Source organism: Lactuca saligna, chromosome 7 (genome assembly GCF_052625555.1).
Source record: "Lactuca saligna cultivar CGN05327 chromosome 7, ASM5262555v1, whole genome shotgun sequence".
Classification (NCBI taxonomy): Eukaryota; Viridiplantae; Streptophyta; class Magnoliopsida; order Asterales; family Asteraceae; genus Lactuca; species Lactuca saligna.
Window position 1 is genome coordinate 147,312,554 of NC_136423.1, and position 72,089 is coordinate 147,384,642.

General features: G+C 36.2%; 3 protein-coding genes and 1 long non-coding RNA gene across 8 annotated transcripts; 2 read left to right on the forward strand and 2 right to left on the reverse strand.

The window, feature by feature from the left end:
• Window positions 1-4,913: 4,913 nt before the first annotated feature.
• Window positions 4,914-9,724, forward strand: CHB3 (DNA-binding family protein). The gene is made up of 7 exons (XM_078963274.1): window positions 4,914-5,449; window positions 6,191-6,735; window positions 6,883-7,527; window positions 7,894-8,054; window positions 8,139-8,512; window positions 8,587-8,789; window positions 8,985-9,724. The coding sequence occupies exons 1-7, from the start codon at window positions 4,999-5,001 to the stop codon at window positions 9,372-9,374; spliced, it is 2,769 nt and encodes a 922-aa protein (XP_078819400.1). The 5' UTR covers window positions 4,914-4,998; the 3' UTR covers window positions 9,375-9,724.
• Window positions 9,725-19,711: 9,987 nt separating this feature from the next.
• LOC145004548 (coatomer gamma-2 subunit, putative / gamma-2 coat protein, putative / gamma-2 COP) lies at window positions 19,712-25,612 on the forward strand. Of its 2 annotated transcripts, none has more exons than XM_078963484.1 (18): window positions 19,712-19,950; window positions 20,553-20,650; window positions 20,743-20,793; window positions 21,068-21,181; window positions 21,281-21,481; window positions 21,581-21,682; window positions 21,767-21,874; window positions 21,970-22,203; window positions 22,299-22,549; window positions 22,655-22,826; window positions 22,914-23,069; window positions 23,804-23,854; window positions 23,944-24,084; window positions 24,183-24,380; window positions 24,476-24,607; window positions 24,685-24,858; window positions 24,925-25,164; window positions 25,242-25,612. In XM_078963484.1, exons 1-18 carry the CDS (start codon window positions 19,908-19,910, stop codon window positions 25,431-25,433), a joined length of 2,658 nt encoding a protein of 885 aa, XP_078819610.1. In that variant the 5' UTR covers window positions 19,712-19,907; the 3' UTR covers window positions 25,434-25,612. The 2 variants fall into 2 exon arrangements, with proteins under 2 accessions (XP_078819610.1, XP_078819611.1); XM_078963485.1 differs by having other exon boundaries at window positions 20,556-20,650.
• A 1,775-nt stretch (window positions 25,613-27,387) lies between these two features.
• Window positions 27,388-28,381, reverse strand: LOC145005362 (Mitochondrial transcription termination factor family protein). Its single transcript, XM_078964442.1, has one exon. The coding sequence runs from the start codon at window positions 28,328-28,330 to the stop codon at window positions 27,500-27,502; it is 831 nt and encodes a 276-aa protein (XP_078820568.1). The 5' UTR covers window positions 28,331-28,381; the 3' UTR covers window positions 27,388-27,499.
• A 12,212-nt stretch (window positions 28,382-40,593) lies between these two features.
• LOC145004037 (uncharacterized) lies at window positions 40,594-42,214 on the reverse strand. Of its 4 annotated transcripts, XR_013662247.1 has the most exons (5): window positions 41,880-42,214; window positions 41,616-41,678; window positions 41,347-41,502; window positions 41,147-41,238; window positions 40,594-40,789 (listed from the first exon to the last, which is right to left on the reverse strand). It is a non-coding gene; the product is annotated as an uncharacterized LOC145004037 (long non-coding RNA). The 4 variants fall into 4 exon arrangements; XR_013662246.1 differs by having other exon boundaries at window positions 41,147-41,474; XR_013662245.1 differs by having other exon boundaries at window positions 41,147-41,489.
• Window positions 42,215-72,089: the final 29,875 nt, after the last annotated feature.

Below are 72,089 nucleotides of genomic sequence, written 5' to 3' on the forward strand. Positions count from 1 at the left end.
TGTAGTATCACAACACATGCATCATAGTAATCAAAGTACAAACAACCATTGTATTTAAAAGTATAATATTTACATGTGTTCAATCATTGTATATTGAAACCAAAATAGTTATACAAAAGAAGAAGATAAGACTCATAATGGCTCCATCCTCTCAAAAAGCTCGGGGAGTACCTGTTATTATTTCCCTGAGAATGCAAGTAATTTGAAAAGAGAGTATCAACAATAAGTTGAGTGAGTACATAAGTCTTTATGTTTGCATGGGTGTCTTTGTATTTTGAATAAGAAAATTGTTATAGATCTTGTTGAACTAAGGTGCTTATTATTTTATTGATGCTTGATTTTGTACATGTGCTGAAAGTAGTCTATACATTCAGTATATTAAACTAGAAAAGTAGTGTAAACACTACTTGCGACGGTTGCTGCGACGGTTACTGGGTTCCGCTTCGTTTTGCGATTTCCATCGCTTTTCCTGGGCAGCTTGATGCTCCCTTAGTTCTTTGATTTCTGATTCAGTAGTATTAAGTTGCCTTTGAAGGGCTTCAGTATGGTGTTGGGTATCATCTTGCATCTCGTCAAGACGAATGATATCTGCGGCGTTAGCCTGCGCAGCCGCATTTACTTCTAGGATTCGGTTGATTGACATCCTTGATTGATCAAATTATCGGGCTATTCGGTTCACTATAACTGGAAGAGCTCTATCATCTGTTCCTACTTCTGAGACGTTATAGAAGCCCCGTGCCATTCTGTAGGGAGGGCGTTGGCCGTCTTGTCGACTCCAATAGTTTATGTATTGGCCCCACTCGTGTATGGGGATTGCTTCCTCTTGCCTTTGGGGATGTATCCCCGGGTTGCAAACTTGTGGCTTTGTATCCATACCACTTGACTTGCTGTCCTCAAAGGGTTCTTCGTCTGAGTCTTCTTTTGGATCTTCCTCTATCCATCCTTGATTGCCATGATTTAGAAAATAAGGGTCCCCTGGTAGATGATGTCCTGCCATTGTGTCTGTACAAGAATAAGGTTACGAGAAATGCCTGACAAACTAAAGCATATCAATGTTTAAATATTTTTATAGTATTTTAGGTTATGTTCTAAAGTTTCTTCTGTAGTTGGTGAGTTTTAGATACGTCACAACACTACTATTACTCCCAAACACATGTTGGTCGTATCTGAAATCAATATAGTTGATCAGGCTATATTAATTCTAGATGTGATTACATAACTATCCGGGTTTAACTGTAATGTTCAACATCCAAATACTTTAAAGTTCTTATGACTATGTACTTGTACGTATGAGGGTTAGTATACTTCTTGTAAAAATACTTAGAATTCTTAAAAATATACTTGTAGTCAGAGTTCTCAGCCCCAATACATTTATAGTTTGTATATCTTTTATGGATTGATATATTGAGTTCACTATAAACAATGCTCTGATACCAATCTGTCACACCCCCGGATGTTTCACCGTCTGGTTTGGGGGTGTGACAATTGTAGTCTGTTGACAGTCATCATAAATCATAAATCGAGAAACAACACATAAACAGAGATAATGATTATAATCCATGTCTCATGTCTATATGATATCTATAATGGAGTAATATATGACCCCTTATCTAAAGGATGCGTTGCTGATAAGATCAGAGTTCGACAACGGCTTTTGAAAGCTATGATTGCTAATCAGGTTCTGAAGTCGTACTTGCAAAATAGTTATTAGACTTATCCAAGTGGGAGACTGTTAGATTAGGTGTCTAAGCCCATAACTATTTTGGTATGTATATGACCCGATTATGAGCATGGTCATTTTGGGTTGCCTTCACCATAGCAACTGATAGGATAAATTATGGAGAAAGAAGATTAATTGTGATTTATTAATATATTATGTGAATGATATATTAAAAGCGAAATCATATTGTTTAACTAATATTGATCAATAATTGATTTGAATTAATTTTGTAATCAAAAGAGATTATTTAAATCAAGGGGACTGATACTGTATTTCTAAGATAATTGCAATTAGGCTGATGGATCACCTTGGAATAAAGGTTGGACGAGTTCTATAGGAAGCCCATAAGGAATTCGTCCAAGGGATATTCTAGAAGGAGTCCATGGGCTGCTTAAGGCTTAAGCAGTCATATTAGGGTTTCCACCTAAAAACCCTAACATCCACAAGTATAAATAGACCCCTTAACATAAGGATTTCGGCCCTATGCTTCTTGGTGTTTCCCTAGCCGATTTTCTCCCCTCTCCTAAGTCATCTTGTTGCTAGTGGTGTTTCTGACTCCATTAGAGGTGCAAAACTTGGGGCACTAAGCTTTTAAGAGTTAAGGACTTTGTGGATTGTTCTTGTTATTGATGCATAACAAGTAAGGTAATATTCCAAAACCTTATTTACATATGAATTTCGTTCTTAGACCTGTTAGATTAGGGTTTACGCTTTGAAAGATTGTTTGCATGTATAACTTGAGGAAAACCTAGATCCAAAGCATTAAGGTTGAATGTACACCATATGAATGATGTTTTGCTCAAAACCCATCAATTATATATTCCGAGTCTAAGGATCTATGTAGTTTTTGGTTACATGCTCAATTTTAAGCCTTTATTGTCATGTTTTTGACCTAAAATGGAAGGGACATGCATTAGACATTCATGTTCATAAAACTGTAATTTTTAGAGCTTATTTGGAGTATGGAATCATCTGGAAACTTTGGATGAGCAACTCCAGAGATTTGGTGCTTAATGGGTGTCTTTATGCTTTTGGTCACTCTTAAGGAATTAGGGTTTAGGATCTTGACTTATTGAGGAGTCTTAATGGATAAAGTTGGGAAATTTATCCATAAAGACCATGAGAAATTGAATTGGGTTGGAACACCCGTAAATTTTGTACCTTATTTGGGTTGGAACACCCGTAAATTTTAATCTTAGGTTGGAACACCCGTAAAATAAATTTTAACCCGTTTATTTTGTACCTTATTTGGGTTGGAACACCCGTAAATTTTAATCTTAGGTAGTGTTTGGTTCGTAAAATGTTGCTGAAGAAATTATAATTGAATTTAGAAAAGGAATTTGTCAGGAATTTGAATTCAAATCCATATCCTATTTAGTTAGTGGGAAATTGAATTGGAATTAATTCTAGATTTTGTTTGGTTCACAGGAATTGGAATTGGAATCCGTGTAAAATGATAAAATTGTCATTTTTGTCCGTTTTGCTTAATTTTACTTTCTTTTTCAGCTTGTATTTAAATATACATTATATAAATTATAAAAATAGTAAGAAAAGAACTTCAATCATATTGACAAACAAAAATGGTTGGTTCTTTGATATAATTGATGCATAAACTAGACCAAAAACGAAATATAATAGTAATTAAAGTTTAAGAAAACTTCAGAACTCAATTGTAACAAGAGTTTGACAAAAATGTTCAAAATATGGCTAAAGAAAATAAACAACACTCTGATTGAAAATGGTGCAGATAAGAAACCAAACTCGGTTATCACCCTCCTTTATCTTTCCTTTGTCACTCACATAGATACCATCAAGAAACTTTTAGATATCCTTATTCTTTAAATGACATTTCTGTATATACAAAATCACAATCACCAACTCGTTATTAAATGATAAAAAACTGTGAACATTGATAATTTGATATAGAAACTCCTATGTGTGAAAGAATACCTAGTTCATTAAGGCAGAAGATCGAGAAACAAGCTCAATGCCATTTCCTTCTGGAATCAATTCATCCTTAACCTTCTTGTATCTGACCACAACCACTCCATCAAGCATATCCACCTTCCTCACCTGTTTGTAAACAAACATATATATTAACCAAACAAATTAAATAAAAAAAACAGAGATAAACTAAGTTTGTATTATGCAAATAACTCAAAACAAAAGAACATGCATCTAAAATAAAAACGAACTGTGTGTAGAAGAATAGGCAAATAACCACAACAGGTTTTATGTTCTATCGATTTAGCAAGAAACCACATGTTTTTTTTCACATTCCTCTGATGTAAACGATTTCAGAGCAACATTAATAGCAGAAAAATGTTATTATCAACAATTGAAGAGAAAAAAAAGGATTTTTTTTCAGATTCTCGTTACAGTAGTGACTGAAGAAAAAGAAACCCTCCAAGAATGTCACAGTGATCGTGTTTGGGTCGACTTTAGATGGGGTTGTTTGGTTCGAATGTAAGATGCGATTAACGAGAGAGGGAGATGGAGATAGACACACACACACATATAGATAGATAGATAGATCACTTGCGATGAAGCTCGTCGGACGATCCCTCTGACGAAGTGGAGAAGATGCAATGCAAAAGAAAGGTTGTCGACTGAACGAGAATGAGATGAATATGATAGGTTTACTTGATGAAGCGTGTGGTAATGTTCAACGAGGGCAAATCGTAATATGTTACTTTCCATGTTACGAATGAATTAATTCCATTAAGATGGTGAAAGAATGAACTTTCCTTCATTTGAAGGAAAAAATATTTCATTTAGGATTTCCTTTTCTTCCCTTAAAGCTGAACCAAACACAAGAATTCGAAGCAAATGAAATCATTTTCCCTCGAATCCCATTACATTGCTAACAAACAAACAACCCTTAGATTCACCATTGTTCAATTTGTACTTTCCAGAAACTTTTTGAGGCGAAAAATCTCGTAAGGATAATTTTAGGTGGGAAAATTTAAAGTTGAATCAATCAAAGATCCCAAAATTGAAAGAAAAATACAGAGACCAAAATTGTAAAAATAAAAGCTTCGTCCCCAAAACTGAAAAACAAAGAAACGTAGGGAGCATTCTTGTAATTCACTATAGCTTTTATTCAGATTTTCTTACCGTCGGATCCAGATGCAGTTGCTATTAAAGGTACAGATTGCCCAAGCACACCTTAACAATTCTGATCCGCGATATACAGAATAATTCATCAAAGGGAAATGTTGGTAGTGTAGATCTTCGAAGACGAGTCTTCAGTGTGCGTTACCAAACAAGCCCTAAATATGGAAGAAAAGCACAATTCACCGGCGACCGCCACCGAAACGGCACTACAATCGTCGGCTGAGCCACCATCTTCAAGGAGAAGAGGCGGAGGTTTGAAGAGGAAAGCCTCGAATATTAGCAACAGCATCACATCCACTCCGCCTCCGTCGTCTTCGAAGCGTCAAACTCGAGAGAAACCCTCCCCAGTACTGTTCCCTCCGATCCACAATGGACCTTGCACTAGAGCTCGTCTACAACCAAATTACACCGATTCCACGGCATTTTGGGACGCAGTGATTGTGAATGGAGAAGGAGAAGGTTCAATGTTGTCCACGCCGGTGGCGGCGAAGGTGGAGGAGGAGTTGATTGCTAGGAAAGAAGCTTGGGAGGCGTTGGAATTGAAGATAGAAGCTGAATATGAAGACCTAAAGTCGCGTGATGCTAATGCCCATGTTGCACCAATTTCTTCTGGTAAGTAAATGTAGCTTGTTCAAATCACTTATCATCGTATTCCTTTGTGTGCATGCTTAGTTTGTTTGCAGCTGAATTTCATTGCCTTTGCTTTGTTAAAATTTAAACATGCATGATCAGCCCAAGTTATAGTTGAAGTTGCAGGAAATATTGTGTTTCTTGGATTCATTAGATACCAAATGATGCAGCATTATGATCATGATTTTCAAATTTACGAACCTTAATATGAAAGATAAACCGAGGTATTTCAGGACGGATATATAGGTATTTTATTGTAATATACCAAGCTTTATCTTATTCAGGTCATCCTACAAAATCATGAATAGAACTTCTGTGCATAGACATCTTAACTCAGAGAGATAGTCATACTTGAGTTGAGAAAAACGTTTTTGTTGCCATTAACAATCTTTATCTGACAGCCAGTATAGAATAGAGATAAATTTTTTATGGATTACGGGCATGAACATATTATCTTTTAGTACTTACTGGAATTAATGTAGTTTTGGGACTTTCTGTATTGGACATTGTCGATTAATAACCATTTTGGGAACTTGGATTCTTTAAGCTGTTACATACTTTATTTTTTAAAGACATTCCACTTTGCTTTATTGGTATTAAGAAATAAGAATAGCATTGTAGCATGGACATATTCCTAATTCCTAAACGAAATAAATAGACTTGATCAATATAGATTGTCATACACATACTCCAAAGTGCAAACTGACACAAAGACTTTTATAGGTTGGTTCTCATGGACAAAACTTCATCCATTAGAGGAGAGAGCATTGCCTTCTTTCTTCAATGGAAAGTTGGAGAATCGGACTCCTGAAATCTACATGGAGATACGTAACTCCATTATGAAAAAATTTCACACAAATCCCAACACCCAAATAGAAGAAAAAGATCTTTCTGAGATCTCAGTTGGAGAATTAGATGCCAAGAAAGAAGTAATGGAGTTTCTAGACTATTGGGGTTTGATCAATTATCACCCATTCCCTGAGACAGATCTCCCTACCTCCATGGCTGATGCTGATCAAGAATCTGAAGAAGCTGAAAAAGCTGAGAAAGTAAATTCATTAATACAAAAATTATACGAGTTTGAAGTGGAGCAATTGTGTACGCCAGCTGTCCCAAGGAGTAGTTTTGCAACGCCAGCTGTCACATCCAGGTTGCCAGAGTCCATCATAGCTGATGAATCATTACAGCCTGAAGGACCTTCTGTTGAGTACCACTGTAACTCATGTGCAGCTGATTGCTCTAGAAAACGTTACCATTGTCAGAAACAGGTCTGTTGTTTCCTTAAGATTTCCATTTCAATGTTAATGATAATAATATAATATCATTAAGACAAGTGTAATAATTGTAATTTCATCATCTTTATGTTATTATTATCATAGTTATGTCCTTTTTGTTGACCAAATTCTGTTAGGCAGGCAGATTATGACTTATGTACTGAGTGCTTCAATGCTGGAAAGTTTGATTCCGACATGTCACCATCTAATTTCATTCTCATGGAGCCTGCTGATGCTGCTGTTACAAGTAGTGGGAAATGGACAGATCAAGAGACACTACTTCTTCTAGAAGCTTTGGAACTCTTTAGTGAAAACTGGAATGAAATTGCTGAACATGTGGCCACAAAAACCAAAGCTCAATGTATTCTACACTTTGTTCAAATGCCAATTGAAGACACTTTTCGGGATTGTGATGATGAAGATGATGATGATGCAAGTCAAAATCAGAAGGAGAAGGATTTGAAGAAAGATGAAAGTTGTAATGAGAATGAAGAAAAGAAAGAAGTTGATGAAAATGATGAGAAAATTGAAGGTGATGTGGATGGAATCAGTGATTCTGTTGATGTGAAAGAAACCGAGGAGTCGAAAGCATTGGTGGAGAATGATGATTTGTCTCCAATGGAGGTTTCGGAATCAGTGATTCCTGGGAATTTGAAAGATACTCAAGAAAATGGTGTGGATATTGCAGTGAAAGCATTGAGAGAAGCTTTTGAGGTTGTGGGGTCTCTTTCTTCCATTGATGAGAAGCTTTCTTTTGCTGATGCTGGTAACCCTGTCATGGCAATGGTAAGTTATTCTTGTTTCTTATGTTTTATCGTTTTCCAAAAATACCCTTTGTAATTTTAGCTTCTTACAGATTTTCGACTTGCATTTTTTTTTATTACAATAACTTTATAAATCATATATTCACGCAAAAATCATAACCAAAATAAACTACTCAAATATAATTAACTTCAAATCAGTTATCATATTATCAAAACAACCATTTAATTAAATACAAAAACACACATTTTAATTAATTCCTAGTTTCATAATACACACAAATACGGTTTACAAATAATTTACAACTAACAAATCTCACATATTTATCATTATATAAAAAATACCGAATTACAATTTTTTGATTTATGTAACTGATTTTAATTTTTTCAGGCAGCATTTTTAACTCGGTTAGTGGACCCCAACATTGCAACAGCAACCGCCCGAAATTCCTTGAAATCCGTGTCAAGTGGGGCCACTGGCTTGCAACTGTCTGCAAGACATTCATTCATTATCGAAGATCCTGTCGATGAAAAGAAGAAACCAGAAGAAAGGTCAAAAGGGCATTTCCGTAATTTTCAATTTAATTAAACTTTTTACAAATATAAACCGACATTAAAAGGGTATGCGCTATGCAGAGATGATGTACATGAAGCAGTGGAGCAAGAGGATTTGAAAGAAAAGAACGATTCCGACAAGGAGGGTATAAATGGAAGTGAAAAAGAAAAGGAGTTGGTGGTTGCTGATGAGAAAAAGGAAGATGGGGTGGTTACAACAGAAGTGGTGGTTTCCAAAAAAGGAAAGAATACAAGAAGAAAGAAAGGTAAGGAAGGTAAGGAATCAGTTGTTGTTGAAGAAAGTAATGAGCAAAAATCTGAAGCTGAGAATTCTTCAAGCTCTAAAAAAGTGTCTGAAGATTCTGGTGAGAGTGTTCCAAAAGATGAGGAGATGTCAGAGAAGACAGAGCCTCATGAACCTAATAATGATAATACTTCAATGGCTGAAAATTCAGGTATTTGATTTCTTGAAAAGTTACAATTGATTAATTTTAATTTAATTGATTGGCAATCTTCGTTTATGATGTAGGGGAGGCAGAAGCAAAAGAGTGTAAGAATGTGAAGAAGAAGAAACAAGCACCAGAGGCAGAAACTAAAAATGACCAAAATATCCATAACATGACACGCGCAGCTGTCACTGCCATCTCAGCTGCAGCAGTCAAGGCAAAATTACTTGCAGATCGGGAAGAAGACCAGATTCGGAAACTTGCCACGTCATTGATAGAAAAACAGGTAAATTTTGGCTATTTTTTTATGACGAGGGCGTTTACGTCTTTTTACATAAGACACACAAGGTCCTAATTCGACCTTTTTAGGTGGGACATGTTTTTGCAGTTTGTCCCATTGTCATCAGTCTCGGTCTTTTGTGATTCCATTTTTGTTCGATAGTAAGGATAAGAAGGGCATTTACGTCTTTTCACATTGCAGTTGCAGAAATTGGAAACGAAGTTGGCTTTCTTCACGGAAATGGATGGTGTGGTGGCACGGGCAAGGGATCAATTAGAACGGTCAAAGCAAAGACTGTACCATGAACGCGCCCAAATAATTGCCGCCCGTTTGGGGATGTCATCCGCCACTGCCTCCGCTAGGCCCATCCCACAACCACCAAGGGCAGGAATGTCATTTCCAAATCCAACACAAAGACCTCCGAATCCGAATCCAAATCCACATCCAAGTCCAAATCCAATGACAAATCCCATGGCCATGACTCCGCCTCAAAGACCGCCGCCTTCAAGACCCATGACGATTGCGCCAACGCCACCGCCGCCGCCACCTCCCACAGTCGCCGGAAACCCGTCCTCGGTTGGAATGAAGTGAGGGGAGGGCGAAATTGTAATTTGGCATTGTGTTGTACCACACGAAAGTTCTAACAAGTTTTTAGTGAGTTACTACAAAGGACTATGGTGGAAATTAAAATCTTGGGGTTCTAATGTTAGAGGTGGTATGTTAATGATATTTTTTTTTTTGGATTATGGTTTTTTAATATTTGATGTTTAATGTTGTGTAGATATAGAGGGATTGTAAGTGTGTGTTTTGGAACTAGAAGGGTGTATTTGTTAACTTGTTAAGGTGTGGGTAGGTATTTGTATGTTTGGTTGTGGATACTTTTTCATTTTTAGTTGTATTTTAGTGTACTTTAATTGTTAAAAGCCATGAATTTTTTGCTTTGTTTGACGTTTGAAAATATGAATTGTTTTGTTAATTTCTTGCTCTTATGATATCTCCAACGGTTAATTTGTAAAATACTACCTATTTTTTTATATTATATTTTCACTAACATTTATTTTAAAAATCTGTCATGAAAAACTCAATTTAATTTTTAGTTTATCCCGGTCCAAAACTTTGTTTTTCTGATGTCTTTTTTAAACACATAATATTTTTAGATATATATTCATTTTTACTTTATATATACTTAAGACATAGATTAAGTAGTCATTAGTCAAGAAATAATAAACATTTTATTTGTAAATACAAATTAAGGTTTAAAATGAAATATTGTTAAGGATATGTTTGATGTATTAATTGATGATTGAAAAGCTAGCTGTTAAATAAAAAGTTAGTTGATAGTTGAAACGTTAACTAATAAAAATAATGTTTGGTAAAACTAAATGAAAAGTTTGGTAAAAGATATAAAATGATATTTAAAAGAATGAGTTTCTATAATTAATTAAAGGGTATATTACAAAATTTTTAAAAAAAATCATAAAAAGCTAGTCTACATAGCTTTTTAAAAAACTAACTTATAAACTACTTTTTTGTTTGTCAAACATGACAACTTATAAAAAGCTCAAAAGATAAGTTAATTGTGATGCACCAAACACAGCCTAAATGTAAGAGAGAAAATACATGAGAGCAATAAGTGGATTGAGTGACGCTTATAAAAATTTCGCATCTCAAATTTTAAAAACCTTTTGAATGAGTTTTCCATATAGCTAAAAGCTTTTGAATGACATCAGAACATTTCCAAATTCAATGGTTTGCATTCTATATGGCAAAATTTTGTTGCAATTTTGGTCTTCATCCGTTATAAAACTAATGTTATACCCGTCTAATGGTCGGGTAGATCGATGTAAAAACAATGAACATATTTTACTTTCTTTTATAATATTCTAGTTTTATTTGTTCCCATAATAACATTGTACTATGACAAATTACTCAATTATAGTTATATCATTTACATAAATTGTGTTATAGATAATAACAAAGCTAAGAGAAATCTACAATAATGTCTTTACATTTTGATCCCATATTCGATTAAGTCCCTATATTATTATTTTTTCTGATTAAGTCCTTAATACCGAGAATTGTATTCAATTAAGTTTTGAATACCGTGAATTTTATTCACTTTGACCCTTTTTACATGGTCAACCACTTTCAAAATTTACACTTTTGGCCTAAATTTTAAATTTTATTATAAATTTGATCAAAATTTTACACAATTGGTCCAGATTTCAAAATTCTCTTACGAATTCATCATAACTTTATTATAATATATATATATATATATATATATATATATATATATATATATATATATATATATATATATATATATTTCAAAATTTAGTTTAGAATATGTTTTTTTTCTTTATAAAATCATATTTATACAAAAAAAAAATCACATAAAAAACCTTCTTTTCTCTATATAAAAACCTTTTTTTTTAAAGATTTTTTGTTAAAAAAAATTCTTATATATGAAAAATATGTTCAAATATTTAGAAAAAACATAAGAAATAATACTTCGATATAAAAAGATTCTTAGAAATATATTTTTATTTTAGTAAGTATCTTGGAAATATATTTTTATATTTCATTTATTAACATCATTATATATGTTATTATTTTCGTCAAAACTTATAAAAATCATAACCTCATACGAATTTCATTTTCAACATTCTTTATGTTGACGTGTTCGTCTTGACTACTACTACAACTTTTATGTGGATAATTTTAGCCAAAAAGAGAATATATCACTTTCATTTTTATAAACAAATGTTTATATTTATTAACTTTTATAAGTGAAAATAGGTGTTACAATTTATTTGTTTATATAAAAAAAAACACTGAAGTGGTTATGCCGACAAGATTTTGCTTAAAAACTAAAAAGCATATTTTTCGCTTAAAAACCAAGATATTTGCTAAAATAAAAATATATTTCTAAGAATCTTTTTATATCAACGTGTTTTTCTTAATATTTTAACATATTTTCCATATATAAAATTCTTTTGTTAACAAAAAATCTTTTAAAAAAAGGTTTTTATACAGTGAAAAGAAGGTTTTTTATGTGAAAATATTTTTTTTGTATAAATATATAAAGAAAAAAAATATAATATAAAATAAATTTAAAAAAAAATGTAAAATATTAAATTTAGGATGAATTCGTAAGAAAATTTTGAAATTTGGGCAAAAAATATAAATTTTGGATTAAATTTGTAATAAGATTTAAAATATGAGCCAAAAGTATAATTTTTGAAAGTGGTTGACCCGTTGACCAGATAAACAGGGTCAAAGTGAATAAAATTCCCGACATTCGAGACTTAATTGAATACAATTCCTGATATTCGAGACTTAATCAGAAAAAAAATATATATATAATAACTTAAATATGATGTTAAAATGTAAAGATTTTATTGTAGATTTCCTAAAGCTAAATATCTAATACTCAATGCAAATAAGCAATACCCTAACATTGCAACTAAATAAAAAAGCAATCATCTTTCATGGGATTGAACGGACTTTTAAATAATAAGTCATGCATACTAATCAAATTTACTACATCATACTTTATATTTTAACCTCACCGTTTATGTAATTATTAACATAAGCTTCTACATAGGATAAACTTAGTGTATAAAAGTGTTGGGTATGGGCAACGCCCCAAGGGACGTATAACACGCAAACACTGCCCCCCTTCCCTGTTATCAGGTGCTATATGTTTGCGCGTTACTTTCCGTTACCACCACCAATTCCATTCACGTTGTTTCTCTTCTTTTTCTTAGTACCACCGGTGTGGACGTTGCTCACACCTACCAGTCTAAAGGTTTCTATTTTGATGTTTAAAATTTGATTATAACTTTTTTAATGAAAATTATTTATTGAGAAATTTAATATCATCTTTTTTTCATATTTATCTTCTTATCCAAATAAAATAATGATAAATATCTTAAAAAGTATGTGTTTTATTAAAATGTGATACTTATCACTATTTCATAAAGATAAAAAATAAAAGAAAAATATATTTAATTTCTTTTATTATATGATTTTATATCAAAAAGTGCCAACGAGAAGGATTTTCTAAAACAACTACATAATAAATTTGAAAGTCTAATTGAAGACTACATACAAAAGTTTTTATGATATGCAATTGAGCCTTTGGCCGATTTAAAACTAAACAAAAAAGAACGACATAATGATATGAAACTATTATAATACAAAGTATAAATATTGTTTTTGATAAAAATGATATATATATATATATATATATATATATATATATATATATATATATATATATATATATGTCAATTTGGTCATAAAATAGCCAAAAATCTACTCTAATAAATGAAGGGTTTTTTTTGCCATATGTCATCTTCTCCTTTACTTTGACACATGACATTTTCTAGAATTTTTAAATTTTCTATTTTATATTTGTCATTTTATTGTATTTTTCATTTTATTAAATTAAAATTTCATATTTAATATGTAAGGTAATATATATGTAAGGTATTTATTAGAAATGGTTTATATATGTAATTTATTCAATACATTAAAGCCTCATTAATTTTAATAATTCATTTTTTTTTCATTTTTGTTATAAATTCAAAAAAATTTCAAATTGTTAAAATTTTATATTTAATTTTTTTAATTAAACTCATGTAATACATGAGTCTCACACCTAGTAGAGATGTAGAAGTACATACGTTTCATTCTGTAAAAGGCATTTCAATTACAAGTTATTTTTAAATATTTTTCATATATTTTTTTTCTTATTTAAACATTATACTACCATTTATGTTTGTGGTGGTTACCCATAGTTTATCCAAAATTTTATAATTTTTATAATATATTGTCACACCCCTGGCCGCCGGTGGAAACATCGAGATGCGCAACGTAAATCAATAATCACAGTTATTGAACATACATTGAACAATACAAATATAATATTCTATTATAACCAAAAAAAAATTACATTGATAACGACTATAGTTAAATCGAGACACGCGCCTAACAATCCGGTGTTTACAACTATATAATATAATTAATGGAGAGTCTTCTGAACGAACATTTCCGACCATAAATAACCTGAGAATACCTTCATTTAAGATATGTCAACAAAATCGTTGGTGAGTTCTATAGGTTTTGATACAATGTACTTTTATAACCAAAAGTGTTATATAATACTTATCCGGTTGACCAACTTTTATAAATACATATTTTGTATCAAAAGTATAAAGTAATTGAGTTATGAAAGTGTATTTAGACTCATTTAGAAATATTATTTTCTCAAACCCAAAAACACACCATTTGTTAAATATATAAGCAAATCAATCTTATAACAAATTTTTACCACATCTAGCCCCCAAACTCCATAACAATTTTATCACACCTGATGTAGCCCCCAAACACCATAACAGTTTTATCACACATGATTGAGCCCCCCAAACACCATAACAGTTTTATCACACGTGATTGAGGCCCCCCCCCCCACACCATAACAATTTTATCACACTGTGATTGAACCCCCCAAACACCATAGCAATTTTATCACACGTGATTGACCCCACCTGAGTAACTCGTCGAGTTCCTTCAGAACTTCAAAACTGAAAATTCGAGTCGACTCATTGAGTTACCTAAGTAACTCGTTGAGTTCTTCAGTGTCCAGAAGATCGGGAAAACCCTCATCGGGCCCTACCCGACATTGGACAGTGTCCGACATCAGGCCCCGCTCGGTGTACATATTTATTTCTCCTAGGCCCGCCCACTATACACATACAAACAATAACATATAGTCATGCTAATACATAAAGAATCATACACAGTACTATATGTTCCACTCCTAAAGCCTCACCTATCATGTACCCCGCCCTTACTCTGCTAATGATGAGTTATATCCTTATTCACGATAGATATTCAAATCATCCTTATCACTCCGAAACGTTTACATGCTAGTTCTAATATCGTAGACGTACGCTTAGAATCCTACACACATAAAGTTTCTAGATCCGGTCGGCAACAGACCATAGATCCGAACAAATAATATCATATATGGCAACATACAACATTTATCACATAAAGCATTTTAGGCAACATTCCTAAAATAAACTAGTGCTCGTGTCTAAAACATAACAGACACACATCTCAAAATTCCACTTAGCATTCTAAGTTTAAGTCTAGAAATCCTAAAAATTCCTAGTTCGCTTAAACTAATGCTCTGATACCAATTGGGACATCCCCAAAATCTCGGCCAGAAAAGACCGATTTTCATTTATGCTTTTAAATATTTTCAAAGTAAATCCTTTTGATTTGAAAGAGTTGCGGAATTTGTTCCCAAAAACAAAACATGATAAAACAATGTTTACCAAAGCATTTCATAAAAGAAATGTATTTTCATTATAATCAAAACTCGGGGTGTCATGTTCCGATACAGACCAATAAGCATAAATGAATACATTACAAGTCATATAACAAATATAAACATATGCAGACTTGTAAACAAAACAACTTGATGGTTCGTCCATCTCATGCCCTTCCGCCACTTCCTGTAATACAAATAAAACTGAGTGGGTCAGGCTTGGGAGCCTGGTGAGCATATAGGGTTTTCAACCCACAATAAATAATTAAATTAATTATTATCAACCAACAATAACCCAGTTACCCATTCCCGTTATTCTCACTTTACGTCCCTAAAATAACTAACACAAGGGACCTAATCTAAGAATATTTTCATCGGGGTGACAACACATGCCGCGGGGTTTCCTCAGCAATATAAGTTAAATAAGGCAACCATGAGGGGGATGGAATACAGCGAATGAACACCCAAGTTCATTAACACCTACAGGTTATGAGCCTGCTAGCGTTCCACTGGACTGTCTAGAAAAGTCCGTGGTCGTCATCTAAATTCCGCTAGATGACTGGATCAAAACAACAACGAGGCCTCTCATCTGTTTATTACACACCAACTATCTACCCATGTTCTACCCAACATATTAGTAGATAAAAACATACATTTTTATACATATTTTCAAAACCTGTATAGCATGCTTGATCAATACATTTTCCATATAACAGATGAGACACACACACATAACACGTATTTCGTATAGAAATAATCAGATCTGTAAGATAGAATAAAGTGAATATACATTCACACACATAACAACAAAATATACACATAACACGTATCTCGTATAAAATACTTCATAGTTATACTTTAGGAGAAAGTAACAACGCATTCACACGTATAAACGACAATAAACTTAATACCCTCGAACCATACTTGTATTATTATTGCGTTTATGAAAGGTAGTATACACTCACTTGATCAAAAGATGATCGGACAGCACTACGACTTGCAGAAGTAGTAATCCTCAGTAGATCTGGAAGATCTCTACGAAAATCAAACTTCTTGCGGGCAGAGCTTCGGCTCGGAAACCGCACTTCTCGGGATCTTCGGGATCTCGGGACTCGCTTCGGGACTCGGGAATATTACCGGGGCTTCGGGATGGCTTCGGGGGTAAAAATGCAGAGCTTCGGCACAAAAACGAGAGGAAATTAGCAATTTGGCCGGCTGCCTTCGCATCTTATTTATAGGAGGCTGGGAGCCTCATTTACGCGGGGCGTACAGCAGTACGCAGCGCGTACTGCTTCCGAAATGCGTCATCGCATGCGTCATCCGAAGTGTCGACACTTTGGTTGTACGCGGGGCGTACTCGAGTACGCGGCGCGTACCTCGGATCAGATCTGTGACTCCCCCTTCGGATAATGCCAGATTTTTTATTTAAAAATAAATACAAATTATTTATCAAACTTCGGAAATTCATATCTTCTTCATACGAACTCCGTTTTCGATGTTCTTTATATCCACGGAAAGGTGAGACTACGCTCTACAACTTTCGTTTAGACTCCATCGGCTAATTTTGACTTTATTGTTATTATTTATTTTTAATAGGCCGGGACAGAAAATATCGTTATAAATTCATAACTTCTTCGTTTGACGTCCGTTCTCACCTAACTTTTTATCGCTTTGATACTAACAACGAGATCTTCGATTCTCGTTTAGATCACTAAGGCTAAATATCGCTTTAATGTAAATCTCACTTTTTACGTTATCCAGCGTTGCCGGTTCTGTCGCGAAACTTCGACAGGTCATAACTTCCTCGTTATAACTCGGATTTCGGCATTCTTTATATCTCCGGAAACCTTGCTTCAATTACTACAACATTATCTAAAGATATCAAGTTTATTTTACACTTAAATTTTGACGCTTATTTTTATTCTTAATTAATCAAACCACATAATTAAGCAATTAAGCACAAAACACATAATATTCAAATAATACAATCTTATTATTTCAAAACGGGTTGCAAAGGTTAACCTAGACCATTACATTGCTAAAAGTGGCAAGCCCGGAAACACAGGCGTTACAGAACTCACTAAGCTTCGTGCTTACAGTTTTCAGTTTTGGTTTTAGGTACTTCGTTTTCAAAGGAAAGGAGCCGTCTCGATCGCAGCACATCACACTACGGTTTTTCCGCACATAAGATCTTTGTGATTACACTCTGATATTGTTTATGATAACATGTTTTGATTATTTCGACTTTGGTTTTGAAATGACATGATATGATGGATGTATCTTATACTGCTGGTTTTATAATAACTTATTTAAAAATTGAATTTTTTGGCCTTGAATTTTGGGATGTTACAGCACGCCCTTTGGGGCCAGTACATGCAACGTACTAGATGGATACGCTCAGTGTACTCCCCTGAATCTCTATTCTTCTCATTAAGCACTTAATCACCTCAACCCTTGATCCAAAATCTCCAGTCTGGTTCCTATGGATGACTTTTCAAGTAAAGTTGGAAACTTCACTAGTATGCATGGCTTAATGGGGCTCTAGAGCTCAAAAGAGTTTAATGGATGGTATTAACACATGCATGAACTTAAAAAAATCCACAAAGCTTACACCTTTATGAATGAAGGACCCTTAAAATGTCCAAATCTACTAGATTGAGCTCCTCAAACAACCGTAGCTCACAAAGACCAAGAAAAAGGGACTAAAATGGCCACAAAACCAACCTAAAAGTAGATCTATTCAATAAGTACCCAAGACAGATACTTTATACCTCTAAAGTCTCGAAATGAAGATGCTAACACTGGATCTCTAGGCTCTTCTCCAGAGGTTAAGTCTTCTACCTTCTTGTTCTCTTGCAGAAACCACCAAGAACCTTCTTTCAAGCTCCAAGCCTCACCCAAGGCACTCTAGGGTTTTACGTATGTCAAAAGAGGTGGTGGCTGACTTAATAATGTTGTTTATATAGGGTAGGAACCCCGAAATTAGGGTTTTGCTCTAAAGGTAGTACACCTCACGTACCCTTTAGTACTCCCCGCGTACTCACAAACCACCCACGATCATTTAACCTTCTACGCCCCGCGCACTCATTGAACCCCTAAAATCCTAAACTTAACTTGACTCTAACTTCTTTGTCTTTGATCTGTTTCCAACGAACCTTATAACCACGGAAAGGTAGCGAGAAACCCTACGCTTCTAACAACACACCTAAGCCTTAAAACCTCTCGAACAAAACCCGAAATCCATAAAAGATCTAAAATATCAAAATACGATTATACCCTTGACCTCCGAAGACACAATCGAACACTTGGATCACTTAGACCATAACACCCACACCCAAGAAGGGAAAAATTCTTCCTTTCCCAAGGCCATAGGCCTCATGACCACTGAAGATTGGGCCGTAGCCCCGAATAAAAAAGCAAATCTGAAACCGGGTGTTACAATCAATTTCTTAAGAAATCCAAGGTGGGGAAACTGAAACATGAATGAAAGGCATAGTAAGGGGAAGGGGTGAATACATAGACCAAATAAACGAGTGACAAAGCCGGTGACAATATTTATACCGAATCGGTCCCCCTTCTCCTCAGTTATAATCTATGAAATCGAAGAAGCTTAGATGGAAACCAACCGCCATCATATAAAGAACCCACCACCAACAACTACCCCTTCACTTTTCCCATCCATATCCTCTGCAAAAAAACACACACGTACACACTAAAAATCAAAACACATAGACACAGAGAGACATATAGTGAAGAAATCAACATCATTTTGAATTCTCTATATACAAAACCTTTATATTCTATCTTCGTTTGATTTTAACCCATGTGCAAAGAAATCGACAAACCTCACCCCTATTTCACTCGCTTTTTTTACCCATAAAACAATCACCATAAAACTTTGATGGACCGTGATCTGAATCTTTCATCTTCCCCTTCCACCTTCGCCTTTCCATTACAACTTCTGCCTTCTCTATCCTCTATGTTTTGTGTTAATTAAAGAACCCCAAATCTACTAATTTTGTGAGAATGTTGGCTCTAAACTCTTCCCTAGTCAACAAATATGTACGGTATCTCATTGCTTTGATGTTTCTTTGTTGTTGTATGTGTTTGAGGACAAGAACGATGGACATGGTGGTGGAGATATTGATATTGGTGTTAAGGAGACGGGTGGTGGGTGTTTGCTGATGAGGATGGGTGATAACAAAGGAGGAAGATGAAGTTTGTTCGATTGAGAAGTGGTTTTGATGCCGTCGGTTCTATTAGGTTTAGAGAGAGAGAGAGAGAGAGAGAGAGAGAGAGAGAGAGAGAGAGAGAGAGAGAGAGAGAGATCGTTTATATATTAAATAATTATATTTATTTTTTCCTTTTTTTAAAATAAAACAAAACTTCATAAATGGTCCCTATAATAGTGAAATGATGAAAATACCCTTCGTTAGAAGACAAAACTTAATGGAATGAGACTTAAAGACTAAACATCAAAAGTTTTAAAAACACATGGACCATTTGTAAAATGTTTTAAACTTAAAGGACTAAAATCATGTTTTTTCTTCTAAAAATTAAAATATACCCGTATGCTGTGTCTTACAACGAAAATAGCGAAGCTCAGACGTTTAAAGAAACTTCACTTGTGAAGAGAGATTTGCAATCTCATTTCTCCATTGATAAAAGCTTCGGTTGGCCGCAAATACTTATAGAAGAGATACAGAGACGCATATAGATCTGCTAGATCTTTCAGAGTAATTGAACTTTTAGGTTAAATCTAAACCTACATCGCTTCTATGGCGCAGTTCGTGAAGAAAGACGATGATCGCGACGAGGAAGGTACACGCCTCTGAACTTTATATATTCTACCTGAAAATTTGGTTCGATTTTAAGAATAAATTCTTCATTTTCTTCGATACATCTAGTTCCTGAATTTATTCGTTGTTATTGTACAAATCAGATTATTTACTATTCAGTCTTTAGATTTACATTGAGCTCCACTATTTTCGCAACTATAATCGTAGTGGAGGTGATTTGAAAGCTCGTAGGATGGTTAGATCAGTTGATCTGGGTGGCTATGATGTTTGGCGTTTGTGAATTAGGTTTCTTTCTTGTACGTAGACTGATTTAATTAGGGATTTGCGATGAAACTACGATTGAACTTTTAGATCACTGTAATTTATAACAGAGAGTAATACATTACATAAATGATATCTGTGCACATCTGCAAGATCATTCTAGTTTTCAACTATTTTACCAAACACGAGTATATCCTGCTAGTAAATGATTTCAGCATCCAAATGTTGTCCATCAGTAATTTTATACACCTCAGATAAGTGGGAGAGGATATAGATCCGTGTAGTTCAATGATTTAATGGTAATTGATGTAGGGGTTTCTTCAACTACATTGTTTTTTATATAGATTTCTTTGTTATATGCAGCAGAGTACTCTCCATTTCTTGGAATAGAGAAGGGGGCAGTTCTTCAAGAAGCTAGGGTTTTCAATGATCCTCAGCTAGATTCAAGGAGGTGTTCCCAGGTGTTTATTTTCTCTATGTAACCTAATCCTTGCTATTAAAATTTAAAATCATTAGATTCTTACAGATTGTACTTTGTTGCTAATGTTGCCAGGTTATTACAAAGCTGCTTTACCTTTTAAATCAAGGGGAAACCTTCACGAAGGTAAGATTTCACACTAAAGACTGATTAAAGTTTTAACAGACCACATCAACTTGCTTATAATAATATATGGTTCAGTATAAGCTTTAGATAATCCCACAAGTTGTCACACACAGCCATATGTGGTCTTCTACATGTAGAAGTCTTATCTTTTCTTGTCTTGTAAATGAAACATACCAATGAAAGCACCATGTATATATTGATAAGGGCATAAGGTCAGGTATCCATTGGCATCTAAATAAACTTTGACATGATCTTTTCTGTTTTGGATCTGTAGGTTGAAGCCACAGAAGTATTCTTTTCTGTGACAAAACTTTTCCAGGCTAAAGATATTGGTTTAAGAAGAATGGTGTATTTGATAATAAAAGAGCTTTCTCCCTCTTCAGACGAGGTAACACATAATGCTTCCACTCTTTTGTTTTCTCAGCTCACAGAATCTTGATTTTGTTCAAGTTTAAATGACACAATACACATTCCTTGTTCACTAAAGGTTATTATTGTCACAAGCTCCCTTATGAAGGACATGAACAGCAAGACTGATGTGTATCGAGCAAATGCTATCCGTGTTCTTTGTCGTATCACAGATGGAACACTTCTCACTCAAATAGAGAGGTACTTGAAACAAGCTATTGTTGACAAAAATCCTGTGGTTGCTAGTGCAGCTTTAGTCAGTGGTATCCATTTGCTCCAGGTATAATTATAACCAATCATTAGCATTGTTATCTTTAATCATATCCTTTTAAGTTTTAACATAATTCCTAATTATATTGTATTTCTTGTTGTATCTTAGACAAATCCAGAGATTGTGAAAAGATGGAGCAATGAGGTACAAGAAGCTGTTCAATCAAGGGCTGCACTTGTACAGTTTCATGCACTTGCTCTTCTCCACCAGGTATAACTAAAGCCTAAAGGGTTAATCACAAAATGACCAAAATGACCAAAATGACCATATTTAATTAATTCTATGTATTTTCAGATAAGACAAAATGACAGATTGGCTGTGAGCAAATTAGTTACCAGTTTAACAAGGGGTACAGTTCGTTCACCTTTAGCCCAATGCCTTTTAATTCGTTACACAAGTCAGGTACTCTTTAATTAAAGTAATTTATTTCTCATTTTCTCTTGTTGCTGATTGGTTAACCTCTGAATGATTGCCACCTGTCCTCCAATTTTCTTTAGGTTATTAGAGAATCAAGTATGAACAATCAAGGTGGGGAGCGTCCATTTTATGACTTTCTAGAAGGTTGCCTTCGCCACAAAGCAGAAATGGTTATTTTTGAAGCTGCAAGGGCAATAACGGAATTAAACGGTGTTACTAGTAGAGAATTAACTCCTGCAATTACTGTTCTACAGCTCTTTTTAAGTTCTTCTAAGCCTGTTCTTCGGTTTGCTGCTGTTCGCACCTTAAACAAGGTCATATTTTTATAACTTTTCAAGAAAAAAAACCAAGAAACTTGATAATGGAATATTTGCTGATTCCTTTTAATGTGTATATTTAATTTTGACAGGTGGCAATGAGTCACCCAATGGCAGTAACTAACTGTAACATAGATATGGAGAGCTTGATATCTGATCAAAATAGAAGCATTGCTACACTTGCTATTACAACACTGCTGAAAACAGGGAATGAATCAGGTGTTGATCGTTTGATGAAGCAAATTACAAACTTCATGTCTGATATTGCTGATGAGTTTAAAATTGTTGTGGTGGATGCCATTAGATCCTTGTGTTTGAAGTTCCCCCTTAAGTACAGAACATTGTCAGTGTTTCCACTTTTTTTTTTTTTTTTTAAATTTAATAAATATAAACATTCTATGATTCATAACTCTCATAGTTTTTTTTTTTACCTTTTTTTGTCACCAAGGATGAATTTCTTGAGCAATATTTTGAGGGAAGAAGGTGGATTTGAATACAAAAAGGCAATTGTTGATTCAATTGTGATTCTCATAAGGGACATTCCAGATGCAAAAGAAAGTGGCCTTCTTCACTTGTGTGAATTCATCGAGGACTGTGAATTCACATATCTTTCAACACAGGTCACTTTTTTTTTTATTTCCTTAAAACTATATTTCTATTACTTTTTTTTTTTTTTTTTTTTAAATATTATTTATTATGATGATCAGATTCTCCATTTTCTTGGTGTTGAGGGACCAAAGACATCTGATCCTAGCAAATACATAAGGTATATTTATAACCGTGTCATACTTGAGAATGCAACTGTTCGAGCTAGTGCAGTTAGCACATTGGCAAAATTTGGTGCTGTGGTTGATTCTTTGAAGGTAACTTTAAGTCTTTAATTACGAGAATTACACTTTTGGTCCCTCTGCTTTGTTTGTAATTATGGATTTGGTCCCTAAGAAGAATCTTTAACGTTTGTTGTCCCTAAAATGAAGTTTCGTAATGCTTTTTGTCCCTCAAGTGGGTGCCATTAAGTTTAATCCGTTAACCCCCACATAAAAAATGACCATTTTACCCTTACCCTTACATTTATTATTGAACTTTATTATTATCATTGTATCAATAATTTGGGTCCACCCATACCCAACCTCCTCTTCCCCCACATAATAGATGCAATGGTAATAACGAGTTGCAATAATAAATTTAAAAGCAAGGGTAAAATGGTCATTTATCATGGCGTACCCATCCCCTTCTTCCCCCACATAATAGATGCAATGATAATAACGAGTTGCAATAATACATTTAAAAGCAAGGGTAAAATGGTCATTTTACATGGCATACCCATCCTCTTCTTCCCCCCACATAATAGATGCAATGATAATAACGAGTTGCAATAATAAATTAAAAAGAAAGGGTAAAATGGTCATTTTACATGGCATGAACCGCATCCACTAGAAGGTTCATTTTGGGGTCGAAACATTTTTAAAATTTCTTTTGAGGGACTAAATCTGTAAATTTTTCATAAAGTACAGGGACGAAAAGTGTAACTTAGATTAAATATGATGTTGGGTTTATTGCAACTAATATGGACATGAACCAATATGATGTACTGCAGCCCCGTATTTTCGTACTTCTGAGGCGCTGCTTATATGATAATGATGATGAGGTCAGTCAGTTGAAATTTTAAAAGTAGTATTTTTTTTAAATAATTAATAAACATATTTATTTTTTGCATTGTGACAAATTTACATGTAGGTTCGTGATAGGGCTACTTTATATTTGAATACTCTTGGAGGAGATGGTTCAGTTGTTGAAACTGATAAAGAAGTGAAGGAATTTCTCTTCGGGTCACTTGATATCCCACTTGCCAACCTGGAAACCAGTTTGAAGAACTACGTAAGTGCAAAAATTAATTTTTTTTAATAATCAATTTTTTTAACCACTTATTATTATTATTATTATTATTTTTTTAAATTTGGTTGTTGACGATACAGGAACCTTCAGAAGAGCCTTTTGATATCAGTTCTGTACCTAGAGAAGTGAAATCCGTGCCACTTGCAGAGAAAAAATCTGCTGGTAAAAAGCCCACTGCTCTTGGTGCACCTGCAGCCACCCCCATTTCTACAGTTGACACATATGAGAAGCTACTATCATCCATTCCAGAGTTTTCTTCCTTTGGACAACTTTTTAAGGTTCTTTTACTCTCATAAAATTACATTATAACCTTGTCATGTCTGCAAAAGAAACGAGGCTAATTATGGTTATATTTTTTCAATTTCCAAACCAGTCATCTGCACCAGTGGAGCTGACTGAAGCTGAAACAGAATACGCAGTTAATGTTGTCAAACACATTTTCGACAAACACGTTGTGTTCCAGTATAACTGTACCAACACAATTCCCGAGCAGTTACTAGAAAATGTAAGCCCTAAATTAATTAATAAATTTTTTAAAAATATATTAATTTAAAGAAAGAAAATTGTCATGTTTGGTTTTAGGTTGCAGTTGTTGTGGATGCTTCAGAAGCAGAAGAATTTGCTGAGGTGGCAACGAAGCCATTGAAAGCCTTACCATATGATACACCCGGTCAAACCTTTGTTGCATTCGAGAAACCAGAAGGTGTCCCAGCTGTTGGCAGATTTTCCAATGTCTTGAAATTCTTCGTAAAAGAGGTAATAATAACTCTTTTTTTTTTTTAAAGAAACAGTTGTCAATCATGTTTTATTTGCATTTTGCAGGTTGATCCCTCGACTGGTGAGGTGGAGGAAGATGGAGTAGAAGACGAATATCAACTGGAAGACTCAGAGATTGTTGCAGCCGACTACATGCTTAAAGTCGGTGTTTCCAATTTTAGAAACGCGTGGGAAAGCCTTGGCCCTGATTTTGAGCGAGTTGACGAATACGGCCTTGGTCCAAGGGAAAGCTTGAGCGATGCTGTTAGTGCCGTTATTACCCTTCTTGGCATGCAACCTTGCGAGGTACTACTACTACTTTCAACATGGGCGTTTACGTCTTTTCCACCATTTTTTTTTTTTTATTTATATGTTGGTTTTAGGGGACGGAGGTGGTTGCGGGGAACTCGAGATCACACTCGTGCTTGTTATCGGGTGTATACATGGGGAATGTGAAGGTGTTGGTTCGTTTGTCATTTGGGGTTGATAGTTCCAAGGAAGTGGCAATGAAACTTGCGGTTAGATCCGAAGATGAATCTGTCAGTGATGCGATTCATGATATAGTAGCCAACTGATACTAATAAGATCCTTTTTTTTTTTAATTTTTACAATCTTACTATATATTTCCATTTTTATGTTCATCTTTTTGATGGTTAGAAGTTGGTTGTAGAAGAGAGAGAGAGATATATAATGTACTTGGTTTTTGTGTCCCATAGTGAAGTAGTAGACATTTTTTGAGAGTGGTTTCTTGGAATGTGTTGTCATTTGCCAATGAGTATATTTTTCTTTTGGTTTTAAAGAATAACAAACGTTTCTTTAATTGCTTTTCTTGTGTTTTCTTTTATGTTAAATTGGCCAAAACATCAATTATTTGCACAAACGGAATTGAATTGAGTCAATGCTTGTGGAAGGTGGGTCCTTTGACCCACCTAAAATTATAAAATTTATTAGAAGTTATGTACTTAAAAATTTAGAACCTATCATTGAGAATTTGAAGACCTACACTACAATATTTGGCAAAATAAAGGAAGTAAATAAAAAGCTAAGTAGACTTGAGATTATAACATATTTGATGGTAGGAAGAAGTCCTTCCCCTCCAAAAAGAAATTCGTGGAGGGTCTTTTATTATAAATATATATTGTCTTTTTCCCATAAACTTTGTTGAGGTCTTGTTCAAATGACTTTACTTTTGAAGTAAGTTGGTTTTAACCGATTTTTGTTGAATTAGGTTTTCTCTTGAACCAACGTGGTTGAACATTTGAACCTGGTCAGGAAATTATGTGGTTGAACATTTGAACTTGGTCAGGAAGTTATATGGTTTTCTATTCTAGACTTGCCACCAGACCAATATACTTTTCTTTCTTATCCAAAAGTAATTTGGTTTTTTATTTAACAGCGTGCATATACTTTTCTTTTTAATCCATAAGCTAGAGGGAGTGATGCCATTTTTACCACATCTTTGTTAGTTGTCATGTAGACATCACCTCACTTTTTACATACCTTTTCAACATCTTGCCGTTTAGAGGGGATGGTTTGCCATGTAACAATAGAGTTTCAGAATTGAAAAAAAAATAACAAAAATAAAAAAGGAATTGGTGGTCAAAGGAGTCACGACCAAGTCAAACAAGAGAGAGACTTGACGGAGGAGTGTCGAGGACCACAACCGTGCTGCCTATGCTGCTACAGTCAAAGCGTTGCGTGTGTCGAGTCCACGTCAGCAATGTCAATGTCTTCTCCAAGCTACTCGGTGTAGCCTAATAGCAATATTTGTTTTTATAACGATAACCTTTGATTATTTATCAACGACAATGACAACAATGTACTTTGTTTACTATGGCCAATGGTTGGAGATTTGAGAATTAAATCATATAACGGATGTCTCCGGTTCAAACCAACAACTTGCTCCCTTAACAGTTGGAGGCAGAGACGTATACAAGAATACATAATAGGTGTTATCGGGATAAACAGGTGTTGCCGATACATGAAAATAAGTAAAAAATCACAAAATCGATTTTTTTTTTCATTGCGGACAGAAAAATTAGGTGTTGCCGGTGCCGCATCGGGAACCCCTTAAAACCGTCCCTGGTTGGAGGCTACAATTTACTTTTTTTATTTAATTTTATTTATTAATACTACAATTTCGTAGTTGATACAACAATTTGCATAATAAAAGAAATGAGTGATTAGTTTATGAATGATTGTCATAAAATCGATAAAGATATGTTACATTACAATATACTTGTAGTTTGTTTTCATAATATGAAAACTTGTTGAGAATAATTGTAAAATATTGAATGATATTTTTGAATTTACGCATCTTTGGTATTATTAACAATTTAATCCAATATCCAATCTTTTTTTAAATGTTTAAGTTGGATGCATGTAACTTTATATTATGAGTCAGGCATTGTAAGAAAGTTTTCTTTATAATAACAATCTAAATGTGTTTGCTATTACGAAGTGCATCTTTGCATATTATCATCGAAAAAAAAAAGTTTGTTGCTACTTTGAAAAATAAATATTAGTAGGTTTATGTAACTAAGATTGTATTTATCAATAAAAATAATTAAAGCATGCTGCTATTTTTAGTAATTTACTATTTTTTCACATCTATTCTTATTATTTTTTATCATGAAAATAATTATTTCCATTTCTTGAAAAATCTTTCATCACTCCACAACAACATCCGATTCAATGGTACCTCAGCAGCATCAACATTCCTTCGTTTCAAATGCAAATGTCTGGGTTTAATCCGATTCTCCAAACTGAATCCAAAATACTGTGGAAACTTATTCACTTCATCTCTCCCATTTCTCTTCATCTCCATAACCAAATACTTAAACTTCGGTCTCAAACTATTCTCTATACCATACCCAAATATCGCCGGAAACCTCCCACAAACCCTTCTCGATTCCTCATCGGAAAACCCAACTCCTCGTAAGAATCTCATCTTCTCTTCCATTTTAGTCACTCTCGTATCCAGTAAATGAGCGTTCAAGGTCGTTGGAGATTGCAACCGAGTAATCCCCAATTTTTTCAGGTACTCGAGGGTTGGTTTCAAGCAGAATTCTGGGTCCGATTCGAGGATGTGAGGGCATTTAAGAATCAATCCACGGGATTCCTCCGGCGATGCGGCTAAATCGACGGCTAAGAAATGGAAAACTGGATCGATGGTGGTGGGATTGAAGGTTGGAGAGAAGAGATGTGGGGAGAGAAAGGCGATTCGTGGGAAATCTGGTTCTGAAAATCCCTTGGATTTGAAGTAGTTTATGGTTGAGAGGATTTGGGATAAGGTTTCGGGGGATGGGGGTTTTGTGAAGCTTGGTTGGATGATACCAAGGGATTTTAGGTACCGGAGGTTTTCCCGGTGTGATGTTCGGAAGTGGAGGTGGCGGTGGGGCGGCGGCGGAGGGCGGTGTGAGGAATGAGGAGAGGAAGAACAGAGTGTGGGAGAAGGAAGAAGAAGGTTCATGGCTTAGCGGGAAATTATGGCGGAAATTTAATAGGGTGCGGTGATTGTGAAGATAAAGGAAAAAAACAGCATTTATTGTTTTTTTTTGCAGAAGATATTGTTGAAAAAAATTAGATGAAAGCTAAAATTTGTAATTTTTATAATTTGAATCGAAATCTTTTTGTTTAAAAATAAAAAGATATTCTAAAACATGACCATATGATTTTTGAAGATAAATAACCTAAATTACAGCTTTGGTTCTTTTGGTTAGATTCGTATTTTTAATATAATTTTTGAAATATAATAAAATATATTATAATCGTTAAAAGATTTATGTCTATGTTTTTCAGGGTTGTGTATGGGTCGGTTTGGATTGAGTTTGGGTCCCATAAATGATCGGTTTCTGGTTGGTTCGGTTTCTCCGGTTCTGATGTTGGTTTGGATGGTTTTTCGGTTTCTTGGGTTCAACCCATACATTCACGGGTTTTGGGTTTTAACCCATTTTCCATAAATGAAGTAACAAGTTAATACTTCAAAAAACACCAAATTTAAGTTAAATACTTCAAAAAACACGAGTCTTACAACAAATAGTCTATTACAAGTTACAAATAAAGCCCGAAATAGTCTATTACAACAAAAAAATCAAGTATGGGTCGGTTTCTTGGGGCGGTTTGCTGGTTTTAAGGTTGTGTTTTGCGCGCCACAGCTAGCTGATAAGCTAGCTCATTTTTCGAGCTTTTTTATGTTGTCGTGTTTGGTATGCCAAAAAGTAGCTTATAAGCTACCTTTTTAAAAAACTTCTTAGACTAGTTTTTTAAGAGCTTTTTTAAAAATTTTCAAATACACCCCTTAATTAATTATAGAAACACATACTCTCACATGTCCTTTTATGTAAATTTATATATTTTAGCTAGCTTTTCAGCTAGTTTTACCAAACGTCATCTTTTATCAGCTAGCTTTTCAACTATTATTTAGTTTTTCAGCTATCAGCCAACTTTTCAGCTAGTACGCCAAACATAGCCTAAGTATGGGTCGGTTTCTTGGGTTGGATGAGTCGGTTTCTCGGTAAAAACCAAAACCGAATCCGATTCTTTGGTTTTTAAAAAAATCAAACCCTAACCAACGGTTTTGCTTCGGTTTCGATTTCGTCGTTTTAGTCGGGTTCTTGGTTTGGGTTTGCCCACCACTAACATCTTTGAACCTTGGTCAATTTAAAAATATCATTTTACTTTTTTTTTCTCTTTGTTTTCCTATTAAACATTTTTAATTTAATATATATATATATATATATATATATATATATATATATATATATATATATATATATATATATATATATATATATATATATATATATATAGGCTTAGGTTATTTTGTTTTTACTAAGTATTGTGTGCCAGAATGTACAAATCTGGACCAACGGTTGAAATTAATCAATGGACATGATTTGAGAGTGTATGATATTACAATAGGGTAACATGTACCATATAATCACACAATTTTTAGCAAAAGGATATTTGGGACAAATAACTACATTTATAAAAGGAAATTTTCGGATTTTTAGGGATGATTAATTCTCCTAATTTAAAAAAAATATGAATTTTTTAATTAATTCAATTTAAATTTTTACCGATTTTATTCTTTCAGAATATTTTTTGTTAGAATGATACTCTTTCAGAATTTTATTATAATAGAATATTATTGAAGAAAAATAAAATTCTTGAATCAGATGTTGAAAAATAACAAACATTCTAATATATTCTTATATATCCGAACTTAAATACAAATTCATACATATTCTTACAGACTAAAAGTCTTATACATTTTAATATAGTTATAAATATTCTAAAAGAATATCAACAAAAATGAATAACATTCTTAAAAAATAAGAGCATTCTGCTAGAATACTCTCGTTCTCCATGTTTTCTTCATTTTCCACATCAATGGCAGCCCCTTCAAAACCTAAATCCAAAAAAAAAAAAACATAATCAACTTTAACATAGTATAACTTTCAGTACATTCTAACAGAATAAAACTATAATTCTAACAGAATGTGTTAGACATTAAAGACTTTTAATTTATTCTAAAAGAATGTACTCGAGTCACTTGATCAAGTATTCCCCGAGTCATCTGATCCAAATTATCGACTTAATTTAATTACAATGACTACATTGTAACTAACACAGAGGACAATACTTTGGAAAAAGGTCAACTTATTACAAGCTAGAATGTGGTAAATATGACAGTTCAAAGATCACAAATGTTTCTGAACAAAGAGTGCTAAAAATACAATTGTAACATCGCATGTTCGAAGGACTATAACTCAACCAATATTAATCAAATTTAAATGACTTTTGAACCTAACTTGTAGCTAACACAAAGGAGAATATGCAGAAACAAATTCCATATCATACCAAGCTAGTATGAGACAGATATGATAACTCAAATATTACAAAAAAAATTGGCTGAAATATTTGATTCAAGCATTTTAACAAACATTTGGCGGGCAAAATCAGATGCACAAATCTTTATACTCCATTTGATGGAACATACAACATATGTAATTAATAAATACATGAATGTGACTAAATTTACAATAAAAAGATAATACAGTGCATACCTAGAAGCCGATTCCAAAATCTCTCATAGATCGAAGAACACATCCATGGCTATCGCCAAAGTCATACATGAAGAACAGGTCGGTCGATTTCACGAATTTGGGGATTCCGATGAAGACGATTTTAGATTCTCGTTGGATTTAAGTGAAGAGGGAGTTTCAGCAAAAGAGATCGATTCGCAAGGCTGGACTATTTTGTTGGATAAGGTGTCTAAGTCCATAACTTATTTGGTATATACTTGACCCGACCGACATGGTCCATTTGGGTTGCATCTCATCCAAACTATTATGGATAATTTTATGAGAGTTATACACATATGTTTATTAATATATTATGAGTTATAATATATTAATATGAAGTTACGTTATTTAATTAGTTTTAGTCTTAAATTAATTATGAATTAATTTAGAGATTAAAAGGAAGACTAATTAAATTATGGGCTATTTGTTTTATATAGTGTGGGCTAATACTCATTTGTTAATGGGCTAGGCTTATGTGGAAGTCCATGGATGATCCATGGAGCTTTTAACCCATGGATCCTTGGAAAAGGAAAAGACATGGGTTATTAGGGTTTCACCCTAACCATGCACACTATATAAGCATGCTTATGGAGCATGAAATGGAGCCTAAGAGAAAACTAGTGAACTAGTGTGTGTGTGCATGTGTGTGGCTGATTTTATACAAGGTGTATACTCTCTCAAAGTTTTCCAAGAGTTTGTGGTGTTTGTGATTCCATTTGAGGCATTCACACTATTGGTGCTTGGCCCTCAAACTCCTTAGAACCAAACTCACCAAAAGGTATGTAATCTCTTCTAACTCTTTTATGTTGAAATGTTCCCCATGCCATGTTAGATAGGTTATAAACCTTGGAAAATTATTATTTTGCATGTATTTAGACAAACATAGATCCAAGGTTTATTAGGGTTGCATGCACACTTAGGAAGTGTTAGATTGCTCAAAACCCAACAGTAGTATCAGAGCCTAGGCTTGCTTGTTTGATACTTGATGCAAAATAGTGAAAAAAGTCGAAATCGTTGCTGTCAGCATGGTGGACTCGCCGAGTCCATTGGGGGGACTCGACGAGTCCAAGGCAAACTTCAACGTACTCGGCGAGTAAGTTCATGCACTCGACGAGTAGGATCGAAAGAGTGCAGATTCTCGACTTTTGCTGCTGGAAATGGACTAGAAACATTACCCTAAACTGTTTTGGTGTTATAAAACTTATTTTAGTTGGTGTAATGGTTGTTCTAATCCATTTGCAATAGCATATATCAAAATTCCATGATTTTATGTGTTCATATAATTCTTGAATTTTTGATGATCATGTTCATGTTCTTATGAATTTATAAAATGATAGGAATTATTTGCTGAATTGTTTAAGATTAATTCTTTATCATTTATGTGTTTTAATGGAGTCCATAATTTGTCCTCAAGTTATGGATTACCAAAGGTCACTTTCATTTAACACACACTTAAAACACATAAGTTACATGAAAATGAAGAGTCTTCATTTTTATGAACCTTTAATTCATAAGTTATGAAATGAAGAGTTTTGCAAAGTTACAAAACTTGCCCTCAAGTTTTGGAATTTGTAAAGTTTCACACACTTTAATAAACTTTAATTCCAAACCTTAGAGTTTTAATAGTTAAAATTCAACCCTTATACTATTTATAACATTAATGGTTAATTATTATATATATATGTATAAGAATAAGTCGTTTTACCGTTAGTAGGCCTCATTCATGAAGCCGGTCTATAAGGTGGGTATAAGGTTGTTGCCTATAAAATGGCGACTTAATGGGTGTATACTCTCACCCACCGCTTTCTTGATCGGTGGAGGGTCGTTAGCCGAACGGGTAGAACAATGACTTTAAATCCTCATTAAAAGTATAATGAATATTATAAAATAACTAAACTCTTTTAATTCCCAATCTTAGTTATTTTAGGAAAATGTGAACATGGTGCTAGTCCATGGAATTCACACTTTGTACCTTACCAAGTCGTTGGTGGAGTGTGTGTGGTTAACCGACACACTAACTAGGACTAGTAAGGATCACGAAGGGTGACTTAATGTTTGTCATAGATCAATGGAGCGTGTGTGGTTAACCGACACATTGATTAGGTGATAATATTAAGAGTACCAAGTGAATTAGCATGGTTATTCACACCTTGTTTTGTGATCCTCGGCATCCCAGTCACAAAACTTGAAGGACACAATCGAGATTGAAACATGCCATTGAAAAGTTCAATGAATCTCAAAAGAATCTAGGAATTTCAAATCCAATTAAACCTAATAAATCATTTCATTTTCATGGTGGAAATTGGTGAATCGTCATTCACCTACCTTTCAAATATATTATTACTTAGATTACGGCATCCCTCTTCTAAGTGTAATATATTGTGATTGGATCCTAGCCTTAATATTACATTTGGGTGTCTTATTAAGGATCCTAAATATCTAATCTAAACTTACTTTCTTCTTTCAGATGTCTTCCAACACTAATGCTTCAGGCTCAAACCCAACTGGTTCTTTCTCTCTCATGAATCTTTGTGGGAGGGTCATCTTTGATGGTTCCAACTTCATGGATTGGATTAGGAACATCAGGATGGTTACTCGTTACGAGGACAAGGAATATGTCCTCGATAAGGAGTTAAAAGAACTTGATGAGTCTACTGCTACTCCTGAGGAGATCGCTGAATTCAGGACTCATGAGAGAGATGCTACTAAGGTGGCATGTATCATGATGGCCACGATGACAGCCGAGCTCCAAAAGTCGTATGAAGATTTCTACCCTTTTGAGATGCACCAAGACCTGATGGAAAGGTACCATCAGAGTGCTCGTCAGGAGCGGTATGAAATAATCTCCTCCATAATAACTACCCGCATGAAGGATGGTGAATCCGTCACGGGCCACATGCAAAAGATGTAAAGGTATGTGGACCGTTTGCTGAAGCTGAATGTTAACATCCCCGAGGAGTTGGCAATTGACATCATTTTGCACTCCTTGCCTTCTTGTTATGATCATTTTCGAATGACATATCATATGAACAAGGAGGAAGTTACCCTCAGCAAGCTTCAAGGACTCTTGAAGACCGCTGAAATCGGTCTTAAGGGTAAAGCGGTTGTTACCTCTACTACTCCTACTCCAACTTCTACCCCTGTTTTAGCTATTGGGCAAGGAAAAGGGAAAAAGAGGAAGCACCCTTCGAAGGGTACCAAGGGAAAGTCTCTTGAAGGCTCCTCATCAAAGACTAAGAACGGTTCTGTCACTCCTTCTGCCATTCCCAAGGATGCTGAATGCTTTTATTGCCATGAAAAGGCACACTGGAAGCGAAACTGCCCTAAGTACTTGCAGGATCTAAAGGATGGGAAAGTGAAACCCACCTATGCAGGTATTTACACTATATTGTCTAATTACTCAACATATTCTAACTCTTGGGTGCTTGATACAGGATGTGGTATTCACATATGTTCTGATTTGCAGGGCCTAAGAAGAAGTGAGGATGTGGAGCACGGGAAGATAAACTTAATCATGGGGAATAGGAAGGCTTCACCTGTTTCCAAGATTGGAGTTTATACTTTGTTGCTTAATAATGGGTTAAAATTAGATTTGAATAAATGTGTGTACTCGTTTGAAATGGCGAGGAATATTATTTCTTTTCATGCTTTGTACAAACAAGGTTTTACCTTTTCGTTTGATAATGAATGTGGTGGTATTAATGCTTTCTTTAATAATGTGTTTTATTTTAAAGCATTACCTTGTGATGGTGTGTATGAAACTGTGTCGATTGTGGACAACTTAGGAAATAATGTGTTGTATATTGATTCTTCTACTAGCCTAGATAAAGCATCATTGTGGCATTGTCGTCTTGGACATGTAAACAAGAAACGCATAGGCCAACTCCAAAAGAGTGGAGTCTTGGAATCATTTGACCTCAAATCAGATGATAGTTGTGAATCTTGTCTACTTGGAAAAATGACAAAATCACCCTTCACTGGAACTTGTGAGAGGGGTGAAGGTTTGTTGGACCTAATACATACTGATGTATGTGGGCCATTCAAAACCGCCACAAGGGATGCTAATCGGTATTATGTGACTTTTATTGATGATTTTAGTAGATATGGGTATGTCTACTTAATCAAACATAAGTCCAAAACCTTTGAAAGGTTTAAGGAATTCAAACAGGAAGTAGAAAATCAATTGGGCAGGAACATTAAGATGCTTCAATCCGATCGAGGTGGTGAGTATCTTAGTACCGAGTTCCTTGACTACCTTAAGGAGTGTGGGATTGTCTCACAATTGACTCCTCCCAGAACACCACAACTGAATGGTGTAGCTGAGAGGCGTAATCGAACCTTGTTGGACATGGTTCGCTCTATGATGAGTCGAGTTTCGTTACCAATCTCTTTTTGGGGGTATGCCTTAGAGACTGCCGCCCATATCCTTAATCTAGTCCCTACAAAGAAGGTTACCAAAACACCTCATGAGATGTGGACTGGGAAGGTTCCCAATTTGGATCACATCAAAATTTGGGGTTGCGAAGTCTTCGTGAGGCGTGAAACTCATGATAAGCTTGAACCCCGAAGTGAAAGGTGTATTTTCATCGGCTACCCACAGAAATCCTTCGGTTACCTCTTCTACAGACCCAATGAGAATGTGGTCTTTGTAGCACGGAGAGGGATCTTTCGCGAGAAAGAATTTATAAGCCAAGGAGACAGTGGGAGGCAGATTGATCTTGAAGAAATTCAAGAATCATTTGGTGAAGGAACCTCAGACACTAGCAATCAACCTGAGGAGGAAACTCCTGTTGATCCAGCTGACGAGTCTGTACCTCCGAGGCGTTCCACACGGGTTAGGAACACACCTTCGTTTTATTATGGTTTTCATATTACTACGGAAGGTGATACGTTTATTAGTGATAGTACACTAGTAAATTTGGATGAACCTAGCAGTGTTAAGGAAGCCATGGTAGGCCCGGAGTCTGCTAAATGGAAGGAGGCTATGGACAGCGAGATACAGTCCATGTATGACAATCAAGTTTGGAACTTGGTTGACAATGTACCAGGCCGTAAAACAGTCGGGTGCAAATGGATCTTCAAGAAGAAGACAGACATGGAAGGAAAAGTGCATACTTATAAGGCTCGACTGGTTGCGAAGGGTTTTACTCAAACTCAAGGTGTTGATTATGATGAAACCTTTTCGCCGGTAGCAAAGATTAAGTCTATTAGGGTTATGTTAGCCATTGCAGCATTTCATGATTATGAAATATGGCAAATGGATGTCAAAACTGCTTTCCTTAATGGAAAGTTGGCTGAGGATGTGTACATGAATCAGCCAGAGGGTTTTGTCAATGCAGAGTACCCTAATAGAGTATGCAAGCTTGAGAAATCCATTTATGGATTAAAACAAGCATCTCGTAGCTGGAATCTTTGTTTTGATGAGAAGGTAAAAGAGTTTGGCTTCTTGAGAAGCGAAGATGAGTCTTGCGTGTATGTCAGAGCTAGTGGGAGTATAGTTAGCTTCTTGGTACTGTATGTGGATGACATACTACTCATAGGAAATGACATCCCAACCTTGCAGGAGGTTAAGTCCTGGCTTGGGAAGTGCTTTGCTATGAAGGACCTAGGGGAGGCTACCTATATCCTAGGGATAAGGATATTAAGAGAAAGGAGTAGAAGACTAATTGGACTTAGTCAGAGTATCTACTTGGATAAGGTGTTGAAAAGGTTCAACATTGAGAATTCCAAGAAAGGAGATTTACCGATCCAAAGCAATACCAAACTGAGTAAGACTCAGAGTCCGAGTACAGAGGCAGAGATAGCTGAGATGAGCCAATTACCATATGCTTCCGCAGTTGGCTCGATCATGTATGCCATGACTTGTACCCGTCCTGATGTGGCATTTGCTTTGAGCATGGTCAGCAGGTTTCAGGGGAACCCTGGCAAGGCTCATTGGACCGCGGTAAAGAACATTCTCAAGTACCTACGGAGGACTAAGGATTGGATCCTTACCCTTGGTGGCTGTGATGACTTGAGAATATTAGGGTATAGTGATGCTGGTTTTTAGACTGATAGGGATAATTTCCGCTCTCAATCGGGCTGGATCTTTACCTTAAATGGAGGGGCAATTTCTTGGAAGAGTTCCAAGCAGGAGACGGTGGCTGATTCGACTTGTGAATCAGAGTATATAGCAGCGAGTGAAGCAGCGAAGGAGGCAATATGGCTAAAGAACTTCATCGGAGACCTTGGAGTTGTACCAGCTATTAAGGAACCTATAGAGATTTTCTGTGACAACAATAGTGCGGTTACCTTAGCCAAGGAACCAAGAGATCATGGCAGATCCCGACACATTGACAGAAAATATCACTTCATAAGACACAAGATTGAAGAAGGACTCCTTCTGACAAGGAGGATATCGTCGGATGAGAATCCTGCAGATCCCCTTACGAAGGGACTGACGAGGGTTAAGCATTTTCAGCATGCGAGACGCATCGAGCTGAGGGACGATATTAGTTTTACAGATTAGATAGTTTTCCTGAAACTTGTAAAATGTAATCGACGTTTGATGATGAATAAAATTTGTGATTTATTTATGAGTAAAGTGTTACTATCATTGTCAATTATTTACTATTGTTTCAGTTTTGCATGTTTTGACTTCCAGAATAATTAATTTATTCAAACCTCCACAATCGATCATACGTCGGAAGTAGGTATGAATCAAGATTGTCATGAATTGGGTTTGTAGATGCCTTAAAGGTGTTTAGACATGGCAATGGTAGCTGCAACATTCATGAGTACTCATAAGTTATGAGTATTGGTATAAACCCACACTCACTTGTATCACTTCATGGAATTTATCTCGAGTGATCGTGAGACGATAACATCATATAAATCTTTAAACCTAGAGATATGAGTTGTTACCTATGAGTTGGTTGTGCATTGATTGCACGTAAACACATCAGTAACTTGATGTTATAAAACGTGCCTTTGTGTACAATTCAATAAGTAGTAGAACAAGCATATCAGTCGAAGTTTATCTGTTCCTTCTAGAAATAGAAGCGATATCTGGGCCCCTCGATGATTTTGTGTTGACCCATGTACCAGGCCTGGTCAGAACTAAACCGATGTGTTCAGTGAAGTTTTTCGTCAAACAAATCGGAAAATCGAGAAACAACTGCTAAACAATAAGCAAGACATAGTTCCATGTATTTGTCCGGCTGATATCATGAGAACAGAGGATTATGTGATCACTTATCTAAAATGGCGCTTCATAGTTCGACAAAGTCTTCATTGTTCGAGGGAGTTTTCGAGAGCTACGATTGTTGGTTGGTTCCTGAAGTTATAGGCAAATATAGTTATTAGACTTATCCAAGTGGGAGTCTGTTGGATAAGGTGTCTAAGTCCATAACTTATTTGGTATATACTTGACCCGACCGACATGGTCCATTTGGGTTGCATCTCATCCAAACTATTATGGATAATTTTATGAGAGTTATACACATATGTTTATTAATATATTATGAGTTATAATATATTAATATGAAGTTACGTTATTTAATTAGTTTTAGTCTTAAATTAATTATGAATTAATTTAGAGATTAAAAGGAAGACTAATTAAATTATGGGCTATTTGTTTTATATAGTGTGGGCTAATACTCATTTGTTAATGGGCTAGGCTTATGTGGAAGTCCATGGATGATCCATGGAGCTTTTAACCTATGGATCCTTGGAAAAGGAAAAGACATGGGTTATTAGGGTTTCACCCTAACCATGCACACTATATAAGCATGCTTATGGAGCATGAAATGGAGCCTAAGAGAAAACTAGTGAACTAGTGTGTGTGTGCATGTGTGTGGCCGATTTTATACAAGGTGTATACTCTCTCAAAGTTTTCCAAGAGTTTGTGGTGTTTGTGATTCCATTTGAGGCATTCACACTATTGGTGCTTGGCCCTCAAACTCCTTAGAACCAAACTCACCAAAAGGTATGTAATCTCTTCTAACTCTTTTATGTTGAAATGTTCCCCATGCCATGTTAGATAGGTTATAAACCTTGGAAAATTATTATTTTGCATGTATTTAGACAAACATAGATCCAAGGTTTATTAGGGTTGCATGCACACTTAGGAAGTGTTAGATTGCTCAAAACCCAACATATTTTTCCTCTTTTCAATTGCGATCTTCTCATGAAGGACGAAGTTAAATCAAAGGATAATGAGATTCATGCTTCTGATTCTATCACCAGTTCATTACGGTAGCTGTTCATTGAAGAACCAGAAGAATCTTCTTCGTGTTCATCTTCAGAAGCCTACGAATTGGAAGCTCTACCTTCTGGAACTTTCTGTGTGTGGAGGCCTAAGACGGAAAGTGGATCATCACATGTTATGTGGGTGGAGTAGATCTACCGAGTCTCTATGTGTGTGTGGGTACTGTATGAGATGAAGAGGAAGCGTACAACCCTAATCTGGTGGGGGTGAGGTTTTAAAACTGATATCTCAATTTAAAAGGGGATATTATTTAATTGTATCAATTTACCATAATTAATTATAGTATAGATTACTATTATACTCTTATATTTATTATTAATGATTTAATTTTTTTCCTAAATTCCTATTGGTGCATTCATGAACACAATAGTTGCTGAAAACATTTGAACCTAACTATATATATGGGAAAAGTAAATATACCCTTAAGGGTATATAAGCTTAGGTACCCAAACTCATTATAATACGTCATTTTGTTTAATATATTCATTATAATGTTCTTAAATTTCAACCCTTGACTTAATTTACTTTCAAAATTTTCGAAATATCATTATTATCTTCCTATTACATCACATCTTTTTGCCGAACACCAACTAGGCTATATATATATATATATATATATATATATATATATATATATATATATATATATATATATTATAGTTGAAAATGAAAATTATATAATAGGAATATAAATGTGAAATTGATAAAAATCTTGGAAGTAAATCAAGTTAGAAGTTGAATTATAAGAACATTGGACAATTACAATATATATACGATACAAAACGATGTAGTATAGTGAGTTTTGGTACCTAAGCTTATATACCCTTAATGATATATTCACTTTTCCATATATATATATATATATATATATATATATATATATATATATATATATATATATATATATATATATATATATATATATATATATATATATATATATAAGGATGAAATTGGTTGACAACTCATAGTTTCCTGAGAACCCGAGAACTCAAAGTGGAGCGTTAGATCAAAACTAATTCATTAAGGGCATGATCGTAATCTTACCAATCTCATTTAATTTTTCATTTTTTGTGTTATTGGAAATATTAATAAAAATGTCTAAAAAATTACATAATAAATCAAATTTTGAATTTTAAAAAAAATAGTATTTTTTTTAAAAGTGCAGATTTTTTAATTTTTTTTCAAAGCATGAATTTATGAAAAAAATATATATTTTTAAAAAACTGCAATTTTTTAAAAGCATTTAAAAATCAATAAAAATATAAAAAAAACTGGAATATTTACAAAATACTATAATTTTTAACTAAAAAAATCAACATTTTGGGTACATATATGCATATTTTTACAAATGCATATATGCATATTTCATATACTATAATATTTGTAAGGAAATCATAAGTAAACTCATTTTATTTACTAATCTGTAAACACAATAGAATAAATATTTTCTTCGATACAAAATAAAATATAAAAAACAAAAAAGTGCAACAAAATTTCAAAGCGTTTTCATGTATTCGTGTCAATATTTCCACATTTTCTTCAATGTATCATTTTTCACCTCTTCAATATTCATCACAAATTCTTCCAAAATCTACAAGAAAATTAAAAAAAAGGATTGATGCAAAAACACTCACAAAAATACATATGTGATTTACATGTGAATCACATGTGATTTACATGTGAATCAGATGTAATTCATATGTGAATCACATGTAATTCATATGTGAATCGCATGTAATTTACATGTGAATCATATGTAATTCACATATGAATCACAAGTCCCATATGTGAATTACATGCGATTCATATGTGAATTATATTGGATTCATATGCGAATTACATGTGAATCACATATTCATATGTGAATTACATGTGAATCACATGTAATTCATATGTCATTCACTTATGATTGTTTTTCTTATACCATTTGCATCAAAATAATCTTTACCACATAAAACTAAAGATGACAGGTCAGGGTCAGCAACAATAAGTCCAAATTCTACTTCATTTCCAAGACCAGTGGCATCCAAACCACTCAACCTAAAAAAGGTCAAAACATTATCTAACAATAGTTAGTACTTAACATATCTAAATCTCTTTGCTTTGTGTTAATGTAACCTTCCCATCAATAACTTGATATTGCTTTACCTCAATTGGATCATAGAATTATATCTCTTGCAAATTTATTTAGAAAAAGGTGATTATGTAGGTGTTGTTGACAGGTGAGAAAGTAGGTGTTGCAATGGGTAAGACCATAAAAGATGCACAACAACAAGCTGCAAAAAAATGCCCTTCACAGTTTGGCTGGTGAGAATTTATTATTTTCTTAATCTTTAAAAAAATGTTTTTAATTTTTTTTTGAGATGAAAAGTTATAAAAGCTGTGTTGATGGTATTACAAATAAATATGTAGCGTACCTCATGTCACAATCGGAAACACGAAACAAAGATTCCGATGACTCTAGAATGGAAAATGGATTCCTGTTTGAAACAACAGACTTTCCGGAATCAGATGAATCACTTGTCAAAGATGGATTCCATATTGATGAGGTGGGAATCTCAATATATGGTTGTTTCATGAAAATTATGAAAGTTTTTTTTTGGAATGTAAGGATAAAATGGTCATTTCATTTCTCACTTCACATGTTTCTGATACAAAGAAAACTAACATTGTTGACTTACCCAAGAGCCAATGCTCATTCTCAATCTCTCCTCTTTACCGGCATGGAGCATTACTCCCTTCTCGAATGGCTATTTTTCAAGTACTTTTCTCCTCTCTCTCTGTACATTTACTTTTGATTCATATACGGGTATGAATCGATGTTAATGATTGATCAATTGCAGGTTATTGGGTGATAAATCCCCTTTTTCTCAACAAAATTGATGATAAGAAAAATGCTCGCAAGTCGAGACATAAAACATAGAAATCGAACACAAAATCACTGAAAAATCACTACACTAAACAAAACCTAATTAAATTCCATGATCAGATTATAAGTTGAGATGATGACTGAGTTTCAATTGGTTAAACTTACGTGATTGGAATTAGTTGAAGACAAATTCCACCAGAAGATGGTCCCATCGGATCCTCCGGTGTAAAGAGTCGAAGAACGGCCAAATATTGCGGTGGTGGTAACTTTATGGATCGTCGATGACTCTGGCCCTACACAAGCAACATATCGACACATCATTGGCGAACAACTTCTTCAGATGTGGCTCGACGGATCATACAGGAGGTGGAATAGATAACCGAACACCAAAAATTGGAAAATCGAGACAGACGTTGATATATATATATATATATATATATATATATATATATATATATATATATATATATATATATATATATATATATATATATATATATATATATATATATATATATATATATATATATGTTTTATGGAAAATAAAAAATAATAAAAATGCATAAAAAATTATATAGAGATCACAAATCTTTTTTTTTGACTTTATATATATATATATATATATATATATATATATATATATATATATATATATATATATATAGAGAGAGAGAGAGAGAGAGAGAGAGAGAGAGACAGAGAGAGAGAGAAAGTACATGTCTTCCCGATCCCGAAAATGTAAATTTCGTAAAAATCCGACTCCGTATGAATTAAATATGATTTTTATAAGATATAAAAGTCAGTCGCACAAAGAATGTATGACGTAAAAAGCTACGAAAAAAATGATTGACTTTTAGTTAATGCCACCAAAATGAAAATTATAGTACTCCTTAAAATAAGAATTTTGAGGAAAAAAATGCCAAAAATGGAGTCCGTACGAGAGATTTGTGATTTTAGCAAAATCATTTAATTTTATAAAAATATGGACAAAAAATAAATTCAAAATTAGCCAACGAAGTCTAAACGAAAGTTATAGATCTCGTCGATAGCTACGCGTAGAGATAAAGAACCTCAAAACGGAGTTCGTATGAACGAGTTATAATTTATAATAGCGTATTAACGTATTAAAATAAAGTATAAATCAATTATACGTATACATACACACACACACACATATATATATATATATATATATATATATATATATATATATATGTATATACACACACACACACACACTCACATACGTACATACATACATACATACATACATACATACATACATACATACATACATACATATATATATATATATATATATATATATATATATATATATATATATATATATATATATATATATATATATATATATATATCATTAGAAATGTATCGACGATACGGTCGTTATAAGACTAGTGTTGAGTACTTTCGATATTAGTTTAGTACAAATATTGTTAAATCTATTTAAAATAGTATTATAAAGGGGTGTTTAGTCATTTAAGTAACTATAGAGGGTGGTTTTTAAAAATACAATTACTATATATAAGAGGCTTTAGGCTCTCATATTTCTTGCAGCATTCTCTTGATTCAAGAGTCTTTCTCTTCTTATCCCCGAGCATTTCGGTCCCTCGTGATTCGACTTCTCTTTCTGTAGTTTTAGTATAGTAAGGTGAGAGCTACAAGAATCTTTTTAGAAAGATTTAGCAACAAAGTTTTGCCACTGCAGAGCCCAACTCCTGGCTAAAACCACCTTATAGGTGAGTTATGCTTACCCTTATCTAAGTATAACTTATATTTAAGTTCATTATCGTTATTATGAACCTATAAGCAATATATGTGGTAAGTATAAATTATAAAAAAGTGTTATTATAATATCTTTTAACTACTCATGATATAGAGAATCTGATTGGAAGGGCTACATAGGGTTGTTCGATTTTAGAAGTGCTTAAATGCTAAAATGGTCATGCCCTCTGGTGTTTCATGTATGCCCCTGTCTGTACATAGTTGTTGAAAAGTATTGTTTAACATTTATAAAACAATAACGCTCGTAGACCTTGAGCTAATTAGTCGTAATAAATATTAGACTAAAACTTAGCAATAATAATGTTAGGTTTCATCGAAGGAAAAGACGATTGTTAGAAGCAAAGCCTGTCAGATTTCGAGTCATCACTTTAACAAGTGAGTGCAGAGTTATTTTCATCTTACACATAGATATGAAAATTTTAATATAAATTACGTGTTATGTGTGCATACTATCTGTGTTCTAGACATATATGCTAGATGAACAATTTATACATGTTTACGTGATTTAAACTGTATATGTATTTTTATACTTATAAATATATATTATGTAGCGACGGGTGATGAGAGATAGGTGATGATAGATAGGCAATACCTTAACCAGTGATGTGGCAATGTAGTCATCTACCAGAGTATAGATGACAACCACAGACTATTGTAGGCAGTCATGTGGAAACACCAACATGCTCATAACCTGTAGGTGATGAATTACGAGTTCAGGCGATGTTGTAACTACATATTAATGTGTTGATACTTTAACCCTTACTATGAATTATGAGTTCATGCGATGTTGTAACTACGTATTCATGCGATGATACTCTAACCCTTACTATGAATTACGAGTTCATGCGATGTTGTAACTACGTATTCATGCGATGATACCCTAACACTTACTGGACATGCATTGAGGGAGTAATCCCCGAATCAGTGTTGTCTATGTGATGATCCTTAGGAAAAGTCCATAGAAACAAACATATAAGGCAATGCAATGTAAGGAGATGAGAGGTAAATACGATGTAAGAGATGACCCTTAGGATAAATCTTTAGGGAAGATTAAATGAATAAAATGGGGATGGGTAATCGGGTTAATTGTTTGACATAAAATATGTAAAGAAACAAATTAACTATATTATCGTGGGTTGAAAACCCTATGTACTCAACAGGTTTCCCAACCTGACCCACTTAGTTTATTTGTATCACAAGTGTCGATACGAAACTACATTACGCTGAGAGATTAAAGGAGATGTAAATCATTAGTGTAAATGAATGTAAGGTCTGTTTATTCTTATGTTTCTGTATCGACGATGACATACCAAAGTTTTAATATAAATAAAATACATTTCTTCGAAAATGCTTTGATAATATATTTATCATGTTTTCTGGGAACAAATTCCGCAAGATTATTCTTTAAAACAAATACTATGACTTTCAAATAAGCATAAATAAAATTTTTAAAATGACCGTGGATTTGGGGATGTCATAGGTTGAGACTGTACTGCTCTGTGCTGTCAGTCAACAGACTGGGGCAATTCGACCGAGTGGTTGTGGGCAAGGGCAATTGAACCGGGAGGTTGTGGACCCATTACGTTACATTCAGAGTAATCCAACCAGGAGATTGTGGACAATGCACTCACTCTTCCTTCATAGCCTCTGCCTGAGCCTCATGAATCCGCTCCAACAATGGACTTACCACAGTCATCCTCAAACATATATATCTGATTAGATCCGCGACCGCCTTGCGGCCGAGAGCATCGGCCACCACATTAGCCTTCCCTGGGTGATAAAGGATCTCACAATCATAATCCTTCACCACATTTAACCATCATCGTGGCCTCATGTTCAGATACGACTGATCCATCAGATACCTCAAGCTCTTGTGATTTGTGTAAATAGTACAACTAACCCCATAGAGGTAATGTCGTGAAATCTTGAGGACGGAAACCACAAACCCCAGCTCCAAATCATGCATCGGATAATTTGCCTCATGAGGCTTCAGCTGCCTTGAAGTGTAAGCAATCACATGACCCCGTTGCATCAATGCTACCCCCAGACCGAAGATCGAAGCATCATAATAAACCACAAAGTCATCAACACCCTCAGGTAGGGCCAGAATCGACGCCTGACACAATCGCTGCCAAAGAGTTTCAAAAGGTGCCTACTGCTTAGGCTCCCAACGAAAGGTCACCAACTTCTTGGTCATTCGGGTCTATGGAACAACGATCTTGGAGAAATCCTAAATGAATCTTCGATAATAACTAGCTAGACCAAGAAAACTCTAAATCTCAGATGGAGACCTCAGAACCTCCCACTGCATCACGACCTCGACCTTGGCCGGATCGACTAGAAGACCCTTTTGGTTGATGAGATGCCCCAAAAACTGCACCTCGCACAACCAGAACTTGCATTTTGAGAACTTTGCGAAAGTCTCTCCCTCCTCACTGACTCGAGCACTTCCCTTAAGTGCTCTTCATGTGTGACAACCTGAAATTTTCATTCGGACAAACTCTAAAGTCAATCACTTCAATTAAAAGTCAATTACATTTCTAATAATTGTTATCCAATTTAAAAGTCCATTTGAGCGTTTTAGTGTTTATTCTTTAAACGAACGAGGGAAAGGAAGTACCGTCTCGGGTCGTGAAGTAGCAAACCCACCCATTGCACCCTAACCAAGAGTTCACGGCCAAACTTTTGAAGTTTGGGCCGTAAACTCTCCTTAGGCCATGAAATCATGCCTTAAGCATGAGTTTACTCCCCAAACTCTTCATTTCCAACTTCCATTCTCAAGAACACCCTCCATTCTCTCTCAACTATCATCCCGTTCTTCACCCGATCTTCCAAAAACGTAAGTGTTTCTCGACTTGATTTGTTGTTATAAACTAACATCTAGTAGTTATACATCATTTCATCCATTCATTATTGATTTATAGCTAGATCTTCACGTATTCTTCAAAACACCAAGAACACATACTAGTGTTCTTGGACCTTAAACACCAAATCAAGCTTCTATCTTGTAAGTACACTTGTCCTAGCTTCTTGGGTGCTTAATATGAACTTGATAACACTTGAAAATCATCAAATAACACAAGAACAAAGGAGTTTATGACCAAGAATGTTCTTGGTCTGTAAACCCCTTTTTAAGTGGTAAAATGGACATTAGTCCCTTCCTAAGCCTTGGATGCCAACCTTGAACCTTCCTAGAAGTGTTTAAGACCTTAAACAACAATCAAAACATGTCCCTAAGAGATTTTACAGCCGTGAACACATAAGAATATGGTCATTTGGCCGTAAACTCCACAAGGTGGTCTTATTATGCCCCTAATGCTTTCCTAAGGTTTGGACTTGATCATTTGATGCCCAATCATGACTTGTAAGACCTTAAAACACAATTTGGCACTTAGTACATGAGTTTACGACCCTAAACTCATGGGGAAATGGTCATGGACTGTAAACTCCATAAAGGGGTGGTTCATGGGCCATAAACTCCAATCCCATGTCATACAACCCTTAGGTGCGACCCTTTGGTACCTATAGCACTTGAATCTAAGTGTTTCCATGACGTAGGATGTCTTAAATTGATTAACTAGTTATTAATTGACTAATTAGATTACATATATGTTTATTATATGATAACCAGGACCATTTTGTGTGTTCAAGTCCTCACTTGACACCTAGCACCTTGTCCGACGCTTCCGAACAAACCACTCACTACATGTGAGTTCATACCCATTAATTAACCTTTTAAAAGTTTTTAAATGTTTTTAAATACTTTTACGGGGGGGGGGGGGGGGGGGGAATACAAGTAAAGCTACTATAGTTATTATATAAATCACATGTGATTAATAACTATCAACAAGTGAATCTCTTACTTTCAAACTGTGTTACCAAACTGTTTTACTTCAAACTATCTTACAAACTCTTTTACATACCAAATGCTTTTTACGAAACTTCTTTTATACTTTAATATTGTCAAATTCATGCCTATGTATGTATAATTATATAAGTAATGTTTAAAGGAATTAGGAAGGCTAGCTCGCTTTATCTCCTTTTCCTTGTTAGGATGTGGGTTTAGGGCATCGGTTATCCGTCCGAAGGTCGTCTAAATATTAATTATATATTATCTATATATATATAGACATAAAATTTCTATCAGTCAATTCAATACCCTTGGGTAGCAAGGGTATACGTTCATGTTCATAAATACAAGTCATATTACTAGTAAACTACAATAGGCGTAGTTTAGGAAGTTACTAATACTATTACTAGAACAATAAATCATACAATGAGTCAGTTCATACATGAGTCACTACTTGCTAGATAGAGAGAGAACATGTAATACAGCTAGTACACACAATACATTACTATACATGCTAGATAGAGAGAGAACACACAATACAGCTAGTACACACAGTCCATTACAATACAGGCTAGACAGAGAAAGAACACACATTACAGCTAGCACATACATTACATATACATTCATGCAATTTTGTGAGCCACTAAATGGGGCATGACACTACATGCCATGACCGTTTTGTATCCAGAATCTCCTTAATTGGGGAGTGTATGAGTTTGCGTATAAATCTATACATGATTGACTATCCTACACCTTGCTGCTCGCTACAGTGGGACTTGAAAGTCTACGGGTGCCAAATGTCATTTCTTACGGCATCTTACATCGTTGTTTTACTATTGAGTCGGTAGCAGGGTACAGGCTGATCACATGGTACTTTAAATAAGAATTGGTTTAAGGTCGTTAGTACATCAGTAGTTACTTAATACAATACTACAGTACTATAATATTTTCCCATTACATTCACTTCGTGAACATTCACACGATGCACAATAATGTAAAAACTATATTTTTAGTTAATGATAGTCGGATTTGGGAAAATACACACTCTTACAAGAGACACACACAGTTACTAGATGCCTTGGTAGAATGCTACTTTTAGTAGGAAACATAGGGTTTTCTAGGAGTGTTCAAACAAATACAAACTTTACAAAACATATACATTACATCTTACAAACATCTTACAAATGTTTTCATACAAACCCAGACACTAATATACTTATGATCTCACCAGCTTTAAAGCTGATACTCGCTTTCAAAATAACTTGTATTCTCAGGTCACCAGTAGACTGGTAACGGTGCCAGGTTTTTCAGAAGATGGAGCTTGTTCAAGACTCCTCTTTTATTTTGATGTACTTTTTGGTGTCTATATAACTTGGCAGAAAACACTTGTATGAAATTATATTATTAATGCAATGGATGATGTTGTTGCTTGTTTACTACTTTGCATTGTTGTGATACTATACATGACGTCCATCACCCCCGAACGATTCCGCCGTTCAGGTTTTGGGGTGTGGCATCATGCTGCTCCTGAGTCTTGGAATAAACCAAGATATCATCAATAAATAATATCATAGATCGAGCCAGTATCAGTATGCACCCGCGGTTCATGAGATCTACGAACACGAATGGAGCATTGGTGAGCCCAAAAAGCATAACCACGAACTTGGCTGGGTTGTAAGGTTTGACCAATCTTGGCCAAAGGGTATTTTGGGTAGACTGGAATTAATTTTAGTTGGGAAATATTTTGGATAATAGGTGTCGAGTAGAGCAGGTTTTCGGAGCATATATTTATTCAACTTGCATTCAGAGTGAGAGGTAAGTTTTCCTTACTATACCCGTGGGTCAAAGACACGAATATTGACCCAATAAAGTATGTATCCTGGGTATAGGATAATGATATGCTAGTATATGACTGATTAGTAGATCCGTATGACTATCTGTATTTGTTGGTTTTGTGTTTATGTTTATCGGTTACATATGCCGACATATTGTGTTTGGGTTGATGCGGTCCTTCTTTGTGTTGAAGGCCAAGACACCCGGGGATGTCCAGATAGGCTGTAGGCCCTACGAGGCGGTCTAGTTAGATCGGTGGCCTTTAGAGCGGTCCTGATCGGCTGTAGGTCCTGTGAGGCAACCCAGTCATGCCGAAGGCTCGTAGAGCATTCCAGATAGGCTGTAAGCCCTACTAGGTTGTCTAGTCAGGTTGAAGGCTCATATTTTCATGCTTTGTTTGTTGTAGTGTGTTGGTACTTTGGGGGAATTCACTAATATTTGGCTTACACTTTTAGTTTATTATTTCAGGTACTTCTGAGGATCGTGGGAAAGCGAAGGTCTGATTGTACACATCTTCCTATTTTTATGATATGGATTTTTTGACACTCTGATACGGATTTACTTTTGAAACAATGGCCTTTTTTTTTGTAAACAATGATGGTTAATGGTTGATTTTAAAACTTTTAAAATTTTGTGATTTTTGGATTGTTACAAAACCATAGTGCTAAGCCGGTGGTGACTCGTTAATCCATAGCATGGTGTAAGAACTATGGTGGCTTTGTAGGTCGAATCATGACATCAACCGATGGTGACACATAAATGATGTCGGACCAGAGTGATGAACAATGATGGCTTTATTATGTCGAACCGTGGCATTGAGCCGATGGTGACTCGCTATTCCAAACCATGGTGATTAGCCATGATGGCTTTATAGGCCGAACCATGGCATCGGTCGATGGTGACTTGCTATACCAAACCATGGTGATTAGCCATGGTGGCTCTATAGGTCGAACCATGGTATCAGCCGATGGTGACACTAAATGATGCCGAACCATGGTGGCTTTATTATGCCGAACCATGACAGTGAGTCGATGGTGACTCGCTATCCCAAACTATGGTGATTATCCATGGTGGATTTATAGGTCGAACCATGGCATCGACCGATGGTGACACTAAATGATACTAGACAATGGTAATGGACCATGATAGCTTTATTTTGTCAAACCATGGCGCTAAGTCGATGGTGACTCACTATGCCAAACCATGGTGATGAGCCATGGTGGCTTTTTAGGTCGAATCATGGCATCGGCCGATGGTGATACTAAATGATGGTAAACCATGGTAGCTTTATCGTGCCTGACCTTGGTGTAAGAACCAGGGTAGCTTTATCGTGCCGAACCACGATGCAAGAACCATGATGGCTTTACCCCATACTTTCCCCAGATTACTTCTTATTCGGTTAATAAGGAAATTAATGTTTAATGAATCATATCATTCATTTCAAGCTAAGGGATGACTTGTTAAGCCAAACTAAAGTTATGACTAATTATGATGTAAGTCGATCCTTTTGATAAGTTATGATGCATGCTAAGGTTGATGGTTCTAGAAGATTTTTGAGTCAAAAGTTATGTTTTTTTCTATGCAACATATGTTAGGATAATTGTTTTGGTCAAAAATCGATCAAATTGATATGAACCAAATTGCATGAGAGGCTGTGGTGTTGTAGTTGAAGTGATTAACGGAATTAGAACAATGTTGCACAAGTGGTTTACAAGGAAAGACCTTGATCCTTGATAGGATCTCCGACATAAAACCTTAGGAGGTGATATTAACCACCTACATTGTTTTATTTTATTGGTTTGGATGAGAATTATAGAAAAAACGATGAAGATACAAATACAAATGTTTCAGTAGCTTAAGGTGTCTAAGCTGTATGAAGATTGTGCCCATTGCGTGTGTTTTATAGTGTATATATAGTCTAGGTTAAGTAACTATATGTCTGATATTTCCGGGATCCTGCTAAACTGGTATTTGCAACGTGCTTTGACTTGGTATTCCCGGGTTTTATGTATGGTTGAACTGGTTCTTTGTTGTGAATGAGTCTTATGTTGACCATTTCTACACATGTGAGAAATAAAACAAGAAATATAATCGTTAAACTTGTCCGGAAAGAATAACGGTGATGTTTAGGATCTTGATGTATGTTCGGGATCCTAAGACTCCTTTAAGACCCGAGATCCTGGATAGGTTTAAGGATCCTTCGATATCTTTGAGATCCGGGATCCTGGATAGGATTGAGGATCTTGGCCTTAACAATAATAACCATGTATAATAAGAAAGTAGATTTTACTATAGTATATATGAGACAGTAGTGTTAGGATCGACGTGTAAGGTTTTCTTTCGCAATAGATCCATTCATACCTGGCATATACATACGTTTTTACAAATACATATATAAAAAAATCGTTATTCCTTTTTATTCTCTTGATTGTTCGAGAATCTCTTAACTTCACGAATAAAACTATGGTAGACAAGACCGGCATCCTCTAATACCACAATTATTGATAATTTATTTGTAGTAAGGATATATAAATTGAGTAGTTTTCATATATGGTGATACCTGATACCACCAAAACAAAGAACAATACTATAAAAGGCATGCATCGATGTGCTACAGACCTATCTAGGTGTTGTTATAAGACCACAATCCAATATATATATATATATATATATATATATATATATATATATATATATATATATATATATATACTTGATGATTTGTGAAGGCTAACAGTGATGGTGATATCATAAGAAGGATATGTCATCAAATTGCCTCAGTCTGGTGTAGCTGGTTGCGAACTAGTTGTATCAGTCTTAAAAGAAATAATTATCGTTCTCGATCTGCAGTTGGGATTGCGATATGCTTTACCGACATTTTTTTGTTCGAAATCCAAAAAGGTTATATTCGAAAATTCCTATTGAGGAAGTATCCATTATAGAGTATAAAGAATTCTATCGAGGGCTTTGTTATTATGAACAATAATGTTTCTTATTGAGCTTAAATGTTTGAATTGGAGACGAGGCTATCTAACTAATATTGTATGTTTAGCAATATGTGCATTAGTATTATGTATGTTTAGCAATATGTGCGTTAGTATTAAATAACCGGAGAACACCAATCGTAGTACCGATGATCGTGTTGCCGGATATACTTTTAATATCATGAGAAGAGAAAATGTAAAATCTTTTGAAGGAAAAAACAACGTCAGACTATTATTAATAGGGATTTTGACATAAAAGTCTTTAAGTTTGTCATATTTTGTTGGTTTTATCCATGTGATGATTTTTTGTTTGTTAATGTCTAAAATTTTCTAAGTTTTTTTTTTTTTCATTTTTTCCCTTGCTACCTATAATAGTAGGTGTCGAGGGACAAAACCAACAAAATTTAACAAACTTAAGGACTTTAATGTCAAATTTGGAAAACATACTTAGGATAAAAACATATAAGATTTGTAAGCTTAAGGGTTTTTTGGCAAATTTGAAAAACATACTTAGGGTAAAAACATAAAAGATTTGTAAACTTAAGGGTTTTTTGGCAAATTTGAAAAACATACTTAGGGTAAAAACATAAAAGATTTGTAAAAAGGATAAAAGTGAAGAAAATTTGCAAATTTTGGATATTAATGAATAAAAAATCATCTCAAGGACAAAACCAACAAAACCTGACAAACTTAAGGACTTTTATGTCAAAAGCACTTATTAAAAATGTTGACTTCTTGTATGCCTTTTGCCGAAGGAATAAAGCAACGAATTCTTGTATCGACACACATTTTTGATGTTTGCAATCTAGTTAAATATAAATGTTTAGAATTAAACATCGGTCAATACGTCACGATGTGTAATGTTGATTGATCAGGGGGGTATGCCATCTGCCCAACTATATATATATATATATATATATATATATATATATATATATATATATATATATATATATATATATATATATATATATATATATATATATATATATATATATATAGGAACATAAATGCATACTTTTAGTCTATCGAGGGAAGAAAGAAAAGCTATTTGGATTTTAAATTTAGGTCGGTCTAACTTTGAAGTGTACATTTAAACACTCCCAAAACGCTATTTGTTTTTATTTTATTTTATGAGGAAGCATAGCGGGTCGCATGCCAGGGTCGTAGGTTGAACAACAAATATCGTCAGAAGGCCAAAGTGCCGAGGTGTGAGGGCAGAAGTACCGAGGTTGGAGATTAGAAGTACCGAGGACGAAGGTTTGAAGCGGCGAAGCCGGAGAGCTGAAGTACCGAGACCGAAGGTCCAAAGTGGCGAGGCCGGAGTTTGAACTGTTGAAGGAATCACCGGAGACGGATGCATAAGTCGAGGCAGATGTGTCAAATCACCAAGATCTAGTTGTTGGGGCAGACTGATTTCCAGGAGCAAGGGTCGGGATAAGTGATTTGTATTTTTGGTTACCGACGTGCCAATTTGTGGGATAGCTGAATCGCCGAAGAGACAAGCCAAAGACTGAGGTAAGATTTGCCATTTTCTTTTTGATTTCCAAATTGATGGTTGGGTTTTAATGTTACCATCGGATTTCAGATTAGACGTTGGTACTTGGTTAATTAGACCCAACATTGTTCAAAATTAGGGGTTATTGTGCTTGGGAATCGACGTCAAGCCCGAGCGTCGAAGTCACCGAAGAGGTTGCGTTTGGCATAGGCTGCTGAGTGGGTAAGTCAAAATCAAAGGTCAAAGCACCGATGGATGGAGTTTGGAGGCCGAGGTACGGGACTAAAAGGAGGAGGTCATTTTTTTTTACTGTTTTTAGGTACAACGAAGGCACTCTTGGCTACACTCACATATTGAAATTTACATTTTATTCTTGTATTATTTTCATTTAGCTTTTATTATCCTAATATTAAAGTGAGCTTGGCGTTTGGTGGCCTTGACGTTGAAGCGCTTTAGACATCGAGGTGTCGAAATGCAGTGGTGGCCGGACAGTATCAAACTCATGATGGAATTATAGAGGCCGGAGAGGGAGACTGTAGGTTAGTTTGGAAGCTAAATACTGAAATCCTAAAAATCATATATATGGTCCGGTACTCTTATCATCATCGATCAGGGGTATCACTTATTTTTAAGAATAATAATTCTAACTTCATTTATCCATTTATCATTCATTCTTCCAATTACATACCAAATTCCAAGTTCGAAGTTAGCATCGGTCACAAACCAGGAGAAGTTTAGAGTCAAAAGCTTTTATTACAAGACCATAATACTTTTATTTTTCATGAAACTTCAAAATGTTTCTAATCAACCTTAACCAATGTATCAATGGAGACATCTCCACCTATGTACTATTTTTGTTTTTGGTTAAGAGTGCTACTATATGTACCCCTCACTTACATAAATCGTCATATAGGTACACAAACATTATTACACTCACATTGGAGGTACACAAGCACTATTACACTCACATTAAATTTGATATTTAATTAATTACAAAGCTGAATTTATATTGGATTGGATACAACTCATTTTTACTAAACGTTCAAATTTTAAACTAAAAGTCCTAAGCACAAAACCACAAATGCGAAACATGAAACCCTATACCCTAAAACAACTATTGAATAATACACTACGTCTTTTGTAATGCGACATGTTTTTGAAACAAAACTATTCGTCAAAAGAGAATTATCCATTCAATGAAAAACTATTTAACGTCTGACAAATAGAATCTAATTTACGAAATGAGCTTTAGCCAACATTAGACGTTTGATGGAAAAATAGTATCATTAAACACTTTGAAATGGACATTTCAGACATAAATACATATATTTCTTTGAAAAAAAAAGAACTCCGAAATTTGATAAACAAATATAGAATTAGGCATTTAGAAGCAAGTGAGCATTTTTCAAAATCTGAAAAATTGGTATTTAAAGAAATCATTTATAATGGTTAGTTTACTTAATATTACATGCTACTACAAAAAGTATTAATGAACATTAACGAATAATTCAACGACAATGAAGTTTATACATCAAATGTCGTGTATAAAGAAGTGTTCTACGATTAATAATATACAATTTTATTGATTTTGTTTATGCCATTATGAATTTTATTGATAATTGTTTAGATGCAATAAACTATATTCGCAAAAAAATAATAATAACTAGTCATCTTTTGAAACTATTTTTTGAAAAAACTATTCGCACCCGTCGTTTGACATGGGTAAACGGTTAGTGTATATATATATATATATATATATATATATAGAGAGAGAGAGAGAGAGAGTTAGTTCCATATATTTTCAACAAATATTGTATCTATGTAAGAACCCATCATAATTAAGTAAAAATAAAATTATTAACAAATTATAAAAGGGTATAATAGTAATCTTATTATATCTAATTATGGTAAAAATAATAATTCAATTAATACATACCTTAAAATTAAGGTAACACACACCATATATTTATCAATGGTTTGCACACATACAAACAAACGCACACATACCGTTTGAATCGATCTCGTTTTTTCCTATTCTTGGAAACCACCCATAACCCATATCGACAAACAACAAACAATCTTCATCATCATCATCATCTTCGAGTTGTTAATCATAAAATGGATTTCTCTAAAAAATTGACCATCATCCTAGGAAGATTGGTGAAATTAGGGTTTAAATGAGACTGCAATGTAATTCTAGGGCTTAAATGATTGACCATCATCATCATCTTTCTTCACCGACCCCCCTCTCGTTCCCTATAAAATTGTTTCAGGTGATTGTAACACCTTGTTCCGAATCGATTCCTAATTCGAGTTTGTAGCCCGAAGATCGATCATCATAAGGCATAGGTCCTTTGGAAAGGTGAGATCTATACCCATTTAGGTGCGAGTTATGTAATTGAGGTGATCCGGGTGTTTGCTTTGTGTTTTGGTAGCCTAGGGGTATTTCGGTAAAGTGTTAGTTCAGGATTTTATGGAAATTGGATTTTGTTCAGATGGTCTTAAGGCTGTTATGAGTTGATAGAAGTGTAGAGCCGCCCGTTACCTTTTCGTGGATATAAGGATCGTTGGAAATAGATTTGTAATGAAGAAGTTATGACCTTCGGAAGATTGGTGAAATTAGGGTTTCACCAGGTATGCGGGGCGTACATGAGTGTACGCATGGTGTACTAGTAGGAGGGTCAGTACGCGGGGTGTACATCTTGATCATGTTGGGCATACTAAGCCAAATGGTCACTATTATCCTTTAGAGTATGCATGGCCTACAGGAAGTACGCTGGGTGTACTCCAGTTAGTCCCAAACCCTATTTTAAGGTCTTGGAGCCAATTTAGACTCCTTATCTCATCACCTAACCCTAATATCTTCAATCTTCATCCTTCTAAACCCTAGAAATGAAACCCTAACCCCCATTTGAGTGGTTTTTGAGTTTTTCGGTGTTATTTCATGCTTTTGGTGTTCATAGAAGAAGAAGAAGCTTCTCGGAGAAACGTGGGATTGCTTGAGGATTTTGGATCCAGGCTTGTTGCATCTTGATCTACATCTTGATGGTATAAAGTTTCTACCTTGGTGATCTTATATGTTAGATCTTTTTCATGGAGTATTTTGTGTATTTTGGAGTCTTTGTGTTAAAGATGGGTTTTTGATCTACTCCAGAAGTAATGGGTGCTAGATCTTGGCTCCATTCAATCCCTAGGATCATAAAAATGCAAGCTTTATAGTGTATTTTGGTCTATGAAAGCATTAAGAACTTTTTAAAGTCCTTATTGAGATTTTGAGTCCCTTTTTGCCATGAAAGCACAGAAAGTTGCCAACTTTGCGTGATAAGTTGTATTACAAAATCAGATATGAGAGTTTTGGCACTTTGTCTTAACCAATTAAAGGTTTATTGGAGTGAAAAAGGGGTCTGAGGAGTACGTTGGGCATATATAAGTATACGCCCAACGTAATGCTGAGTTTGTGCATAAATGACTTGTACTCTGTGCTTTGAGGTCGTGTAGACGGGGTGTAATACCCAATTCAGGATTATTGGGCCTTTTTTTAGTTTGGGCATTGTTGTGCCATTGGGCTTATGTTTTTGGGCCATGGTTAGGCTTAGGACTTTCTTGGTATTGGTCCCTTGAGAATTTTAGGCCAAATTAAAGTTGGGCCATATTGGGCTTTGGGTTGCCATTTTGGGTTATGGGCTTTCTATGCATGTTGGGATGGGATTTGGTTATGGAACAAGTAAGGAAAGGGTAAAATGGTTTTTTACCCTTTAGTAAGTTAGTTATGGAGTGGGTCTTGGATTTTGGGTTATTAGGTTAATTATTGATTAAGATTGCATTTATTGTTAGTTGGAGCTGAGGTTATCTGGTTCGGCGGTATGAGTAGTCATTTGAGTATCAGCGGATTAAGGTGAGTTTTCCTCACTGTACTTGTTGGTCGAAGGCACCAAGGCCGACCCTTAGGATTTTTATCCTAGTTTATCGTATGATTGTGTACTGTAGTGATTTGTATCCTGGTAGATAGGATGTTGCTATGATATAGTGATCTGTTAGATCTGTTTCCTAGTAGATAGGATGTTAGCGTGCGGTAGTGATCGGTAAATATTCCTATTTGTCTGATGCCTGGTTATATGCTTAGTAGTTATGTGTATGTCAGCATGTTATGGATGGTTGGGTTGAGGCGGTCCTGCTTTGTGATGAAGGCCAAGACACCTAAGGTGGACTTGATAGGCTGTAGGCCTTGCAAGGCGGTCCAGTCAGACCAAAGGTCCGGAGGACGATCTAGATAGGATGAAAGTCCAGTGCGGCGGTCTAGTCCTGCTGAAGGTCCTGTGAGTGGTCCAGATAGGCCGAATGTCTATAAGGCAGTCCAGTCATGCTGAATGCTCTGTATGCATGTTGTTTGTTGGTATATGTTATCTATTTGTGTTGTGGTACTTTAGGGGAACTCACTAAGTTTTGAGCTTATAGTTTTCGTTTATGGTTTCAGGCACTTCAGAGAACCGTGGCAAGGTGAAGGCGTGACCATACACATCCTGGTCTTATGTCATTGATCTTGGGAGACACTGATTTTCAAATAATGTTATGGAAATAATTTTTTTTAAAAACTTTTATTAGTAAATGGGTTGTTTTGAAAAGTTCTAATTGGTTGAATTTTTTTTTTGTATCTTACAATGATTCTCCTTATACTTTTCTGATGATTGTTCTCTCATACTCCTTCACTTTTTTTTTTCAGTCTCGATGGTGATGACGATGAGAAAGGGATTTAGATGAGATTATGGTTGTTGTGCTATTATCAAACACTATGTCTCAAAATCACAACAACAATGTAAATAATGATGTGAAAATATCCTGTCGTTGGCAATGTTTCTATTGGCAGCCCTCCTTCTGAAGCTTCAAGGATTCCTGAAGAATTATCTGATAAAAATCTCATTCTTCAACATCTTGGATAGGTATGTTTTTAAATAATCAATCCCTCTTTTCTTTTTCAATTAAAGTTTACATTTTTATAGCTCACATAGCACTTTTTTATAACTTAGACTGAAAAAAGAAGTCATCAACTTCCACTGAGTGATGTAATTGCTGCGATCAATACAAAAAACTGAAATTCTTCAAAGATAGTGGATTTTCTGGTTTAGATTTGTAAATATTGTTGCTTATAATCTTGTTGATGCTACTATGTTTAGGATGATGATTCAAATAACTTTAAATCAAATTACTTTTTGAAGATATCACCATTGTGTCCACTTTTGATTCTTTAATTCTATATTACATTCTTTAATTTTATTATATATTCTTTGTGGGTATTAAATATTGGGTTATCTATTTTACTTTTGAAAGATTAAAAGTTATTTCTCTTAATGTTAATCTAAGGTATATTTGTTCATAATTATATGTATTTCTTAAGATTTTGCATAATTTTTTTCTCTCTAAATGTTCGATGAAATGCTGATAAGATCCCATCTGTAACATTCGTATTTTGGTATGTCTCCTTTTAAACGCTAAAGTGAAAATTCTCTACAAAATTGGTCCTTGGTTGGTATGTTGGGCCTACTCTTTGGGTACGCTTAGCGTACTAGGATACTAATCTAATGGATAACAACATAACAGTACATCAATAAATAAACCAATCTAACAGATCATAACTGCATATAACACCCTATATACTAGGATACTGATCTAACGGATCATAAGAACATATACTGTCGTATCTACCAGGATGTTGATCTAACAGATCATAAAATACTCAAGCATATAGCATATCAGGATAACAATCCAAAAGGGCTGGCCTTCATGCCTTAGAACCTTGAATATAGTGAGGAAAACTCACCTCACAACTGTCGAACTGAAGTGATAAGCTCAAACTCTCAAATCACCATCACATACTCCACCGCCTATATTTACCATAGGACCATATTCATAAATTTCCAATTTACCAAAATACCCTAGAAGGCAAGTAGTCAACCCTTCGCAAAGTCCAAGTCAATGGTTAAGGTCAACAATCTATGTTGACCCGACTCGTCGAGTGCATTTCACCGACTCGTCGAGTCCTTCTTGAAATCGAGAAGTCGTGAAATCCCCTTTTGACTCGTCGATGTCCAAATGTCAGGAAAACCCTATCTGACTTGCCAAGTCATCCTACTGACTCGCCGAGTCCATGAATAAATCCTTGCATGACAATCTTCACCGGATTCGCCGAGTTGACAATGCAACTCGTCGAGTCCCTTCAGTCCTTTCTCCAGTCAAATGCTTTTTAAGCCATTCGAAAGCTCCATAACACAGATCTAAGCTCCTAGGGCATACTTCTTACGTAAAGTTGCAAACTTTATGCACATGCAAGATAATAATGACTCAAATCAAGCTAAAGAAGAGATTCTAGGCAAAGAAAATGCACTAACAATCTAAAGGCTGAAACTTTATGATTATAAGGACCAAGATGAGCCTAGATCTGAAGTTGCAACTTTAGAACTTGGTTTATCACCCGATATGAACACTAACATGATAAAATGGCCTTAAAACTCAAATATAGAAGGATCTAGCTAGAAGGAGATCAAGGTAACTACTTGATACCTTCAAATGATGCTAAATTGGGGTTGAATTCAGATCCACACACTTTCCTTGCCTCAAACTTCTTGATCTTCAATCTCCTCTCACCATGGTCCACATTCTAAGCTTAAAACACACAAGTATGAAGAGAAAACGACGATTTAGGCTTTATGGACTCACAAGGGGCTGTAAGGGAGGCCAAGGGAAGCTAATGACTCTTTAAACAGGGAGAAAAACCTCGAAAATTAGGGTTTCATCCTCCAGATCCAATTCATCGAGTCATGCGTCCGACTCGGCAAGTTGGTCACTTAAACACGCGACCAACCACGTTCCTACTCGACGAGTCCGAGCCTCTAAATCGTTGAGTAGAACTTTCAATATGAAACATAAAACTGTAAAATTAATACCTAAGGGTCGGGGCGTTACAGTTCTCCCCCACTTGAACTAGACTTCATCCTCAAAGTCTGATGCAGTGAACATATCTGGATAGTGCTCCCGCATTTCAGCCTCCAGCTCCCATATCCACTCAGACCCTCTACGATGCTCCCAATGTACCTTTACCAAAGGTATCTCCTTGTTCCGCAAAATCTTCACTTTCCTCTCCAAAATGGCCACAGGCCTCTCAACATAATTCAGATGCTCATCAACCTGAATGTCATCCAATGATACTACTTCCTGCTTATCCATAATGTGGTTTCACAATTGCGAAACGTGAAATGTGTTGTGGATTTGACTGAGATCCTCAGGAAGATCTAGTCTATATGCCACCTTGCCAACCCAGGCGATGACCCTGAACGACCCAATGTATTGGGGGCCCAATTTCCCGCTCTTCCTGAAGCGGATCACACCCTTCCTGGGCGATACCTTCAGGAGTACCATGTCACTGACCTGGAACTCGAACTATGATCGGTGCCTGTCTGTGTAGCTATTCTTCCGACTCTGTGTGGTCTGCAACTGATGTCTAATCTACTGAATGATCTCGGTAGTCTGCAAGACTAACTCAGTCCGACCTATCACCTTGGGACCCACCTCACCCCAATAGACTGGGGTGCGGTATCTCCGTCCGTACAACAGATCATAAGGTGGGGCACCCATGTTGGAGTGAATGTTGTTGTTGTAGGACAACTCTACAAGGGGTAGGTAGGAGTCCCAGCTCCCACCAAAGTCAATGACATAGTCCCTCAAAATAACTTCGAGAGTCTGTATGGTCCGCTCGCTCCGGCCATCCGTTTGTGGTTGATAGGCTGTACTGAAGTGCAACCATGTACCTAGTTCCTCGTGGAACTTCTGCGAAAACCGAGAGTTAAACCAAACATCACGGTCTGAGGTCATAGAGACCGGAACCCCATGACGAGTGACAATCTCGCGTATATACAAGTTGGCCAGCTTCTCGACTGATGAACTCTCCCGAATGTGCAGGAAATTAACACTCTAGGTGAATCGATCCACGATGACCCAAATACCGTTAAACCCCTTCACCGTTCTTAGTAGCTTGGTGATGAAGTCCATCGTGATCTGCTCCCATTTCCACATGGGAATCTCCAGAGGCTGCAATTTACCGTTTGGCCTCTGGTGCAATTTACCGTTCGACCTCTGGTGCAGGTCAAGCACCTCTCGACATACCAAGCGATTTATCGCTTAATGCATGGCCACAAGTAACTCAATCGCAAGTCTCAATACATCTTGGTGGCCCCCGGGTGAACCGAGAAGTGAGACTTATGAGCCTCTTACAATATAGTCTGTTTGACCCCACCAGACATCGGAACCCATACCCGACCGCATTGGGTCAACAATCCTCGACTATCCCGTACAAACCGGGTGTTCTCACCCGTAATCCTCTCCAGTTTCTAGTTCTCTGGTCGCATGCCCTCAACCCGAGCATCTATAATTAAACTCACGAGTGTAGAATCCATCGATATCCTCATACATGTTGCTGGGGTGGAGGACCCAGCTGACTTGCGGCTCAGAGCGTCCGCCACCACGTTTTCCTTACCTGGGTGGTAAAGGATCTTAAATTCGTTGTCCTTGACTACATCTAGCCATCTGCGCTACCTCATGTTCATATTCGGCTGATCCAGGATGTGTATCAGGCTCTTGTGGTCAGTGTATATGGTATAACGGACCCCATAGAGGTAATGCCTCCAAATCTTGAAGGCGAATACCACCGCCCCCAACTCCTGATCATGAGTAGGCTATCTCATCTCATGCGACTTTAGCTGCCGTGATGAATAGGCTATCACCTATCCTCTCTGCATGAGGACTGCCCCAAGTCCGATGATAGATGCATCACAGAACACCACAAAATCCTCAACTCCCTCTAAAAGAGTCAACACTGGAGCCTCGCATAAACGCTATCGGAGGGTCTCAAACGCCCTCTACTGCTCGGGGCCCCTTCGGAAATCCACGCCCTTCCTCGTTAGACGAGTGAGGGGTACTGCAATCTTAGAGAAATCCTGTATGAATTTCCAGTAGTACCCCGCCAATCCTAGAAAGCTCCTGATGTCTGAGGGAGATTTCAGAATCTCCCACTGCATAACCGCCTCGATTTTGGCCTGATCGAACAAAATCCCCTCTTGGTTAACGAGATGTACTAGGAACTGAACCTCCCATAACCAGAACTCACACTTCGAGAACTTAGCATATAGCCGTTCTCACCTCAAAACTCACATAACTCCCGTAGATGCTCCTCATGCTGCTCTCGGGTCTTGGAGTTTACCAAGATATCATCTAAGAATACGATGACCGAAATGTCGAGCATCGGTCTGCAGCCCCGATTCATTAGGTCTATAAATACCACAGGTGCGTTGGTGAGCCCAAACGGAGTTACCACGAACTCGTAATGCCCATAACGATTTCAGAATGCAGTATTCTCCACGTCCTCCTCCCTAACCCTGACCTGATGGTACCCGAACCTCAGGTCTATCTTGGAGAACCAAGATGCACCCTGCAACTGATCAAATCAAACATCTATCCTCAGGAGCAGATAAAGGTTCTTCACCATCAACTTGCTCAACTCCCGGTAGTCGATGCGCATCCGGTGTGAACCATCCTTCTTCCTGACGAAGAGTATCGGCGCACCCCACAGAGAACTACTCGGACGGATAAACTTCTTGCCCATCAGTTCCTGTAGCTGTGATGATATCTCCTGCATCTCTGGTGGTGCCAACCAGTACGACACCTTGGCTATAGGGGCCACACTTGGCACTAGGTCGATCCTAAACTCAACCTGCCTCTTCGGAGGCACTCCGGGAAACTCCTCCAAAAATACCTCAACAAACTCCCTGACCACTGGAACCTCTGATACCGAAACCTGATCTCTGACCCACGTATCCACCACATATGCTAGATAACCTGCATACCTATGTTGAGTATATTGTATAGCCCTGGCAGCTGAACAAAACCCTGATCCCTTGGGTTTCGAACCACTACTCGCTGACCCTCGTAGTCGATCATGGAATCAAAGCGATTAAGCTAGTCCATGCCCACGATCACACATCCATCCCCCATGGGAATCAGAATCCAGTTTATTGGGAAAGACACCCTGAAGTTCTCCAAGACACATCCTCGATAAACTGAAGAAGTGGAAACTCCATGTTCGTTGGCGATAGAGACTCACAACGGACACTTTAGCTCTCATACTGGCACACTGAACTCCCTACTAAACATCGTAGACACAAACGACCGACTCCCCCCAGAGTCAAATAAAACCAATGCACACAAGGAGTTCACTAAAAATGTAACTAATCACAAGTACAAACAGATAAGCATAACATATATGACTAGTAAGATAAGGGATAGAAACATACCAACAACCTCATCTGGTGCCGCTCTGGCCTCCTCTACGGTAAGTTGGAAGGTACATCCCAGAGCCCTTGAGGAATTCGCTCTAGCCTGCCTCCCGTCAGTAATCCTCAGGGTAGCCGGCGCGGGAGCCTGCACCGACTTGGTAGCTAGTAGGTGACACTGGGCCTTCATATGGCCCACCTGCTCACAATGGTAACAAAGTCTGACTCCGAGAGCTGGAGTCTGCTGCCTGCAATCCCTGGCTGGATGACCCTGCTTGCCACATTTGTGGCACTCGCTCCCTTATCAAAAAAATACCCGAATGAGCCTTTCCAGACTTCCCACAAGTGTGGCCTGGCTGTCCCCCAGATCTGGTATCAGCGGTCTTAGACCTCTTCGGTGCCGTCTGTGACTATGCTGGGGCCTACCGCTGCTCCCTCAACTACAACTCAATCTCCAACTCATACCGCCTAGTGGCCTCCTGTAACTCCAACAATGTATCACATCACTGGGTGTCAACAAATTTATGGATGTCACTCTTGAGCATGCTCAGATCATGTGTCATTTGAGCCTACTCAAAAGCAAACTCTGGGCAAAACATCGCCCTCTCAATAAACATGCGAGTGATCTCCGTCACCAACTTCGTACCCAGTCTTAGATCCAGGAACTCCTGTGACAATCGCTCACACTCGACCCTTAGGATATAGTGAGCGTGGAACATATCTCTAAACTGCTCCCAAGTAACAACAACTCTCTAGTCATCCGTATATTACCTCATCATAAATCTCCACTAATCCTTTTCCCCAGACCTCAAAAAGTTCAGGGCACATCTAACCTTTTGGTCAGTAGGACATGAGCACGTGAAGAAACATCACTCCATGTCAGACAGCAACCTCATGGCTATGATAGGATCCTGAGTCCCATCGAAAGTCGGGGGCTTTGTGTTATCGAAGTCCCAGTACTGGAAGCCACGAATGGCTCCTCCCCTACCACGGTTATAGTTGTTGTAGCTGCTGCGACAACCGTCTCACCTAGGGCTGCATATCTGTCATCAAAATACTCCATCATGGTGGTCTTAATATATCCAAACATCTCAGGAATCTGACCTCGGACAATCTTGAACACCTCCTCGCGGATGATCTCTCTGACGTGATCCTCTGTCAACACTAGCCCATCCTGGCGATAATATCGGGTGCTGTCGGGGCACCCTGATCGCCCTGCCCTAATCCGATCTGGATCTAGTCACAAAATGCCTCGTAACCACCATACTGAAAAATACATCAGGAAGATATTATATAATCCGCACAAATAATAAGGAACCAACTCCCAACTAAACCTTAGGGGTTGAGACTTCCTTGGTACGTGTATGGGTCTTGTGCTTTCAGTAGTACGGATCCATATTACCTTCCACACCTACCCCTATTTGTCTCAAGTGTCACCACAACACCCTAACAATATACATATACATGGCGGTCGCTCAATCCTCACTCCTAGAGGAAGGCTAACTATCTCATAACTGATCTACCGGCCTCACACAACCCACCCATGAAACTTCCACCAACCCTACAGCACTAGTGTATGCTAGTCATACATAATGCTGGACCCTATAGACATCCGATTACTCAGTCCTACTCTAAGCCCACAACCAAACAAGGAACATGATATAAAGCTAAACCAAACATTCTCAGGCTATAAGATCTTAATTATGTACAATCGTGATACATACACTAAGCAACTATAGTAAGGATGTTAATCTCATATAAGGAAAACCATAGGCTATCAGGCATCATACAATCAGGAAATTCTATCACGCAATTTCTGAAGATCCCTAGTGTAGTACTAGCATGCTGTTTTAACATATCACATAATCAAATAACTTCATGGTATTTTGGGGTCTACTTACTGGCTCTGGATGATCGTACACTCTGCATCCTCCTTTACTTATTTTGAAAACCATTTAAAAATCATTTTGAAAATCTTTCCTTGATTTGAGACTAGATTCACACGAGTGTTCCTCCAATTCACTCAAACCAAGGCTCTAATACCAACTTGTAACAACCATAAAAAATCATGCCAAATTTAAAACTTTTTAAAACATTTCAAAACCATTAATCATTATAAATTTGTTTTCAAAATTGTTCCATATTAGAGTATCCCAGAAACAAAGTCATAAAATGTGAGGAGCTGTACAATCACGCCTTTGCCTTCCTACAATTATCTGAGGTACCTGAAACCAAAACTGAAACTGTAAGCCCAAAGCTTAGTGAGTTCCCCAAAAATACTCATAAACACAACAATATACATATAATCACGAACAACAAACTATGGGTCAAGTCAACTATCAGTTGGAATACACCAGACCCTTAACCATCTAGTTGGAATGGCAACATACTATGGGTCCAATCATCCTCGGGATGGAATACCCCATGCCCACAACCAACAGGTTGGAATGCCCCCATACTATGAGTCCAATCATCCTCAATATGGAATACTCATTACCCACAACCATCGGGTTGGAATGCCCTAGTCTATTGGCTTTCACAAAAAGCAGATAAGCCTCAACCACTAATCAAATATGCCCAAGTCTACCAGCTACTATCGGAGATTTGCCATGGATATCACCATGATTGTCGTTCCCCTCACCAGACTGACCCAGAAGGGCGTTGCTTTTACTTGGGTCCCGAGCAGCAAACCTCGTTTGAGACTCTTCGCCAGAAATTATGCGAAGCCCCGATGTTAGACCTTCCGGAGGGAATGGAGGATTTTTTAGTATACTTTGACGCGTCTATATCAGGATTAGGTGTGGTGATTATGCAAAGAGGGCCCATAATATCATACGCATCGAGGCAGCTAAAGCCCCATGAGATGAGGTATCCCGCCCACGATTTGGAGTTGGGGGCAGTGGTGTTTGCCCTCAAGATATAACTCCATTATCTGTATGGGGTTCGGTGTACCATATACACGGAACACAAGAGTTTGAAGTATTTGATGGATCAGCGTAACATGAACATGTGCCAAATGAGATGGTTGGATGTGGTAAAGGATTATGACTGTGAGATGCTATACCACCCGGGTAAGGCTAATGTTGTAGTCGATGCCCTGAGCCGCAGGGCGGAGAGTGCCCCGATTCGATATATATATATATATATATATATGAGGATGACTATATATATATATATATATATATATATATATATATATATATATGAGGATGACGGTGATGACTCCGGTATTGGATGCCATCTGGGAGGCCTAGGCAAAGGCTGTGAGACCAGAGAACCACAAGAGAGAGTGGGTGATTAGGCAGGTATCTGTGTTTGTTACTGATAACCGAGGGCTTATGACCTTTAATGGTCGGATTTGGGTGCCGTTTATGGGCGGGGCACGTAGCATATTGATGGAGGAGGCGCACAAATCGAGATTCTCGATCCATCCTGGGGCCACTAAGATGTATTTGGATCTGAAGATAGATTATTGGTGGCCCTGTATGAAGAGGGATGTTGCATGGGTAGTAGAGAGGTGCTTGACATGTCGACGGGTTAAGGCTGATCATTAGCGTCCGCATGGAATGTTGCAACCACTAGAGGTTCCACAATGGAAGTGGGAACATATTTTTATGGATTTTATCACCAAATTACCGAGGACCGCGAGGGGTGTTGATGCAATTTGGGTGATTGTGGATCAACTGACGAAGAGCGCTCACTTCCTTGATATCAGTGAGAGCTCTTCTGCAGAGAGGCTGGTAGAGTTATATGTGAGAGATGTGGTATCTAGGCATGGAGTGCTGATCTCGATTGTGTCAGACCGAGATGTACGTTTCACTTCCAGGTTCTGGAAGAAGTTTCATGAGGAGTTGGGTACGAGATTGCATTTTAGTACTGCCTATCACCCACAGACAGACGGGCAGAGTGAGCGGATGATACAAACACTTGAGGACATGCTTCCAGCATGTATCATGGATTTCGATGGAAGTTGGGATACATACCTACCCTTGGCTGAGTTTTCTTACAACCACAACCACAACCACCATTCGAGTATTGGTATGCCTCCCTTTGAGCATTTATATGGGAGGAGGTGTCGGACCCCCATCTTTTGGGGAGAGGTAGGGCAACGATTGATGGGTAGCACTGAGATAGTGCTTAAGACGACAGAGCAGATTCAGCAGGACAGACAGAGGTTACTGACGGCCCAGAGTCGCCAGAAGAGTTATGTGGATAGGCGATGATCCGAGCTCGAGTTCCAGGTTGTAGACTCGTACTCCTGAAGGTATCTCCTTGGAAAGGAGTGATCCGGTTTAGGAAGAGGGGCAAGATGGGGCCCCGATACATTGGTCCTTTCAGGGTGATCACTAGAGTCGGCAAGGTAGCATACCGTTTAGAGCTACCCGAGGAGTTGAGCCAGATCCATGATACCTTCTACATATCCTAACTGATGAAGTGTATAGACGATGAGACGACGGTAGTGCCACTAGAGGATATTCAGGTGGATGCGAGCCTGAATTACATTGAGAGGACGATCATGATCTTGGATCAGAAGATCAAGGTTTTGAGGAACAAGGAGGTGCCTCTGGTTCAGGTCTAGTGGCAACAACGGAGAGGGTCCGAGTTGACTTGGGAGCCAGACCCATAGAAAGACCCTATGTTATGCGATAATGTACCCTAGAAAGACCCATAGATTCCCTCTATAATCACCCAATGTATATAATTTATATAAAATTTAAGTTAAATAAACCATCGAATATAATGGGTCTGCCCCAGGACCACAACCAAACAAGGAACAGGTAGTAAGGCGGGCCCACCAATTCTAAGTCGATCGTAACTAAATTGATATATAACTCTAACATATACACTTAACAATTATAACCGAAAACTAACAAATTCTTGACGAATTGTAGTTTTAATATCATAAAACCCATTTTGTATAAACCCGGTACTTTATATTTGTACCCCGTTTATTTGAAAACCTGGTACTTTGTAATGTACCCCTTTTTATAAACTCGGTACTTTGTATTGTACCCTTTTGTATGAAAAATTGATAATTTGTAATGTAACCCTTTTGTATAAACCCGATACTTTGTATTGTACCCCCTTTATATAACCCAATACTTTGTATTTGTATCCCTTTTCTATGAAAACCCGGTACTTTGTAATGTACCCCTTTTGTATAAACCCGATACTTTGTATTGTACCTCCTTTATATAACCCGGTACTTTGTATTTGTACCCCTTTTGTATAACCTGATACATTGTAATGTACCCCTTTAGTATAAAAAACCCGTTACTTTGTAATGTACCCCTTTTGTATAAACCCGTTTGTGTAAACCCGATACTTTGTATTTGTACCCCTTTAGTGAAAATCTTTTGTAATGAGTTTGAAATGTAAATGAAACATAAACTATACCTATTATAGTTTATCAAAATGTTCGTATTGTATATGCAATCTAACTTTACCTATTATAGTTTAACTTACTTGTTTGTGGTGTATAATTGACCCAACCATACTTATTATAATTTATTATAATTATTTGTAGTGGTAGTACTTCTTTGTATATGATTCATACCTTTAAACTAAGGTAAATAATATGTACTATCAGCATCATGCATTCAAATAATACTACACACCTTGCTTAGCAAGTTACAAGGTGTAAATAGGATTGTTAACTATTTTATAGTTTTTTAACTTTTCTATCCCTTCTATTAGAAAATTTATAGAAAAATCATCATAGGTCAAAATTTAGATCCGTAAACTCTAAGGGCTAATAAAATGTGTCTATTTTATTCATAATTTTTTATCAGGAATTTTAGTGACTTTTAACTTGTGTAAAAATGTCCAACTTCACAGACTGGTCCGAAGTGGTTTCTGAAATGATAGGCTGTTTTGTAAAAATGCCATAAATTATAGAAAAATCGTATGGAGATGTGAAAGTAGTAATTTTAAAGGTATTAACCTGAACTATTTTCATATTAAAAAGTTTTGGAAAATAAAAAGTTTAAGAAGGTCAAAACAGTCCGTGATTGGGACTCAACTTTCCTGTTGAAAGCTGATGATAAAGTTTAAGTTATATGATGGTGATTTAACTTGTATCCCCCCCCCCTAAAACTTGAAGAAAACATGAAACTGTAGGGGTTTGAACTCACCTTGAGTGATCTATTAGAATGGATGATGGAGAGAAGGAGTTTCCAAGTCAAGAACACTTGGGAAATGCTTGAAGATTTGAAGGTTCTATGAACAAATATGATGATATTTGTGTAAGCAGTCCATAATTTGGATGAAGGATAGTAGAATATTTAGGTGTATGAGGAAGATAATTACCAAATGTGGAGGAAAAACCCTAGATCAGCCTTTGAATCTCAAATTTTAGAGAGAGAAAGTGAGGGAGAGATGTGTTTGTTCTTCTTGAGAAGGAGTGAATAAAGTGGGAGGAGAGACAATAATTTTTCCATCTTTGAGTATTGAATATTGCTGAAGAGGGGCGGTGAAAGGACAAGTAGTTGACTAGGGCTGATGGGAATAGTGACATAAAGCATGAATAGTGACATGGAGTGGGTATGGGAGGTTGCTTGTGTCATAACTTTATGGAAAAGTCAACACTCTATCATAAAATCTAACTTAATAGATTTTATTCTTGGACAAGGATTTCCCCTAAAACATGATAAAAAAATGAATATTTAGGGTCTCTTATGTTAAAATATGAGTTTGGGTGAAAATCCCACGTTAAAATCACGAAAAACGGAGTCGGTGTCGAAAACCGGGAAAAACAAGCGAAACTGCGAAGATCCGGATGAAGGACCGAAGTTCGGTCCTTGGAAGGATTAGAACCAAAGTTCGATTGTGGATGAGAACCGAGAGGGGGGTTCAGCCGGAGAGTCTTGCAGGCGAAGCATCAGAGGGGAACCGAAAGAGAAATGGGGGCAAAGGCGAAGGGACTTTCGGGTTCGGTCTTGTATCTGCTTCGACTTGTCTGGAGTTCGGTCCTTTAGCAGTTTGGTTCATCTGAGAGGTTTCGGCCCTGATGACTTCGATTCCCAGCAGGTTCGGTTCTAATAGGGAAGGCTTCGGTTCCTTAAGGGACCTTCGGGTTCGGTCCTTGGAGCTTCGGCTCTAAGAGGGTTAGTTCTAATAGAGAGGTTTCGGTCCTTTAAGGATGTTTTTCATATAAACTTCCCGTTTTGAGTGGTTTTTCACCAAGTTAAGTGTTGGGATGCCCCAAATGATTATTAAAAGTTAGAAAATATTTTGAGAGAGATTTAGGAGAGATTAACATTGATAAAGAGAGATTGAAAGAGACTTTGTTTGTGACCTTTTTGAGTGTTTAGCTTTGCAATGCGAGGTTCGTAAACCCTGTTAAGCCGTGTTTAAGAGTCTTACACACCCCCGATGGGTATGCAATAGATTTTTATTGTTTTTCCTCCTCACTTACCCTATTCGGGTTTTAGAATTTAAATCATACGAACCTTCAAAATGATACCTTCTTATTAAAATGGCGAGTTGTACAATTGTAATATCATGTAAACCCTAATACACAAGGGTTAATTGAGTTGACCGGTTTGAATTGTTGACTTTATTTGACTTTGACGTGACCGAAAATTGACGGTTGTCACATCATCCCCCCGTTAGAAGGAATTTCGTCCTGAAATTAGCATTTTGAATGGAACTTCAAGAATTTGGGGAAAAGATCGGGGGGGGGGGGGGTATTTTTCGTAATACATGACATTGATATGGTAAGGACCATGTTAAC

What these genes read in the sequence shown, in the direction of transcription:
- CHB3 (XM_078963274.1), top strand. Translation starts at nt 4,999, where the DNA reads ATGGAAGAAAAGCACAATTCACCGGCGACCGCCACCGAAACGGCACTA. An exon ending in AAGAAGAAACCAGAAGAAAG is followed by an intron (nt 8,055 to 8,138) that starts GTCAAAAGGGCA and finishes TGCGCTATGCAG; the next exon opens with AGATGATGTACATGAAGCAG. An exon ending in CGTCATTGATAGAAAAACAG is followed by an intron (nt 8,790 to 8,984) that starts GTAAATTTTGGC and finishes TTCACATTGCAG; the next exon opens with TTGCAGAAATTGGAAACGAA.
- LOC145005362 (XM_078964442.1), bottom strand. Translation starts at nt 28,330, where the DNA reads ATGAACCTTCTTCTTCCTTCTCCCACACTCTGTTCTTCCTCTCCTCAT.
- LOC145004548 (XM_078963484.1), top strand. Translation starts at nt 19,908, where the DNA reads ATGGCGCAGTTCGTGAAGAAAGACGATGATCGCGACGAGGAAG. An exon ending in CGATGATCGCGACGAGGAAG is followed by an intron (nt 19,951 to 20,552) that starts GTACACGCCTCT and finishes TGTTATATGCAG; the next exon opens with CAGAGTACTCTCCATTTCTT. An exon ending in AAGGGGAAACCTTCACGAAG is followed by an intron (nt 20,794 to 21,067) that starts GTAAGATTTCAC and finishes TTGGATCTGTAG; the next exon opens with GTTGAAGCCACAGAAGTATT.